Source organism: Leucopleurus acutus (genome assembly GCF_964270905.1).
Source record: "Leucopleurus acutus genome assembly, chromosome: 10".
In the NCBI taxonomy this organism is placed as follows: domain Eukaryota; kingdom Metazoa; phylum Chordata; class Mammalia; order Artiodactyla; family Delphinidae; genus Leucopleurus; species Leucopleurus acutus.
The window spans coordinates 47897695-47969783 of NC_139153.1; the positions used below are offsets into that span (position 1 = coordinate 47897695).

Consider the following 72089-nt stretch of genomic DNA (forward strand, 5'->3'; position numbering starts at 1 on the left):
GTGGTCCAGTGTTAAAGAATCCGCCTTCCAATGCAGGGGACGATGGTTCAATCCCTGGTCAAGGAACTAAGATCTCACATGCCGCGGGGCAACTAAGCCCACACGCCACAACTAGAGAGCCCACGCGCCATGGAGCCCGAGCGCCACAACTAGAGAGAAGCCCGTGCACCACAATTCCTACATGCTGAGACAAAGATCCCACATGTCACAACTAAGACCCGACACAGCCAAAAAAAATTAAAAAAAAAAAAAAGAAAACCATTCCTTTAAAAGAAAAAAATAGTTAATGACCTCCTGGGCCTTTCGAAGTCTGAATGAAAGCCCCACAGCATAGTAAAGAGATGGGGCCAATGAGCTGAAACTGCCCAATTAAATTTAGGTATCCTAATGCCTCAGGGTTCCTTCCAGGTCCCAACTAGCTTCTGAGGACAGAAGAAAAGGTTCATTCATCAACTTGTTAAGATTATACCACAAATGGGAGCCCCCAGGCCTGGGGAGCAACCTGAGATGGAGCAGGCCTCTTCTCCCCCAGAGCTTCATCCCTCCGCCCAGTTTCATTCCCAAATGAAAATGGCTTTCAAAAGAACAGGGGAAGGGCTTCCCTGGTGGCTCAGTGGTTGAGAGTCCGCCTGCCAATGCAGGGGACACGGGTTCGTGCCTCGGTCCGGGAGGATCCCACATGCCGCGGACCGGCTGGGCCCGTGAGCCATGGCCACTGGGTCTGCGCGTCCGGGGCCTGTGCTGCACAACGGGAGAGGCCACAACAGTGAGAGGCCCGCATAAAGAACAGGGGAAATCCCAAGCAATCGTGTGGGCATTTTTCAGGGACATTTTCTTCTTTCTGTCATTTCGCTTTATCATCTTATATGCAATGTAATTTTGATTTCCTTTTAAAATCCTCATTAAGTAGTCTCTTGTTCTTATGTTTTTCCTGCCCAGTGAGAGTGTACATAAGGTTTACTTTATACACTGATAGTAAGCCAATAAGTTTCTAAGGCAATTGCCCCTAAAGAAAGATTGCTTCTACGAAATAATGCCATTTGCAGCAACATGGATGCAACTAGAGATTATCATACTAAGTCAAGTAAGTCAGAAAGAGAAATGAATATCATATGATATCACTTATAGGTGGAATCTAATATATGGCACAAATGAACCTATCTACAAACAGAAACAGACTCAGAGACATAGAGAACAGGCTTGTGGTTGCCAAGGGGGAGGGGGCTGGGGGAGGGAAGGACTGGGAGTTTGGGATTAGCAGATGTAAACGATTATATATAGGATGGATAAACAACAAGGTCCCACTGTAGAGCAGAGGGAAATATATTCAATATCCTGTGATGAACCATAATGGAAAAGAATATTTTAAAAGAGAAGTCTATATGTGTTTAACTGAGTCACTCTGCTGTACAGCAGAGATTGCTGCAACACTGTAAATCAATTATACTTCAATTAAAAAAATTTTTTTAAAAGAAAGATTACTTCTAGTACACATTTAAAATGTTAAAATAATATTTATACCAATTTGCCAATTAAAAAATGAGCTCAACCTAGTGCCCAAAATTTGGTTTCTAAGTACCACTCTACAATGAATGAAACCAGGAATCCTTGCAGAAATGGTTGATTCCAGGGCTGGGGGAGGTAAAAATACAAGATGAGTAACTTGTGGTGCCTGAAAATCAGAGAAAGACACACAACAGGATGGAAGCGTGTAAGGGGAAACAGAAGACAACTTGAAAGAGCTCCCAATGGCCAAAATCAGAATAACTTAAGCCACAAAATAAATAACAATACATGCAATAAACCCCCAAAATAAACACTGAACATCACACACTGATGTAACTGATATAATTAAGTAAATAAATGAAAGGGAGAAAAGGCACAACTATTCCTCACAAAGAATTCCAGTTAATAAATGTAGAAGAAAAAAATAGAAATGAAAGGCACCTAGAAGAACATCACAATAATAACTGCTACAGACAAGATCCACCAAGAAATGCTAATTAGTGGTTGAAAGTTGAGGAGAAAGAATATTTCTATGCAAAGTCTCAAAATGTCTTCCTCAAAATAATTACTAATTACAAAGGAAAGACAGCAACTTTACAGTGATGAAACTTGGCAGAAATACTGGATCAAAAGTAGTATCACTAGTAAGAAGACATATCGACATCATCCTCAATCTAAGCAGGGGAACATCTGACAACCAAATCGAGAGGGTCATTCTAAAATTACAAATATAAAATACTTCAAAAGTGTCAAGAGCATGAAAAACAAGTAAAACTGAGGAACTGTCACAGACTGAAGGAGAAGAAGAAGACATGACAATTAAATGGAATGAGGGATTCTAGATTGGATCCTGGAACAGAAAAAGAACATTAATGAGACAGTGATGAACCCTAAATAAATCAGCAGTTTAATTAACAGTATTGGACCCCTGTAAATTTCTTAAGTTTGATGACTATACCATGGTTATGCAAGATACTACCTTTAGGTAAAACAGGTAAAGATATAAGGGAAATCTGTAAAGTTCGGACACCCTCTGTGAGTCTACAATTAGTCAAAATAAAAAGTTGTTTTTTTTTTTTTGGCCACACCATGCAACATGTGGGATCTTAGTTCCCTGTCCAGGGATTGAACCCATGCCCCCCGCATTGGCGCACTGAGTCTTAATCACTGGACCACCAGGGAAGTCCCAAAATAAAAAGGTTTTTAAACTGAAGAAGTCTGAGTTGTTACTGTGTTTATTTCTATCTAGAAATATTAATGTCTAGATATTATGGATTAACTTGGCAATAAGGGCACTGAATACTGTCAGTGCTTATCATCTCCAATTTGTACTCTCTTTCATTAATTTAACAAATATTTACTGAGCACCTACTATGTCCTAGGCACTAAGGTCTCTGCAGTGAATAAAGCAGACAAAAAGCACGGCCTTGAGTAGCTTATGAGAAGACAGACAATGAAATAAAGACAGCAACAGGTCTTATGTAGTATAATAAAACAAGGAAGGAGGATAAGAGGCCTAAAATCAGGGAAGAAAAAGTATAAGCTCAAAAATTCAGTCTAGAGCACATGACGACTCACCTAAGGGACCTCTTTCAGACAGTTTCTGATATTAAAAATACGGAAGATTGCAAAGTAAAATGACTTATATTTTACTACATTTTCTGTATTTTTTCTCTGGGGAATGACAGCATAGAATGCTCATGCACTAATACTTCCTGGATACCAGAGCCACAGAAAACTTAACCTTGGCATAGCTACTATTTTTCATGTTTTTGTCAGTTTCCCTTCTTTATAAGTACATATAGAGGTTTATCTTCAAAACAATCCCATCTTTTTGGCTTATTTTTAAACCAAAATTTGTCTGCCTTTCTTCAGCATTGAGAACAACATGCAAGAGCAGCCTCATCTGTCAGTCCCCGAAAATGCCCACATATACACATGAGTATAACAAATGGAAACTCCCTGAAATCCCTAAGCAAATTACTTCCTTGCAAAATAAGCGACCTAACATTAAGGCGTTTTCAGTTTGGAAGTGAGACAGGCTGGGACCTGGGACCCTTCGCTGCACTGCCTGCACCTGGACAAACATCTCCACCAACAAAACACAAAGAAACTATAAGGGACTAAAGCTGGGGCAAATTATGAACAACAAGATACAAAAAGATCAAAAACCCAACTGCCACTTCTGAGGAGCTGGGAGCAAAAGCAGAGTATAGCCCATGTACCCTGCACACAGCACCTGTTACTTGTTTTCTCTCCCTCCTGCTGCCTTGCCTGAATTTCTTGTCTGGCCTTCTCAATTTCTATTGATTAAGGAGGCCAAGAACCCTGGTTGGTGACAGACCCGCAAACAGTTTGAAAGAGGATGGTGTTCTTTTCCTTGCCACCACTCTTAACTTAGGAAGGAGACCATTTTCTTATTTCTTAAGCCTATATGTCAGACGACAGTAGAGTGGTTTTAGGTTAGTGCTGTTACTTGTGTTTAAAAACTGCATTTTAGAGACACTACTCTTTTATTTTGAAAACAGAAACAATCACCCTAATAAAGAATTTGCTATTTTTCTGCACAAACGTCACTTGCTCAGCATTTACAGATTCATGTAGTGTGTATTATACGAAATAAACTGCAAACAAAATGTTTTATTTTAATTATAATTGCAAATATATATCTCAGTGGTGTCATAATGCTGGCATCAATTTTAACCAATAAAGGAACAAATGCATTCCGTAAGTTGAAGATATAATTTTCAAGAAGCAACAGTATGAATGTACTTAATGCTACTGAATTATACACTTTAAATGGTTAACATGGTAAATTTTTATGTATCATATGGTAAATGTTATGCATATATTATCACAATACTGTTTTATTACAATACTAGAAAATTTTTAAGCAATAGTAGGATCCTGTTTCGTAGTTTAAAATTTACATATACGTATAAGAGTTTGCATAATCATGCACAAATTTTAAAAGGTCAGGAAGCCTCCAGACAAAAACATTAACGGACTGCAGTTACTTTTACTTTTCTTACGCTCACCCGCGTCATCTAATTATCTGTAATGAATACGCTTTGTTTGCATAATTGGGAGAAGTGATAAAACACAGAAACCATTACTCCAAATTCGCGCCCCGGGCAGCGAAACGCAGGCAGGTACGCCCTCACCGGGGCGAGGCGGGCTCCCAGACCAGATCCCCGCCCGGGCGCAGCCTCCAGGCCAAGCCTCACCCGCCGCCCCCCGGGAACCCCGCGGCCGCACAGCAGCCCCAGACGCCCCCTGTTGCCCCACTCACCGACGCCCGCGGTTGCGATACTCTCCGTCCCGGACTGCACGACCCGCCCCACGCCTGCCCCTTTCCGGGATCTCCGCTGGCCCGTATCGCGCACGCGCATGCCGCTCCGGGCCTCTAGGCTCCTCTAGGAAGCAGGGAGGGCCAACGTCTCGGCTTCTCCCGGGCCCTAGTGCCTTTCTGGGCGGCCTCTGAGCCCAGCCCGTAGGCTTGTCCCCCACACTCCCCACCTAACCTAACCCGCTGGACGCCTGCCTTCTGTTCGTGCCCCAGATCTCTATCAGTCTTGTCCTGTTTTCCTACACCCCTCCCCATGTGTGTGCAGGGCTTCCCTCGAGGGCTCCCTCCCCCCAGAGAAGAATGATATCAAAGCTGTTTCTTATCCCCAGCTGCTTGGGTGGACCCCAACCGGCTCTTTTCTTGCTAGGTGCTACTGGCTCAATAGAATGAGACCAGGTTCAGCAGAGCAGAAACTTTATTTGTTGATCAAGGTACTATTTGCCAATATGTGGAATCCTGGAGGAGTAGGTTTGGGGATAGAGAGGCTGCTTGAAGAAGGGCTGAAGTCACATCAGGAGACTGCCTAGTCCGTGTAGGAGCAAATGTCTTCTGTCGATAGCATCAAAGAACCTGGAGGGTGGGGAGCCAATGCCGTAAAGACCACCTGCTGCCATTGGAGGACACGTGCAAGCTGCTGTGTCAAGGGGCCAGGTAGCTGTCCTGGTTGCCCTGTGGTACGTGCATCCTAGTGCCAGGCCTCAGCATGTTGCCAACTGATGTTTCAGTAGGAGGGATGCTCATCTGTGTGCTGAGGCTCTGTTCCAGTCGTCTGAACCACCCCAGGTTCTTTGTCAATGCCCCAGCCACCAAGGATGGAAAGAGAGAATGGATCCTGGCACCAGAGAGCTATTGATGCGATGGAAGAGAAACCAACGGCACAGCATAAATGAGGAGGGTTCAAGCGGCAACATATAAAAAGAGTAATTGCGGACTTCCCTGGCGGTCCAGTGGTTAAGGCTCTGCACTTTCACTGCAGGGGATGCATGTTTGATCCCTGGTCGTGGAACTAAGATCCCATATGCCTCGTGGTGCGCCTCCCCACCACACACACACAAAAGTGTAATTGTTAAGAAAACACAACATGGGGTGGTACAAAACCCCAGGGCTAGCGATATTTGGAAACTATTACCACCCCTAGGAGCAGGCTACCTGACAGAAGCTGTGGCCTTCAGTTCAGCGACACGCCCAACCCCATGGTCCAGCACACAGTGAGCTGGGGTAATAAGTTTCTTGACTCTCCCTTTGATCTCCTGCCAGGACCTGCCACTGGCCCAACTGTGAACAAAGAGTATCTCTCATCACCCAATTATATAAGGGTTAAGTTGCAACCCACTGCACTCTGCACCCTGAGAGGAATTCAGGATGAAAAAAGGATAAGGCACTCTGTGCTTTGGATAAACAGGCCCCTAGATAGTTAAATGTATATCTCAGGAAGAATTTCAATAACCCCAGATTCTTGCATCTTCCCCTACATAGAAAAGCAATGAAATTATTAACTTGAGATATCTCTTCTTTGTGATTAGCAGTAGTCTTTTACTGTGATGTATGCTTGGCTACACGTATTTCCTAGCCAAAAGAAAAGGAAAAAACCGTATATGGACTGGTTCCTCCCCACCTCTTCAGAGAAGTTCATCAGAGCTACTGAGAGGCTGTCTCCTGGTCTCTAGTCCTCAGCAAGACCCTGAACAAAATGTAAACTCACAACTCTTATGTTGTGTGTTTTTCTTTAAGTCAACATGACTCAACTGGAAGCTGGTGGAAGAAGGTCAGCTTCTCAGGTCTCAGGACAGCATTGAGAAGGATTGAGAGTGAATATGGGGGAGAACTGGAAAATATCCAACACACCTAAAAAGGAAAGTGGGAACTGCTCGTCTATACAGTTTTCCTTCTGAAATAATGTTCTTAGTAACTTGTCTCCAAGGAGTGGTGAGTGGGTAAGGGATTGAACATCTGCAACCACACACAGGAAAGAGTTTTGAGTTTTGTCTCATCAACTGAAAGAAAAACACACAACATAAGAGCTGGTAGATTGGGTTTTACTGAGGACTATAGCCCAGAAGAGAGCTCTCTCTGAGAGAGCTGCTCCACAGAGATAGAGGAGAAGCCAGTACACATATGATTTTGTCTAGGGAATACATGCTGTCAAGCATACATCTCAGTGAAAGGTCACAAGGAACAGATATCTCAGTTAATTATTTTAGTGCTTTTTCTATGTTTGGGAAAATGCAAGAATCCAGACTCATTAAAATTTTTCCTGAGATACACATCTGTCTAAGGGACCTGTTTTTCCAAAGCACAGAGCGCCTCATCCTGGTTTTCATCCTGAATTCCTCATAGGGTGCACTGTTGGTCAGCAGCTGCATTGGCAAATGACTTAATCCTTATAAAACTGGATGGTGAGCAACATTTTTTGTTTCACAGTCTGTTTGAGAGCACAGTGTTCCCACCACAGAGGAGCTCAAGCAGATTCTGTGTTTGGGGTGTGCTTATGCAACGGGACAGCAGCTAACATGGACAGCACCCAGACTGGTGTGGTCAAACAGATCCAGCAGATTGGCCCCTCCAGCGTTTGCACCGCTGCAGAAGCAGTCTCTTTGCTCTGCTCAGAGAGCAGCTTTGTTTTGAAGTCCTGCGCAGCTCCCTGAGGCTCAGCCCACCTCGGCCACTACCTGATTTCCCTGAGAGCCACAACACAGAGCCTGTAACAAGGAGATCTCTTCTGTCCTCCGGTTGGGGGCCTATTCTTGGAGCTCTGTTTCCTGAGTGCTTTACCTCCTTCCACATTGGGCCAGTTTGCTTGGCAGGAGCCCCGGGCAGAGCTTCTCCAACTTCAATGTGCATAGGAATGCAAATCACTTGAGGTTAAACAGGCTTAGCTGGTTAAACTGCAGATTCTAATTTGGGAGGCGAGGGAGGGGGCAAAGACTATGTCTGACAAACTCACAGGTGTGAGCGTGTTGTGTTCCTGTACCAGGCTTTGAGTAGCAAAGAACTGTGAATGTAAATCACTGGCTCTTAATTCTGCTGCACAGTATAATCCCCTGGGGAGCTCTTAAAGCGTTTATATTGCACATCAGCTAAGCGCAAAGCTTTGTGGGTGAGGCCCAAGCGTTCCTACTTCTTTAACTCCCCAGGTGATCCCAACATGTAGCCAAAGTTGACAACCCGGGAGTGCAGGATCCTTCCTTTTACCCTGATTCCCTGCAGTGTGCAAAAGCCACAGGCTGAAGGGTTTTGTTCATTTGTGTGTTTTCAAATTTAAAATGCATCAGCTTTTTGCCTCTAAAAAGAAGGGGAAACGCTTCCGCTTAATTTTTTCCCTCCTATTTGAAGTTTGGGTATGGGGAGTCGGAATTTGGTCAGGACTGTGGCCAGAGAAAATAGATCAGAATGTAAGCCTGAGAATCAGCTGTGGCCAAGTGACAGAAAGTAAAATGTCCTGCTGGGATTTTCACCCTTTTTCTAGCCACAAATCTGGTCCCTGTCTTTGAAGACATAAGGCACTCAAGTACCTACTATGAAAAGAGCCAGTGGTCCAGTGTGGAAAATTGATAAGCCACTTCACTAATAATTTCACATCAAATATTTACAAATGCTAAGTTAAAAAATGTAGGGAATTCCCTGCTGGTCCACTGGTTAGGACTCTGCAATTTCACTACTGAGGGCGTGGGTTCAATCCTTGTTCGCGGAACTAAAATACTGCAAGCCGAAAAGTGTGGCCAAAAAAACGAAATAAAGTAACAGGGTTATTTGGTTTTTTTTGTTTGTTTTTTTTGCGGTACGCGGGCCTCTCACTGTTGTGGCCTCTCCCGTTGCAGAGCACAGGCTCCGGACGCGCAGGCTCAGTGGCCATGGCTCACGGGCCCAGCCGCTCCGCGGCATGTGGGATCTTCCCGGAACCCGCGTCCCCTGCATCAGCAGGCCGACTCTCAACCACTGCGCCACCAGGGAAGCCCTTGCCTGTATATTTTCTTAATCACCTCACAATTCCTGTAGCTCCTAGCACGCTGCCTGCCACAGATTGGTTTGGGTTGCCCTAGGAAGTAGGGTTAGTGGAATAACCACCCAGGACAAATCCTTCTGTCTTTTCACTACAGCTTTCCATCATATCCTGTTCCATCTCCATCTAGAGGAAGAGCAGGGGATGGCATGGCTCTGACCTGGGATCCCAGAAGCTACAGAAAGGGGTTTGTGGGTAGGGTAGTGAGGAGGGCTAGTTAGGCTCAAGGACAAATTTCCAATGAAAACTAAAGTCCCTGTCCAAGAATGGGCACCACCCAGAGAAGCAGGGATGATTCAAAATATTGAGGCCAAGAGTATATCAAGAACAACAGGCAAGGATGAAGGTCAAAACTCACATCAAAAAGTCAGAGCAGGCTGGTTCCTAGGCTATAACTGGAAAAGACTGTGGCATTATCAGCTGGAGAAGCAGGTACAAAGCAGTACAGATTTTAGTTTGTACATATGGTTATAGCTATTCTGGTTCCAACCATTTTTTTCTTACCATTTTTGAAAGTTCCCATGTTCCAGTTGGTAAATAGCGGCTGAACTATTTAAACACACGCTGAACCCCACAGGAGCTCCCCGCCAACCAACCCCTCACGGATCACTCATGTGAGACAACAATTGAAGAGTTAATGCCTATCCCATCAAGGACCCTTCAGATCTGCTTTGATCCATTTAGGCTAGTAAATTGTTAATAATTTAAATATCACCCCTAAGTGAGAAAGAGACCTAAGTAGCACTTTCAGTTCTGTCAGTGGACTGGAGTCTTTGAAGGGGCCTAATATCCCTCCCTACCTGGAGCTCCTCCTCACAGGTAGAATGAGTCAACCAAAAAAATAATGTAGGAGGATAAAAAACAAAAAAGTTTATTTGGGATCTTATTGCGATTGCAATAACTGTAGCTTGGGAGACACAGATTCAGGTAACTCTTGAAAGAGTATTCCCTGATGGGGAAGAGAAACAGGGGCTTATAAAGACAAAAAGCCACGAGGATGGGACTTCCCTGGTGACACAGTGGTTAAGAGTCCGCCTGCCAATACAGGGGACATGGGTTCGAGCCCTGATCCAGGAAGATCCCACATGCCACAGAGCAACGAAGCCCGTGCACCACAACTACTGAGCCTGCACTCTAGAGCCTGTGAGCCACAACTACTGAGCCCGCGTGCCACAACTACTGAAGCCCGGGTGCCTAGAGCCCGAGCTCTGCAGCAAGAGAAGCCACCACAATGAGAAGAAGCCTGTGCACTGCAACAAAGATTAGCCCCCGCTCGCCACAACTAGAGAAAGACCGCATGCAGCAACGAAGACCCAACGCAGCCATAAATAAATAAATGTGGGGTTTTTTTAATTATTAAAAAAAAACAAAAAACAAAGGCACGAGGCTCTTAAAAGTTGCCTGGCGGGGTTTCCCTAGTGGCGCAGTGGTTGAGAGTCCGCCTGCCGATGCAGGGGACACAGGTTCGTGCCCCGGTCCGGGAAGATCCCACATGCCGCGGAGCAGCTGGGCCCGTGAGCCATGGTTGCTGAGCCTGCGCGTCCGGAGCCTGTGCTCCGCAACGGGAGAGGCCGCAACGGTGAGAGGCCCGCGTACCGCAAAAAAACAAACAAACAAAAGAAAGTTGCCTGGCAAGAATTGTGGTTGGCACTGACATGATCGGAAAAGATTTGTCCTCAGGAATCACAAGTTTTTTAAGGGTGTCAATACGCAGATATATTGTTTCTGGCAGATGTTCTGCATGACTTCATTAGGTCAAAAGGTCAGGTTCCACAGGCTAAGATGCGCATAAGCCACGCTTCCTCAATAGCTTGTTAGAGAGCTCTCTTGGCAACACAGACTCTATTTTTATTTTCCTTCCGCAGAAGAGCATCTCCTAATTAACTCCTTAGTTGCTGGATCACATGGATGATCAGGGTTAGCATGACTGTAGAGCAATGAAAGATGGAGTAGATTAAGAACATTGGGAGAGAGGACTTCCCTGGTGGTCCAGTGTCTAAGACTCTGCGCTCCCAATGCAGGGGGCCCGTGTTTGATCCCTGGTCAGGGAACTAGATCCCACATGCCACAATTAAGAGTTTGCGTGCCACAACTAAGACCCGGTGCAGCCAAATAAATAAATATTAAAAAAAAAGAAAAGAAAAAGAAAAGGAAGGTAGGGAGAGCTGGTATCATAGGGCCATGGGGTTAAGGACCTCATCCATTCTCCACAAGCCTGGATAATTATTCACTGCATGGGTGGAAGATGTGGGAGTGCCTGCTAGAAGGAGAGACGGATGTGTTCCATGCTCATGGCCTGGCTCTGGTTACCTTACTTTCCAGACCAGCAGAAGTTATAGATTCCCTTGTGTGACCCAACTGCCAGGGTGTCAGAGGGGTTAGGGGTGTACAGAGCAGGGAGATGTAGAGGCTATAATTGTTCTGTTGGGGATGATGGAGTACAAGTTGGATGCCGTCTTGTAGGTGGCAAGATGAGAGAATCAGGAGAGTTATGAGGAAGATGTTCTTGAACACACAGTTGACACTTCATGTGTGGTCCTCAGTCTGTAGAAACTGGGCAAGGAATAGGTAAATATAGAGTCAGAATGACTCAACTGTTCCTTCCAAAATCGGGAGACAGACTGGAGACAGTATTCAGAAATTAAGTGGTTAGGGAGTCATAGGAGCAGGGTACAACCTTGATGAACAGGTAGGCCAGGACTGACGTGGACAGAGAACTCGCGTGAAGTGTGTCAGTACTATCTACTGCCACCCTGTGAGGGATGTAGGTCAGTGATGAGGTCTGGGGTAACCCATCTGAGGGTTTTGGGGGTCTGGAATAACTGTTACGTTCCCTCGAGCCTCCCAGGCTTAGCCATGGCTAAGATGCAGGTTTCATGAATGGCAAAACATGGGTTTTAATTCCTGACATGAGGTGTAGTGGGAGCTAAATCTGGCACCAAGAACTTCAAAAGAAGAGAGGCTGTAAATTCAGGTGGAATAATGGTCTAGTTGGAGCTGTGGAGGTAGTGTCACCTTTATAACCCATGGAGGAATGACAAAGTGTAGTGATTCTCAAATATGTCCACAATTTTTTTGCTACTCTTACCTTCAAGAGATGGAGCGTAATTCCCCTCCCCTTGAGTGTGGGCTGGATTTAGTGACTTGCTTCTAACAAATAGAATAAGGCAGAAGTGATGGTGTGTCACTTCTAAGACTAGGTTGTAGAAAGGCCTTGAGGCTACCTCTCTGCTCTCTGTCTTTCTGAGATGACTCACATTGAGGTAAGCTAGCTTCCATAACTTGAGAAAATTTGAGCAGCATTATGGAAGGCCTGTGACTTCAACCCTAACCAATATCATGACTTCAGTCTCAGGAGAGACCCTAAAGCAGAACAACCCAGCTAAGCTGCTCCTGAATGCAGAAACTGTGAGATAATAAAGTTGTTGTTTAATAATAAGTTTTGGGGTTATTTGTTATGTAGCAATAGATAATGAACACACAATGTTTTTAAGAACTCTCAGATTTCTCACATTGCCCTTGGTCTGCAGTTCCTGACTCCCTCTCTGAAATGGTACTTGGAAATTTTGAGATAGTCTGCTGCACTAGTTAGGACTTTCTTCATCACACATAAGAGACACAGATCAAAATAGTCTGAGCAAAAGGGAACATTACTGAAAAGAACTTAGATAAACACTTGAACAACAGAGGTGCAGCTGGGTCTTAACAGCCACTGGAAAAAGACCAGAAAGTCTGTCAGAACATACCAAATAGCTCTGTTCTCAGTTGCAATTTAAAAACTTAGAGGACTTACCCGGTGGTCCAGTGGTAAAGAATCCACCTTACAATGCAGGGGATGGGGGTTCGATCTCTGGTCAGGGAACTAAAATCCCACATGCTGCGGGGCAACTAAGCCCCCATGCCACAACTACTGAGCTCTCGTGCCTCAACTAGAGAAGAGAAAACCCACACACCACAACTAGAGAGAAGCCAGTGCACCACAATGAAAGATCCCACATGCCGCAACTAAGACCCGATGCAGTGAAAAATAAATAAAATAAATAAAAAATAAATCTTAAAAACAAAAAACTCACGAACATCCAGGTTGAGGCTGCACGTTCATTCCGAGATCAGTCATCAGTGCTGGGACAGGATTTCTGTCTCAAGTAATTTTGCATATTAGATAACCTGAAAACAAGCCCTCCTGCACAGAAATGTAGAGATTTGAAAATATGAAAGAGATTGAAAATGTGAAAGAGATATTAAGAGACTTAGGGGAAGGAATTAGGTCTCATCTACATCAATTAGGAATTCAGAAAAGAATAAAAAATGTCTGGGTATGTTCAATGATAGAATAGCCGATAATTTTCCAAAATTGTTTAAAGGGCTGAATCTTTAGATTCAGAAATCCCTAGACTTAACATATCCCAAATGGGATAAATAAATACACCTACACACATTGTAATGAAATTGAAGGGCATCAAAGGCTTTAAAGAGATCCTATAATCAACCAAAGATAAAAAGGACTTCCTACAAAGAAACTACAATTAAACTGACAAGAGATTTCTCAACAAGACAATAGAAGTCAGAAGATAATGTGGTATCTTCAAAAACCTTGAATATGGGGTCAGCCAACTACAGCCTGTAATAGAGTCTGCTTCATCTTTTTTTACGTTTGACAAGTGACATCTTTTAAGCCTAACTCTCCTCTTCCACTTCTCTCCTACATCTGAGCAAGCTGGTAAGAAATCCCGGGTGTTTCCTCTGTTTACACCAGTAGGAAATTCAAACCATTCAGGTTCTGCCCATCTGTGAGAACCCTACCTTGGCCCCAATCCTGAACCACCATAAAAACCTCAGACCAATTTCCTTTCCCCGCTCTCTCAAGCCTTTTTGTTTGTTTGTTTTGTTTTTTTGTTTGGCTGTGTTGGGTCTTTGTTGCTGCTTGCAGGCTTTTGCAGCGAGTGGGAGCTACTCTTCGTTGCCGTGCACGGGCTTCTCATTGCAGTGGCTTCTCTTGTTGCAGAGCATGGGCTGGGCTCTAGGCACGTGGCCTTCAGTAGTTGTGGCACACAGGCTCAGTTGGTGCAGCACGCAGGCTCTAGAGCGCAGGATCAGTAGTTGTGGCGCATGGGCTTAGTTGCTCCGTGGCATATTCCCAGACCAGGGACCAAACCCGTGTCCCCTGCGTTGGTAGATGGATTCTTAACCACTGCTCCACCAGGGAAGTCCCTCAAGCCATTTTGGATCTGTGTAGGAGTCACCCTACTCTCCCAGAATTCCTCATTATGTGAGTAATAAACCTTTGATGAATGTGTGGTATCACTAATCTCAACATACATGCCAAATTTGGCAGAGTGGCTGCATGACAGCCCATGGGCCAAATCAAGCCTGCTGCCTGTTTTTATAAGTAAAGTGTTATTGAAATACAGTCATGCCCATTGATTTATGTATTATTTGTGGCTGTGTTCCTGCTACAGTGGCAGAGTTGAGTGGTTATGACTGAGACTATATGACCCTCAAAGCTGAAAATATTTACTATCTGGCCCTTTACAGAGAAAGGTTTTTTTTTTTTTTTTTTTTTTGCGGTACACGGGCCTCTCACTGCTGTGGCCTCTCCCGTTGCGGAGCACAGGCTGTGGACTCACAGGCTCAGCAGCCATGGCTCATGGGCCCAGCCGCTCGGTGGCATGTGGGATCTTCCCAGACCGGGGCACGAACCCGTGGCCCCTGCATCAGCAGGCGTACTCTCAACCACTGCGCCACCAGAGAAGCCCTACAGAGAAAGTTTTCTGATTCCTGCATTGGAAGATGGCTACAACCTATAATTCAATACCCAGCTAAGCTATCACTCAAGAATGAGAGAAAATCCCAAGAAAATATTTGCAAAATGTATTTCTGATAAAGGATTTATACCCAGAATATACATAGAACTCTTAAAACTCAACAATAAAAAGGCAAATAATCCAGTTGAAAAAATGGGCAAAGGATCTGAATAGACATTTCTCCAAAGAAGATACATATATACAAATGGCCAATAAGCACATAAAAAGGATGCTCTTTACCATTAATCATTGGGGAAATGCAAATGAAAACCATAATTAGATACCACTTCACACCCACTAGGGTGACTGTTAGATAATAACAAATGTTGTCAAAAATGTGGAGGTATTGGAACCCTCATACACTGCTGGTAGGAATGTAAATGTTGCAGCCACTTCAGAAAACAGTTTGGCAATTCCTTAAAATGTTAAACATAGTGTTACTATAGGAAAATATATATATTGTTCTCTGTCCCTGATCCCTGACACAGGGTTCCTAAAACCCTTGTAATTTCCTAAGTAATAAGAAGAGCACTAGGAGCATCTTCAGTTTTAATGAGGTGACTCCGAATGGGCTCCTGAAGGAGGGCTGGTCGCTGGAAAGTAAAAGCCATGATTAGCAGCTTAGAATTTTCAGCCCTGCCCCCCATCCTCCAGAGAGGGGAGAGGGGCTGGAAATGGAGTTAATAATTGATCATACCTACGTGAGGAAGCCTCTATAAAATCCCAAGAGTATGGAGTTCAGAGAGTTTCCAAGTTGGTGAATACATCCACATACTGGGAGGGTGATGCACCACAAATCCACAGGAACAGAAGCTCCTGCCCTCTGGACCCTCCCAGGCCTCACCCTATGTTATCTCTTCATCTGACTGTTCATCTGTATCCTTTATCATATCCTTTAATAAACTGGTAAATAAATATAAGTAAGTGTTTTCTGAGTTCTGTGAGTGGCTCTAGCAAATTAATCCAACCAAGGAGGGGGTCATGGGAACCTCTGATTTGTAGACAATGCAGACAGAAGTTGTGCGTAACCTGGGGACCTACTACTTGTGATCGGCATCTGAAGTGTGGCGGGGCAGTCTTGTGGGACTGAGCCCTTAATCTGTGGGATCTGACACTATCTCTGGGTACATAGTGTCAGAATTAAGTTGTAGGACACCCAACTGGTGTTTCAGAGAATTGCTTGGTGTGGGGAGAAACCTCATGCATTTGGTGACCAAAAGTATCAGAAGTTAAGTGTTTTGTGTGAGTAGTAAAGGAGACACACAAGAAAGAAAGACACATTAGGGAAGAAATGGGTTTTTCCCTACTTAGGAGGAGAAAACTGGTGGTTCTCCTAATAGAATACCAAAGAAAAATGGAAACATGTCCACACAGAAATTGTACATGGATGTTTGTGGCAGCATTCATGTGATAGCTCCAAAGTGGAAACAACCCAAATTGGGAATCAACTGGGAATGATTAAACAAAATGTGGTATATCCATACAATGCAACATTATTTGGCAATAAAATGAAGTACTGATAGATGCTTCAACATGGATGAACCTTGAAAATATATACTAAGTGAGAGAAGCCAGTCACAAAAGACCACATATTATATGATTCCACTTATATCAAATGTGCAGAATAGGGCTATGACCCTAGGCTCTGGTATACAGTGAGCAGGGCCAGGGTCAGGACAGGCAGGAGGGCTGTGAAGCCAGTCAGAGAAGGTGGGAAGGGATGTACCAGATGAGAGAGCAGCACGCAAAGGCCCCAGGGTAGTCACGAGTTTGGTGCGTTTACAAACTGAAAGACGGCCAGCATGGTAGGAAACTGCCCGAGAAAAACCAATCCAGACTTAGTAAATAGAGACTTGTATTCAAAAGAATTAATGCAAGAGGGAAAGGGGGACTATTGCAAGACGGAGATCATGACCCTGGGGTCTGCAAGTGTCTCCAATCAAACAGAAGATGGTTTTTCTTTTATAGGGTAAAGAGGAAGCAAAGATAAGCAGAATCTTTGGGGGGAAAGCTGGACGAGCAAGGTGAAATGACTAGTGGGGTCTGACAGAAAAGTATCTCCCTGGGGTCCTACTCCCGATTCCCGGGAGAAGCTGATAAGGGGGCATGTCCCACTTTTCTGTGCTTGTTCAGTCTTGGGGAACAGCAGAGGTCAGGGGCCTGGAGGAAAGAGAAGCCTGACTGAAGTCTGGCTAGCAAGCATTTTGTTCTGATTGATCAGTGGGGACAAGCAGCTCAGCTAATGAGACAAAGAATGGGAATTTGGCCAGTCTGTATCTCGCTCCGTCTTCAGTACCATGGAGGGTGTCTGTGGGTCTTAACTGAGTCGTATATGGGAGGGTGGTTCTGTGCAGTAAGCTGTTTTCTGGAACACAAACGTGTGAGGGGATTTCTTAACCTTCACTGTTTACCAGGATCACAGGGCTCAGGCAAAATTCCACATTGCCCGAACTGAAATCAATCATGGCTTCTCCGAGGCTAATCCAAGTCCAGGAGCTGTTCATGAGTCAGATCTTTACAGAGGATCTTTCTTGGGCATAAGAGCAGAGAAGTTAGAAAAGCTTGATTTAGTCATAAAAATGCCTTAAATTTTCATACTGAAAGCTACCTTTTTCATATTAAAGATATGTTTAGGGCAAGATTAGAATAATACAAATTTATCTTTTTTCTTTTAGATAGTTCTTATGCTTTATTTTATTTATTTTAATTTCTTTATTTTAATTAAATTTTTTTTTTTGGCGGCATTGGGTCTTCGTTGCTGTGCAAATTTATCTTTTACTTTAAAATTATACTTTATCAGTCACTGCTTGACTCAGTGCTGGTTTTCTTTTTCTGCTTTCTGGAAGACCCCTTTAAGTGTGCACTGTGCATCTACATTATACATTAACCAGACCTCCTTAGAAGATTCAGGGATGACTGCTTGACCGAAAAGAGTTTTCTCCTGATGCCAGCAAGATAACTCCTTAGGAGAAAACATTCCTTTCTTAATCCTGTAATCAAAGTGAAACAGCACCAGCTTAAACTGGTTTTGCCTCTTTAAATAGGTGGTTGATTAATCAAACCTTGAGTTATTTTACAGAGACAGCACCACACGTGCGTAAGGCAGGGACCCAGGCCTCCACGATGACCCTGGAACCAAGAATCTTCAGTCTTGACACTGAAGCCCTTTAGGAAGCGAGATGTCCTTTAATTAAAAAGAAAACATCTGGCTTCCAGCAGCACAAGTAGCTTATCTGGACTAATTCAGGACTAGCCAACCAGCTCCCAAGTTTGAAATTCCCCTACCTCTTAAAATTTTGCCCCAAACACTGGATGGGGAAGGCAGATTGAGAGCCTAAAAGCTGGTGCTATAGTACTGGCTTCCAAGCCCATTAGAAAGCAAGCCCTTTGCTCGGTAACATCCCCACAAATGAAGGAACTGATTGCTTCTTTTAGGCAGTTAAGGGGGAGGTAAAGAGCTTTTCCTGAGTCTGCTGGGTCTTGACTGAACTCTAAGCAAAATAATCCTCATGCCAAAGTGGCATCTTTTCGGGGACTTGTTCGGAACCCCTTCAAGAACAGGCACTGGGCTTCCCTGGTGGCGCAGTGGTTGAGAGTCCGCCTGCCGATGCAGGGGACACGGGTTCGTGCCCCGGTCTGGGAAGATCCCACATGCCGCGGAGGGGCTGGGCCCGTGAGCCATGGCCGCTGAGCCTGAACATCCGGGGCCTGTGCTCCGCAGCGGGAGAGGCCACAGCACTGAGAGGCCCGCGTACCGCAAAAAAAAAAAAAAAAGAACAGGCACTATGACAGCTTTCCAAGGCAGACTCAATCTCCTATGAAGCTTGCTGGCCATGACATTAAATAAATAGGAATATGGATTAAGCCCTTTAAGTTCTTTTTGGAACTTGTAGTTTATTAGAAAGATCCACAAAAGGGACTTTCAGCTTGCATCCTGTGCTGTTTCTTTTGCCTTTATGATGTGGTTCTGAAACATATCTGCCTCACCTGGAGGCCCTGTTTGCTGGGCCCTACTCCAGTGTTTATGATTGAGTAGGTCTAGAGTGGGACCTGAGAATTTGCCTTTGTAGCAAGTTCCTGGGTGATGTTCATGCAGCGGTTTGGGGCACCACATTTGGAAACCCACTATCTTAATGGAAAGCCTCTAAGTTGGCAGCTCAACTTTAGTTGCACATTAGAATATCAGGAGAATTTTTTTAAATTCAGCCCTCCACCCCACCTCAAACCAATTCAACCAGAATCCCATGGGCAGGGCCCAGGCATTGGATTTCTACAAAGCTCTAAAAAGGTCCTTCTGTGCATTAGAATGGAGAAGCACGGCCCTAAATTTGTTTTGCTTCCTGGGGAAAAGTTCCACATGGATTTCTTAAGAAAAAGTGATACGAACCTCCTCTGTTTGTCGAATTGGAGGGTGGGGCTGTATAAAAATCTGCTCCACCTAAGTTGTGTTTGACCCCAAGTGTGGCCAATGGTTTCAGCCTCCTGCCCTCTGTCCCTAGGTTTTAGAGTCCACAGGTGCCATTGATTAGAAGACCTTAACCTCATATGTACCCTCTGCTTCCCAAACTCTCCTCCTTGGGACTGTTGGGGCTCCTAGAGACGAAGCAGGAATTGTAAACAGAAGGCTCCACCCAGACCAGCGCTTTTCAGACTTTAAGGTACATACAAATCACCTGGGACCTCGCTAAAAAGAAGACTGATTCCATGGGACTAGGCTGGGGCCTGAGATTCTGCATTTCTAACAAGCTCCCAGATAATGGGGGCGCTGCTATCCCGAGGGCCACACTTAAAGGAGCAAAAGCCAAATCTCTTTTTAAAAATTAATAAACAGAAAACTCAGTTAAATAGAGCTGGGAGACCAGAAGAGGGAGCTCTCACGCCCTGTGACCATAGCAAAGCCCAATAGGAAGAAGAAATACTCCTCTTATATCCTGGCAAGGACTCAGCCAATGAAAAGTCATGGGCTCTTTGTTTACCATACCCGCCCTACTTCCTTTTCCTTTATGAAAGTGTTCTCCTTCCCTTGTCGTTCAGGAACTTGCATGTGGTTTGCCATGGTTACAGACCTCAAGTTGAAAATCTCTGCTGATCCTGAATAAACCCACCTTTGCTGGAGAAATATCTGGCAGTCTATTTGTTTCAGGTCAAAATTTTGGTAGCCCACACAGAGACCATTGAAGATCCTCCCATGGCTTCCGCGCTGGTGAGCAAACAGGTGTGGTAACCACAATTTAGCCTACTGAGCTTTCTAGCTCATTGCTTTCTTGCTGACCCTGGAGTTTGAAGGCACATCTTTCTCCTGGATCTGAGCTCATGCCGTCTTTGCGTTTGAAGCTCCACAGGGTTTATTTGGGATCTACTTAAAGGTTTCATCTTTCTGGTTGAAGTCTTGTTTTGTATGTGTTTGGCACTTTGGTCTGATTTTCAAGTCAGACTGTCAACCAAAGCTGGCTGAAAAGGTCTTTGGCTGATTCCTTCAGAAACAGGGGCTGCTTCTCTGAAACCGTGCTGGTTTTTCAGTCTTTGGCCTATTCCTTTGGCCTATTCCTTTGGAAAGGGCCATTCTCTGGAAACTGGCTGAAAAAGCCTTTCCACCTGGCTTCTCCGAGACCAAGCTATCTCCTTAGGACTGGCTGGTATTCAGGCTTGCAAGCTATTCATATTGAGCTGTTTGTGCTGTAAGCTCTTGGAGCTGTTTGAAAATTGTTCTTTACTCTAGAGAAAAACCTCTGAGAAATGGGATCCCAGTTATCTAAATATATGGAGGGTGCCTACAGGAACTCGGGCCAATTTTATGTTTTTATGTATTATGGCTTCCTCATGTGCATTTTTTAAAAATAATTTTTCTTGAAATATAGTTATTTACAATGCTGTGGGATATTTTTAAAATAAATTTATTTATTTATTTACCTTTTGGCTGTGTTGGGTCTTTCGTTGCTGCGCAGGCTTTCTCTCGTTGCGGAGAGCGGGGGCTACTCTTCACTGTTGTGCACGAGCTTCTCATTGCAGTGGCTTCTCTTGTTGCGGGGCACAGGGTCTAGGCCTGCAGGCTTCAGTAGTTGTGGTGCACGGGCTCAGTAGTTGTGGCTCGCGGGCTCTAGAGCGCAGGCTCAGTAGTTGTGTGGCACAGGCTTAGTTGTTCTGCAGCATGTGGGATCTTCCTGGACCAGGGGTCGAACCCGTGTCCCCTGCATTGGCAGACTGATTCTTAACCACTGCGCCACCAGCGAAGTCCCCTCATGTGCATTTTTAACTAAGTGGACTGACCTGACTAAAGGCAACTTGTGATATCAATGGCCATTATGGGGAACTTCTGAAATCCCCAAACTTAATTTCCTTAAAACTGAAATGGACTACAAGAGCTCAAAAATTTCCAGAACTGAGTGGAATGCTTATTTCAATTGATATTTTAAGGCTGTCCAACATTATCAAGAGTCTAAATTGCCTCTCTGCAAAGTAAGATTCTGAGATCAACTGAGGCAAACAAATGATTAAAGAAAGATGAACTAGTTCCCAAAGCCTCAGGCTCTTCTCCCTTGGCCTCTTTGCCTCAGGCTCTGCCTCGGGCACCATCTTGTCTCTCTGCAATCTATGCTGCCTATGCCTCCTCTATACCCTTAGTTCCCCCTTAGTAATTCTCCCACCATACTTCCCCTTTTCTCTGAAACTCTTTTGGCCCCCTTTTCCTCTGAACTTGTCAGAAGCTGTCCCTTTAAAATTAAGCCTTCTAAGGTTCCAGAAGCTAAACCCTTAATTTCTTATAATCTCTGGAGTAAAGCTGAACTGCGAGCCATAGTCAAAGATTTTTCCCAAAGTAATTGAAGTTCCTCACAGATTTGATGAGGAATTTCATATAGCCATTCTAACTTGTCAGCCTGGATTCTCTGACTTATATCATCTAGTGCATATGCTTGTTGGTGAAGGCCAGGCCCAGCTTTGGATGAAAACCACCAATTAGGAAAGTCCTGAAAGGTCTCTAGAATTACAACTGGTAGACCAGCCACCTAACGTACATGATCAGGCTCCGGCAATCGCTAGGCAACTTCATCAAGCAATTCCTGGGGCCTTTCCAAGGCCTGTTAATTGGAACAAAATTCAGGCTTACACACAAATCTGACAAACCTGTTCATGATTATTACAATCAACTTCAGACTGTTTTTAAAGGAAATTCTGGTCTTCCTTCAGATATTGATTCCATCCAAGTAGCTTTTAACTGTGTCTATTAATGGGCTGAACTGAGACTGTTCCCTTCTAGTAAAAAGGACCAGGATGGAATGGGAAACTATGTCCACTCCAGATTTAGTTAATCTGGCAAGCCAGCTCTCTCGTACTCTAGATGAGTCACCTCCAAGGAAGACTGCCAAAATTCTTAATCTTCAACAAATGAAGGCTCAGAAATGAAACCAAAACCCTCCTAGTTTCTTCTATTATTGCAAATAGCCAGGACATTGGAAAAGAGATTGTTACAAATTTAAGCACTTTAGGCACCTTCAGCCCTCCAACCAGCCTTTCCAACATCTTCCCTATTTTCAAAGATGGGGTTCCGAGGAACTACAGGGGGCTCTTTCTAATCCTCCCTCTTAATTGGTTGGAGAAACATTTCTCCAGATTGGGGATGAATCTCTTCCAGTCCTAATTGACACCAGAGCCCCACACTTGGTGCTCAACCCCACCACTATGGAACAGTCCCCAGCTTGGAGTACTAAAACAGTTCAAATAGTAGGGATCTCTAAGAGGTTCCCCTATTCCCTTTTGTTTAGGCTCTTTGAGAGATATACACCATTTTCTCCTTAGTTCCTCCAGCCCATCCATTTATTTATTATTAGAGAAGTATTATGATGGAATTTCTCCCCCCAAATTGAAATAATTCTAGAAACTGACAGTAGCCATTAAAGTAACCAACACATGAATTGAATAACTCTTTGACATTTTTATTTTTTCTGTCTCTGACTGTACTAAAGCTGATTCTGGAAACGCTGATCATTAGTTCCTATTGAATCAGCTACCACTTTCCTTTTGGGCAAAACCTCCAATTGATGTTGGCAAAATTCACAGCACACCTTCCATCAAGATTCAAATAGTCCCCTCAAAACCTCCTCCCAGAATTAGTCAATACCCTATAAATAAAAAAGCCCTTCCAGGCATAAAGCCCATAATAGATTACAAGGGTTAAACCTCATTATCCCTTGTACTAGCTCCTGTAATACTCCCATTTTTATCAGTGAGAAGACCTAAGGGCCAAGGATGGGGGTTTGTCTCCAACCTCAGAGCAAATAAACAACATTGTTATCCCTCAACACACTGTTGTTCCTAACTCTCATAAGTTATTAACATCCATTCCCACTGGAAGTAAATTGTTTACTGTAACTGATTAATGCATTATTTAGTATTCTAGTTGATGAAGCTAGCCAATACCTTTTGCTTTCACTTGGAAAGAAAAACAATTCACCCGAACAATAATGTCTCAGTTTTATATTGAGAGTCCTTATTTCTCACAAATCCTGAAAGCTGATCTATATGATATAAAGCTCCCTCGAGGTTCTACTTTGTTGCAATATGTGGATGATCTGCTTCTTTGCTTTCCTTCCCGAGCCTCCTCACAGGAATACAGCATACACTTACTAAAGCTTTTTTAAAAAGTACATTAGGTTCCCAAAGAAAAATTTCAGTTTGCTGAAACCCAGGTTCAATATTTAGGGCATCTTGGACTTCCCTGGTGGAGCAGTGGTTAAGAATCCGCCTGCCAGTGCAGGAGACACGGGTTCAAGCCCTGGGCCAGGAAGATCCCACATGCCACAGAGCCCATGCACCACAACTACTGAGCCTGCGCTCTACAGCCCGCGAGCCACAACTACTGAAGCCCATGCACCTAAAGCCCGTGCTTTGCAACAAGAGAAGCCACTGCAATGAGAAGCCTACGCACCACAACGAAGAGTAGCCTCCACTCGCTGCAACTAGAGAAAGCCCACACGCAACAACGAAGACCCAACACAGCCAAAAATACATTAATTAATTAATTAATTAATTAAAAAATATTTAGGGCATCTGATATCAGAACAAGACCTATACCTAGAACCAAATAGACTTCATCGTGTTGTGAGTTTCCCCAAACCAAAACCAAATGCTAACTGTGAGGTTTGCTTGGGCTAGTTGGTTATTGATGAAATTGGATTCCAAAATTCTCTTTTATGGCCAAATCTCTGTATGTTTTACTTAACAGTAACGATCCAACCCAACTTAATGGGAAGAATTGGACAATATAGCCTTCAAGGCCTTAAAGGAGAATTCTCATCATACTCAACATTTCTGTCAGCCACCTCACCTCCTACGAAGTCCTTTTGTTAACTGCTCCTCACATAACTCTTTTACCTGGTGTTAACCTTAACCCGGCTACTCTTCTCCCCTTGTCACTAATCAAGTACCTCACAAGTGCATAACACTGACGGACCACCTCCTGTAATGATCTACAGGAAATTCCACTGGGTAACATTGACTTCTCATGGTTCACCGATGGTTCTTATTTGAAAGGTGACAATGGGGAATTCCCTGATGGTCCAGTGTTTAGGACTCCACACTTTCACTGCAGGGGGCATGGGTTTGATCCCTGGTCAGGGAAGTAAGATCTCACATGCCGTGCAGTGCAGCCAAAAAAAATTAAAAGGTGACAATGGCAAATACTGTGCTGGGTATGCTATTGCAACTCCTTTTGATGTTGTTGAGGTAGCATCTTTAACTATGGCTACTTTAGCCCAACATACTGAATTATACACTCTTACACGGGCTTGTGCTTTAGCCAAGGACAAAACTGCCAATATTTATACTGATAGTAGATATGCTTTCAGAGTAGCTCATGACTTTGGAATGTTGTGGAAGCAACGTGGCTTCCTTACTTCCAGCAGAAATAAAATTTTAAATGGTCCTATGTTCGGGAATTACTGAATGTAACACTTTACCTGCTGCTTTAGCTATTATTAAGATTCTGGGGCATTCTAAACCTGACTCTCTGGAAGCTAAGGGAAATCACCTCTGATATTTTTGCAAGGAATGCTGCCCTTAAAGGGACCAACAGCAGCCAAACCTCTGTCATGGTCCAAAGAGATTAGTTCACCAAAGGATAATTTAGAAAAACTGGCCAACATTTGGCCTCAAAAAAAGGAAAAACAAGATTGGAAATTCAACAACTGTTGGTTTGTTCAAAAGAGAAAGCTCTGGTTTGTACCAAATAACAATCCAGTCCTACTGGAGGCTCTAAAATTCCCATTCCTCACCACTGTACATGCATTAAACCATTGATCTACTGACAAAATGATAGCCTTCATGAATCAATGTTGCTGGGGAAACATTAACAAATTTGCAAAAAGTGCTTACCTCACTTGTCCCACTTGTCAAAATACAACCCAGGGAAGCCTGTTCATACTGCTCCTGGACATTTTAAACTGCCAAATGGACCATTCGAGGTCTGGCAAATGGATTTCATACAACTTCCTTTGTCTCTTGGATATAAATATGTTTTAGTCACGGTCTGTACTTTTTCACACTGGACTGAAGCCTTCCCTTGCAGACACCCTACTGCCTCTTATGTGACTAACTTTAAACTTCATAGTAATCAAGTAACCCATTTCACAGGCCAGGTGCTTCAAGAAGTCTGTGCTGGCCTTCCCTGGTGGCGCAGTGGTTGAGAGTCAGCCTGCCGATGCAGGGGGCACGGGTTCATACCCCGGTCCGGGAAGATCCCACATGCCACCGAGCGGCTGGGCCCATGAGCCATGGCTACTGAGCCTGCGCCTCCGGAGCCTGTGCTCCGCAACGGGAGAGGCCACAACAGTGAGAGGCCCGCGTACAGAAAAAAAAAAAGAAAGTTTAATAGATATCAAAAAAAAGACAAATGCGGAAGCCAGCTAAAAGTTCATTTTTCAGACAGTGTTACCAGGAATTTTTAATGGTTAGTATTTGATCTGAGTTTTGAAATTGGAGGACATCACAGCAGAGTGAAACTGGAACAAAGGTGTGAGATTAGGATTAATGAAATGAAACAAAATTCTGGCAATAGGGCTAGAAAAGTCCTAAAAGAAAAGATACATTAAAACTCCAGGGAGGGAAGTGCATCTTCCAAAGAAGAGTTGTAGCACTTATCATAGTCCAAGAAGCAAAGAGCCAACACAGCTAAATTCCAATACACAACTGACCTTTGCACATTGCGAAGTTTCCGCTAGAGCTTTACTCTCCGAACTTTACTGTGCATCCCTTATCCGTAAACTTGATGCCAATGACAAGCCCTTTCTACCCTAAATGGTACTTAGAGAGATATCAGACTTTTCTTCACTGTTATCCTCTTTCCAGGCTCCACCAGCTTCTGGGCAATGGAAGGAAGCCAGAAATGACAGGGATTTAGGATGACAAGGCAACAGGCTCAACGTATTTCAGGTGAGCAACCCTTGGAGACAGCCTTGTTCCAGACACTGCTAGGAAAGAGAGAACGAGAGAACAATACTCCTGTCCACCTCCTGGGAGAACCAACCTGGCCCTCTGGAACACCTTCTCTGAGGAAGTAGGAAACATCCACTCACTTAGCAAGTTCTGCATGCTTACTCTATAGAAACATTAGTGTATGGAACACTGGTGTTATTGGGGCACAGGGTAATCTGCTAGATACTCTTAGAAAAGATTAGGCTTAGTCATGTAAGCCCTCCAAGTGCAGATGGAGACATCCTGGAGGCCTAATATGGGAAGAGAATTTACAATTTCCCTGGAGTATCAGGGCTCAGCTTCTTCTTGGCTTTCTCCCGATTGTTCAACTAGCAATAAGGAATGGAAGTACAATATCACCTGTTCTCTAAAGTGGTGGAAAAACAGGATCATCTGGGGACATTATGGTGGCTTAGGGGGCACATAGATTTTATACATCTAAACTAGAGATCTCATCACCGTTTTTAAATTCCCTACAGCTTATAATACTGGACTGAAATAACGACCCCCCCCCCCAGAAATGTGTATCTCTCAACATTTGATCATATTGTTCCTTCTCCCTCCCAAACCTCCCTAAATCCCACTTCAAGGCTCAACTCAGTGCTCTTCCCTCTGAGGCTGCTTCTGATCCCTTTCAAAATCAATCCCTTCCTTGGCTCTCTGAACTTCTCTTACGTTGTTATCAGATACTGCCTTTTGTAAGTCACCAGTGTCTGCCTGCCCCTTGCCCTTCATGTTTCCAATGTCCAGTCATTTCCATCTCCCTCCTTGAATCCAAAGTTTCTTGTGTAGGTGTTTTTGTTAATCTTTGAATAGTGCTTAACAAGACATGTCAAGACTCACAACTTACCTCACTCAATCCTCCCAACTCTGAGGGATAAGCAGGCATGGATTGGTTTTTTCCATTTCACACATGAAGAAACTTAAGACTCAGTGGATATATAACTTGACCAAATTGCAAATCCCAGATTGTAAGTTGCAAAGTTGAGTTCTGCCATACTCACAGGCTGGAAAGAAATTCCAATCTATGTTTGAGATGCTTCTGGAAGAATTTGGATTTCAAACCTAAGGCCCAACAATACACAGAAACTGAAAGATTACAGCCAATAGTATCAAGTTTATTATTTCCAAGACCAAAACTGCTTTAGGAGACTCAAGGTCGCAGACACTGGCTCAGAAAGAGACGAGGTCTCTGGAATGGGAGGCAGAAGGTCTCAGTTCAAATCCCTCCAAGGTCCTGTTTCCCCACCCATAACAGGTAGGAAGATGGTGGCTGGACCAGCGGCTCTAAGGATCCTTTGTGCAATCCACGAGTCCTTGCTAATAACATCCCTGGTGTCTGTGGGAGCTGTGGGTAGGACAGACTGAAAACGCTCCTTCCACTTGGCAAATCTGCAGTTTGGTGGGCCAGAGGATGAGCTGAGGGTCGGGCTGAGGGGTTTCGGGACGGGGATTAAGCTAGAACAAAGAACACGGAATACAGTGCCCCGCTTTTCCGAAGACCTCTGGGGTAAACCCCGGGAAGGAAGCACGGAGAGTCGAGCGGTATGAGGCGGGGAGACAGTCCTGCGTTCCCACCAAACCCCGTCGGGGATGAGCTGGTATCCCCGGAAGTTTCCTGCTGCCCTCTGGGCCTGTCTCATCACGTGTGTCACGGGGTAGGGTCAATACCAGCGCCAACAGCGGGCAGGAGCAGCCCGGGACCACGGCTCCCACTCCTGGCAACCTGAGGAAGCTCCACGACTAGCCCGATGACCTCCCCACCAACAGCAGCTTCCAACGATTCCCGAACAAAAGATGCGCCGGAAGCGAATTCCTCTCCGATCTTCGGGCCCTTGGAGCCACTTCCGGTTCTGTCTAGGAAGCTCGGAGGCCTTCTTATCTCGTTGGTCTCCGCGCCAGGGGTTGGCTCCTCGCGGGATCACTAAGGCCAGAAGACCTAGAGAATCCCTGCCTTTCCCGAGTCTACCACGAGGCCATGTTCTGTGACCATCGTTGACACACCACCAGCAGGAAGAAATCTGAGAGTAATTAAAGAATGAGGAATGAATGAGGGTTAGAGATAGGATCCTAAAACAGAAAAAAAAAGAGGAGGAGGAGGTGGTCTATAGACCTGAATTCAAAGCCTTCCGTGCCCTTTTCATCCCGTAAAATTGTTACCCAGGAAGCAGGACATTTGCCGAGGCTCAGAATCCTCCACTGTAAACTAATGATTCTGTCTTACAGAGGCACTGGGGTGGCAAAGCAGATAAGCAGATACAATTGATGTCTCAATCTCTTTCCTTCCAAGCCCCTCAGTATAGCTGGCAATCAAAACCCAGACTGAACAGATTCTTTCCCTGCTTAAAAACCTTCCACAGCAGCCTGGATCAAGGACACATTTCTTAGAGGTTAGGCCAGGCTCTGTACTGGACACCAGGGAAATAAAGGTGGACTGACCTTGTCTTCCGGCCAAGACAGATATTCAAACCAGCCAGGCTTAGAGTTTGTGCCTTGGGACCCAACTGTGAACCAGAGAGACGTGGTGGCAGCCCACGTAAGGCTTACTGTGCATGGGGGAAGCTGACAAGTAAAGTGTTAACCTGGTGTGACAAATAAGGGCCGTGACAAGCACATGGCAGGCCACCACGGGAGCACAAAGGATGGGGCACCTAATTCAGGTGGGGAGATGGGGTCCCGGGACGTCTTCCTGGAGAATGGAGTTTCTCAGCTAATTCTTGAAGGATAAGGAGAAGTTTTCAAGGTGATAGGACAGTCTCTTTGCTCTCTTGGCTAGAGCTTGGGCCTCATACATTCCCATTCAAGCATAGTAGCTGGGGTCTCCTGCCCATATTACAACTATCCCCCCACAGGGGACAGTTCTAGGACCCCCATCTTATTTTCAGGGTGTGTAAGAGTGTCCTGGCTGTTGAAAAGGGGACTGTCCACACAGATGATGTCAGAAGGTATGAGCAGTTTGGGGACAAAGAATCTCCAGACCTGACCATGCTCCTCTCTTTGTGGTCTCCTTAAATCCCAAAGGTCCCTAGGAACATCCTTCTCACAGCTGCCCTCACACCAGGCAGGACTTAACACAGGGAAGTGAACAGTGGCGATGATGCAGAGCAGCATAGTAAGTGGTATAGGTATTTTCTATTGTTTTTTGTTGTCATTATTATTGTGATTACATACAAATGGGGCAAAGACTCAGCAATAATCTGGATACAGGGTATAAAGAAGTGTGAGTAAACATGATACTAGAAAACACCTATAATACCTACAATGTGCCAGGCACATTCTAAGTGCCATATATATATATATATAAAATCTCATGCAATCCTCATATCAACTCTATGATTTAGGTATCATTATTATTATTCTCCTTATTTTACAGATGAGGAAGCTGTAGCACAGAGAGGCTAAGTAGCTCTCCTATGGTCACCCAGCCCATGGTATGACATCCAGGGTTCTAGTTTGGGCTCTTGGATGAATGATAGTGCCCTTTATAGTGATGTGAATGTGAGTGGAGCTTCAGGGTTGGGGGTAGATGGTGAGTTCTGCTTCAGGAACATAGAACTGGGTTACTTGTTCTATTAGCTCTCATACCAAAGCTAGTGTGATAGTTTCCCAGAGAGGTCAGGGGTGGTGTTCCCTCAGGTATTCTGGGACTGTCTTTGGCCCAAATATAGGTTTCCCAAGGTGCTATATGAGGGGCGTCATGGAGCATGTCTCCTCCACTGGAACCCAATCCAGTCATGGTAGGTTAGACCCACAGTGTTGGCCACAGAGGAACCTATGAAGTGTGGACACACTTCCCAGATGAAGCTGGCTCTCACAGACAATGAAAGTCAACCACCTGGGCATGAAACAGCTCTGAGGAATGAAAAAGCTTAATCTTGTTTTCCAGATCCCTAAGTCTCCTACATACCAGGCAGCCAGGACAACGCATCATCAGGGAAACCTGAAAAAGAGATGATAGCATTTGACCTGGCCTTAAGAGATTTCCTTCTCGATATCCCTGAGTCTCTGAGGCCTTAGTGGGCCAGTGGGCCACACGCAGTGGCAATGTCAGGCAGAAGCTAGGACCAGATAGCCAAGACCTCCCTGTGAGGTTTGCAAATGTAGAGAGTGACCTTGATATCAGAAGGCCACTCATCAGGCTCAGTGGGCAAAGACTGCTCTAAGAGACCTCTTTAAAGACTGTAAAAACCCTGCAGTAGGTCTTCTTGTGCCTTCGTTTCTGTCCTGGCTTATGCAGAGATGTGATGGACACATGTCAGGTCCAGAGGTAGACCCAGAACATCCTTGGGATATTGCTGATGGCCTGGACAGCACAAGTTACTGTTACTTCAGACCCTGTAAAGGAACTACTTGCTGGGCTACAACAAAATATTGGGTTGGCCAAAAAGTTCATCAGGGTTTTTCCGTAAGATGTTATGGAAAAACCCGAGCGAAACTTTTGGCCAACCCAATGCATAAGATACATAGTTAACTCCATTGGAAATGTGGCTGATGTAATCCTTTGCCCGTTGTTTCTCTTTGGAACTCAAGTTTTTCTTGAATATATTTTTTTCATATGTCCTTTTACTGCCTCAAGTTGCAGAGGCTTTTCGTTAGCCCCATATATCATTCGTTTTTGGAGGTTGTGCCTTCAGAGCCTCCTCAATCCTTTTAGCAGCAGGGACCTGTTCATGTGCTTCTGTATGCAAACCATTCTTCCAGGTGAAGTCCACCTGGGTAACACCTGCCTCCCAGATATTAGACTAGACAATTGCATCTAGATTATGTTGTCTCCATAACTTCCCACTTTTTATTGGCTCCTTGGCCCTCCCTAGGGGGCCTCTCCTTGGACACCAGAGTGCTTGTTCTGTTTTAGTAAAGATTAACCACACCTGCGGCCAAAATATCACAATCTCTGGGCTCATTTCTTCTTTAGTAAGACGGAGATACCTGTTGCTCATTTCATTAAGACTCACATTGGGTGAAAATGCCCTGGGCATCACATACAGTATAATAATATCTGACTGCACGCTCAGGATATGTCAGGTCTTTTGCTGTGTAGTGTCCTTATGTTACCCCTTTCAGCTCTCACAGCCGTGTCAGGCACACGCTGTGCTCTTCATTTTTCAGATGAAAAAACAGGCTCAGAGGTTAGGTTTTCTTTCCCAAGGCCACCAGGAGGGGAAGGGACAAAGCTGGGGTGAGGCAGAGTCCCCCAGTCCTAGAATGGTCTGAGAGCAGCACGTGTGCATCCTGAAGCCTCAGTTGAGACCCCCTCCCCGCTGCCGCCGCTGTGCCCCAGCCAGGCCCGGAGGGGCTGGTCTCCGCGCCCAAGGTGTCACCAGCTGTGCGGCTGCGGGGTCGCGGGGTCGCGGGCGCCCACTTTCTCAACCGAGACTTCCGGGATCCTGGAGGGGCCGGAAGTGGGGCCTCTCTCGCTTCCGGCCCGGCCATTGTTTTCACTTAAGCCGGCCGCGGCGGCGTCTGGTGTTCGGGAGTCGGGGGCGCGGTGCCCTGGTGAGCTGGCCCGGGGCGGGGGGAGAAGTGTTGCTGGGGCCCGGGGCCGCTAGGCTGGAGCTGCGGCCGCCCACAGCCCAGGTCGGCTACCCCAGCCCGACCCACTCTTCGCCCCCGCGGCTGGCGGCGCGGTCCCCTTGACGCTCAGAAGCCGCCAGATGTAGAGCCGCCTCTTTGTCCCAGTGCCTTGACCAGCCGTGCCTGGCACCGAGCCCAGCACCTGCGGGTACAGCGATGAGCAGGGCAGACGTGGCCAGGTGAGCGGCGCCGCAGAAGCCTGGTCGAACGCGAAATGTAGATAGACGTTTTCCCAGCCTTGCGCTGGAAGACAGTACGAAGCGTCAGAAGTGGGTCAGACCCAGTCAGGATTTCAGACGTGAAGTATAGCTTGGAGAGCCAAAAATCCAGATGAGATGAGGGGCTGAGCATTCGGAGCAGTAAGGGAAGTAGGAAAATGGCCTGAACTTTCTATGTATTTCAGAGCAGACTCACAGATTTTTAAGTCTGTCTTTGTCTTTTTAAAGAAATTGAGCCCTGGAGAGAGTAGCTTACCCAAGGTACCAAGATGCATGGTGAATTGGAAGCATAGCACAGATGCCCTAGTTACCACTAAGGTGCTGATTTTCAGGGTTTTACAGTATGTAAACTGGATAAAAGTCGCCCCCACCCCCAACTTCAGTATCATTCGTTCGCTTCCCAGATATGTGCCTCTGTATGCCAAGTACACACACACGTACAAAGATGACTGGGAACCAGCTCTGCCCTTTGAGTCCTCCCATAAAGTGGAGGAGGCAGTCGTGTAAGTCCCAAACACAGTGTGAGAAGTGCTCTAGCAGAGGTTTGAAGAAAAAGGTACAGTGGGTTCACTGAGGCAGTAACCACACTTAAGCCTGGAGAGATCAGCAAGGCTTTCTAGGGGAAGTGGGTTGAGTAGAAGAGGGTCTGGCATTTCTTACTCCATTGGGTTCCTTTTCTTTTGTGGCCATCCAGCAGTTTGGAGGGTGTGAGTGATGAGTTGTGCATAAATTAGTTAAAATACAATGTTACACTGAGAAGTACTGAGAGGGAGGTGACCAGCTCCCCTTCCTGCATGGGGCAATCAGGAATGCCTTCAAGAGAAAAATAGAATTTGTTCTGGGTCTTGACAGGTGAGTAGGTGTTTGTCAAAAGTTTCAGAAGCAGAAAAATCCAGAGAAAGAGTATGTGTGGCTTCTAGCTGTGTCTTTAGAGCTTTAGTCGCTAACTTTCTTTATTGTGCATCTCTATTACAAAAGAGTAGAGTAGAAGAGTTTTGAGCATGCATTTCCAACATAGGTTTATTTGTGAGTTAAAGGTATGTACTGTTGTACAAATTTCAGTGCACATTATAAAACATCCACTAAATAGTTAAATAACAACTTAGTATTTCTTTATCTACCTTTTGGATTAGCTTGCATATCTCACATTTGGAGATCATTGCAGTCTTTCTAGCCCGGTGGGTACCTGGGGAAAGTGGTAGGGGGTGTGGCTAGAATAGAGGCCTCAGGCCAGGTTGTGGATGCTAGGCATAGACATTTAGGTTTTATCCTGCAGGTGGTGGGAGCCACTGAAACTTTAAGGAAGTTACTTGGAGAGATGCTTAGAGAGACTGCCCTGGTTGTGCTCCTTTTTCTTTTTTCTAGAGCTTTGCTTTTTAACTGTGGAGGGTCTGTCATCTGCCTGGGGCTGAGCACTCTGGGGACTCTGATTTCTCTCTTGATGTTTCTGTAGGTGACGTTCCCATCACCCTACATCCTCAACTCTGACAACAGCTTCTGAGATCTGAATTACAGACCATCATTTTAATCGGACAAACCACAACTGAAACAAGCTTCTCTTTGGTGTCACGATGGCCGCCCAAGGCAGGGGAACTTCAGGCCTCATCCCCAGGGGTGCTGTTCTCCAGAGGCAGGAGGGGCGCTTTACCGTGAAACAGGAGCCAGAGAGCCAGAGCTGGGGACAGGGCTTCAGTCTCCAAAAGAATCACCCTCCTGTCTGTGAAATTTTCCGGCTGCACTTCAGGCAGTTATGTTATCATGAGACGTCTGGGCCGCAGGAGGCGCTGAGCCGACTCCGGGAGCTCTGCCGCTGGTGGCTGATGCCGGAGGTGCACACCAAGGAGCAGATCCTGGAGCTGCTGGTCCTGGAGCAGTTCCTGAGCATCCTGCCAGGGGAACTGCGGACCTGGGTGCAGCTGCATCACCCTGAGAGTGGTGAGGAGGCTGTGGCTGTGGTGGAGGATTTCCAGAGACACGTTAGTGGACCAGGAGAGGTGAGCAGCTGAGTCTAGAATGGCATCTGGAACCATTCTATACTGCTTGGGGTAGCCTGAGAATAGACATTCTCCATTCCCTAGGCCCTAAGCTGGTTTGCCTTTGGGATTCCTGAACCAGTGCCATGTATAAAGGGGAAAGAGTTTTGTGCTCCTAGCCTTAAACAAAAATGCAGATCCCAGCCATGCTCTGTGAATTACTTTGTGAAGTGCTGTGTCGTGAACCTAGCTGCAGCCTGGAGCTCCACAGAGTGCTCCTGACAGGCAGAGGATCCGCACACTGGTTAGAATAGGGAAGCATGTCAGGGAGAAGTAGCCCTTAGGGTATGTTGATAACATGGGCCCTCATTTGAGAAGTTCTCATTACTTCCTCGGATTTCTCCAAGTTACTGTTCTGTTTTCCTGCCTTTTAGGTTCCTTATGAGATGTAACAGTTCTGGGCCTCATCATCATTTTGTTCTTTTCTAGCTTTCCAAAGTCAACTGGGATCTTTTTGCTTCTTTAATTCTATTTTTGATTTTCCCTACTTTCTGGGGTTCTCTCAAATTTTAAGCCGGGGTCACTCAAAAGGAAAAGTTGGAGAGTCAGCAGTGTCATAACAGTGGGAAATCTGGCTTCTAGGATCACAGAGCTAACTAGTTCAGTGACTGTGTGTATTAGTCAGGGTTCAGCCACAGAAGCAAAACCAGTAGGAAATTATATATATACATACATACATATATTGCTAGAAAGTGACCTGTCATTGGGGGAGTTGACAGGTCAAGTCAGAAATTTGTAAGGTAGGCCGTCAGAAACTTCAGGCTAGAACTCTCAGGCATAGGCTGAAGCTGCTGTCCACAAAGAGAATTCCTTCTTCATGAACCTTCAACTCTGATTTTAAGGCCTTGCAACTGATTGAATCAGGCCCATCCAGATTATCTGAGATAACCTCCCGTACTTAAACTGATTATGAATTTTAATCACTTGTACACCATACCATCACAGCAACACCTAGATTAGAGCTAAACTGACATCAAAAGACCATCACACCATGGATGAGTCATTTCTTCCTGATGAGTCTCCAGTTGCTCCCTTGTAACTGAGCAGGATGGATTAGGGTCCCCTCTACTTTTCCTCCTTTGTGCTTTACCAGTGAAAACCAGTACCAGTGAAATTTCCTTAGTACCCAGTACATCATTTTTATTCAGCGCTTTTTCAAAACTGATTACATATCTAGGCCTAGGGAATGAATTCCAATTGATTGGAGTTCTAGGGCTAGACTTTTTCCAGAGGTAATAGCCAGTACCCTCTGACAGTATCAGATACATTGTCGATCGTTATTTCCTTGTTTAAACAAGTAAACACAGGGATAAATCAACTATCAGTAGGGTCTAGAGAGCAGCTAGGCCCAACCATAGGCAAGGACAAGTGGTTGAAGAAATGTTTAGAGTGCTATTTAGTGAGGAGGGTAGAAGGAAAATTTCCCTATCTCCCGCCTTCTTTTGCTTAAGCAGAAGAGAATATAGCCTCCATTAAAACTGTCTTTTATCCAGGGAGCCTCAGAAGAAAGGTGACTGAGTCACAAACCCAAGAGAGTGACTAACAGTTGACAGTCAGGGCAGCTGAACACTCATGGCTCTAGCCTAGAAGTGGGATCTTTGGAATCCATTTCTTACTCTGCCACTGTCATCAGCTTAAGTTTTCTGACATAAGGACATGAGAACAGGACTATCTCACCTAGCCTGGATTCAGAAAATGTTTTTACAACTAAATGAAAAAACAGGCATTTTCGTGGGAATTTGCCAGGAGGAGATTAAGGAATGTCATTCTGATCAGCAGGAGTGAGCATGCACATGTGTGCACATTGGGGCTGGAGAGAGTGGTAGAGGCATCCCTACTGGGCTGCAGAATTTACAGAATGCTTTTATATCTTTTTTAATTTGAGCTCTTAGCAGGCTTACAAGATATGCAGATAGTAATCATTATCTCCATTTGACAAGCGATGCAAACGTGGAGAAGTTAATTGGCTCATCTAAGGTGACAGAGCTAGTAAGCAGTCCCTTTGTCCATGTGTGTGGGAACCAGGATTTTCCAGCTCCCTAGATTCTAAGCCACTACCTTTTCCCTAATGTCTTGCTGTGGAATGCCATCTTGGAATGAAAATTGGAATAGGGTTTTCATGGCCTGCGAGGAGAGGACACTTATGAGTTCTAGGTAATGAATAGGAACTTTATCAGGATTTAATTGTCAGTGAATTACAAGGTTGTGTTATCACAGTGCAGTTAAGTTCTATCTTCTGCCAGTACCCACAGCTGCTGTATTTAAGAGCTCTAAGTCCCATTTATAAGAACCATCCGTGGGAGAGCTGGGGAACGTCAGACTGCAGGGAGCCTCTTGGACCTACCATTCCATTGGAGAGATATACACTAAAGGAGAGAGCCCCCTAACTTCTCAGCAGATGTAACCCAGTAGGGCAAATCCATGTGTTTTGTTGAAGGAGAAGTTATTTTCACCTTATGCTCTGCTATGTACATGCCAGAGTGAATGAGCTTATAAATGTGATGTATTTAAGATAATCAACAAGGACCTACTGTATAGGACAGGGAACTCTGCTCAATATTCTTTAATAACCTATAAGGGAAAAGAATCTGGAAAAGAATGAATATATGTGTATGTATAACTGAATTGCTTTGCTGTACACCTGAAATTAACACAACATTGTAAATCAACTATATTTCAATTTTTAAAAAGTGATTTATTGGGCTTCCCTGGTGGCGCAGTGGTTGAGAGTCCGCCTGCCAATGCAGGGGACACGGGTTCGTGCCCCGGTCCGGGAAGATCCCACATACCGCGGAGCGGCTGGGCCCGTGAGCCATGGCCACTGAGCCTGCGCGTCCGGAGCCTGTGCTCCGCAACGGCAGAGGCCACAACGATGAGAAGCCCGCGTACCGCAAAAAAAAAAAAAAAAAGAAGTGATTTACTTAGATAATGTTTTAGATTTTCTGCTCCAAATGCTGGTACAAGTAGTAACCATGAGATTGTGAGGAACTGATTTGATGACAACAAGAAAGGGTTAGAAAATAAAAGGTCTGTGCTCTGAGATATTCTCGAGGTCTCTAAAGATTGGTGTTATGTGATCCTATTTGACTTTTCTTTTTAAATTTTTTTTTTCTGTTTGAATTTTTGTATAAATTTTTGGGGAGAGGTAGTACATATTGAAAACCAAGTTTGCAGATAACTCTTAGCAAAATATTGAGAGGAAGTCAGTCAGCAAATATTAATTGAACACCACCATTGGGCTAAGCATTGTTCTAGGAGCTAGTGACCAAGACAGAGTGCTCACCCTCAAAACCCTTATACTTCATTGGCAGAGAAATAGACAATAAAGGTATAAATAAGATAATTTAAAGACTAATGTATGCTCTAGAAAACATAACCAGGTAATTTGAGAGAGTGTGACTATCCTTGCTTTGTCAGTGTGGTCAGGGATGGCTTCTCTGAAGAGGAGACACTTTTGCTGAGAGAAGTTGGAAAAGCTGAGGTTTGTCAGCTGCTGTTCTGGGGTATTGCTCCAGCTGTCGGCCTCAGTAGCATTATTTGTGCACATACAGGTACATACACCTGTCACTTTTTACTTCCTTGGTACTTCTGATTGATCTATTCTGTAGGCTGAGGCCCTAGGGAGTGTACTGAATTACTTTCCTAACTCCTTTTTCCAGGGGGTTCTTCATAAGCAAATGTGTGTCTGAAGCACTGACACAGAGTGGAAATGGTTATATAATCTGGTCTTGAAGCTCCTACCGAAAGGGTCAACAGAGGGATGGCAAATACGATTGTAAGCTGTAGATCCTGCTTTGGCATTTTTGCCCCAGTTGGCTTACTGGTGGGGCTAGAAGGACCCTCTGGCTCTTCTTTCCCTGGCTTCCTCTCGTGGGGGTGCTTCTTAGAGGTTTTGGGTTCTGTACCTTCAAGGATGCTCTTTTGGACCCAATTTTATTTCCTTGTCTCTAGGTTTCAGCTCCAGCACAGGAACAGGAAATGCATTTGGAGGAGATGACAGCCTTGGGTGCAACAGAGGAATCTCCTCCTACCTCACTCCTCAGTGAGGGTTCGGCACCCGGAGCCCACCTGGAGCCTCCTGGTGACCCTGGGGCACACCACCACCTCCCCAGTGGGCACTCTGGTACTCACTCCACCCGCTTTGGCCCTAAGTCATTCCTCCTTTCTCTCTTTCGGAGTCTCCTTTCCTTCATCTCCCCATCTCCCACCCCATTGGAGTCCCTTATTGCCCTGCCCTGTGTCTTCCTTCCCTAGTGACTTTGTTCCTTTTGCTAATTCTCCAATCATGCGTGTATTTAGCACATTTTTGTCAAGCACGTTTCATGGCAAAGGCACTGTTGAGGACCAGAGAGATGTAGTACGCCGGCACTGCTTCCAAAGAGCTTGTTATCTAGTTGGCAGAGAGTCAGTCCTAAGTGCAAGAAGAGGCAGCCTCGTAAGGTACATGTGAGTGATATCTGTCTGCAGGCATTTGATGCCGTCACGAATGAGCCATGTGGACATTGTAAACGGTGAGCGAGATCATGGAGGGCTGGAGCAAAGACACTCGCTAAGTGGGAGTTCCTTGGACCCCATTGAGGTCGGGTCAGGAAGGACTTATTTGGGAGCCTGGGGTCTGCTTGTGCAGGGCCTTTGGATGGAGGCCAGGAAGATTTTGGGGGCAGGAGATTGAAGCGTTAGAAACAGTATTTCAGAAGGATTACTGTGGCACATGAGCACTGTGGGTTGAGTGTGGAGACCAGTGACCGGGAGCCTCACCAGGAGGCTAGTGTAGAACAGATGTGAGGCACTAATTGCGTGAGTGGGTTTGAGTGGAATGGAAAGTGATAGATGTGACACATATTTGAACGAAGAATCCATGGGACAATGGAGAGGAGGGAGAATTAGCGGGTTTTGGCCGATGTTTGGAATCACTGAGAAAACTTGGGAAGTCAGGAAAGGAAGATGGAAACATGCACTTTAGACACTGAATTTCAGGTGTTGTGGGACACCCAAGTGAAATGTCCAATAGGCAACTGGAGGCTTGTGATATGGGTCTCAGAGAGAACTGACAGCTTAAGAGCAGAGATTGGGAGTCGTGAGATCTCTGAGAGAGGGAAAGGGGAAGCTCTGAGGGCTGAAAGCCTGCAGTGTCCGTGATGAGAGGGCAGGTGAAGGAAGAGAAGCCAGGGGATGAGGGGCAGAGAGGTGAGGGGGAGGCCAGGCAGGCTGCTGCTGGGGAAGCCACGGGAGACAGAAGGCGGTCAGAAGTGTAGCTTCCTTCCGAGAGTGGGAGAGAGAGGGCTGGAAGGAACTGCCAGTTCGGTTTGAACAGGGACCTTCTTGCCTTCAGGAAAAGTTCACAGCTCACAAAGGATAATGCCTTTATGGAACAGGGATATGTGGAGCCACCTGGGTTCTCCTGAATCCACTTGCTGGGATACAGACCTCATTGGAGCCAAGAGCAGGGCTGGTCCCACTCAGAGCTTTCTTTCCTCCCTCAGCTCAGCATGCTTCCCCGGTGCCTGCCCTTCCCCAAGTGGGGAACGTAGGAGACCAAGCAGCGGCAACTGTGCTCCGGATGGTCAGGCCCCAGGTGAGCTTCCTGAGTTCCAAGTCTGTGGCCCAGGAATAGCTAGAGCTCATCTCCGGGCCTCTGGCCCATTCTGAGTCTGCTCCTGTGGCTTCCCCTGGAGCTGGTCCTGTCCTAGATTTGTCCTTTTTTTTTTTTTTTTTTTTTTTTTTTTTTTTTGGCTGCACCCCACAGCTTGTGGGATCTTATAATAGTTCCCCAACCAGGGATTGAACCTGGGCCCATGACAGTGAAAGCACTGAGTCTTAACCACTGGACCACCAGGGAATTCCTCCTTTTAATCTGTCTTTCCCAGATTCCCTCCCCCCGCCCATTTTACCACCAGGTTCCCCGACCCTGTCCTCTTGGTGCCCCTAATGACTGCTTTCCAGGCTGGGAATGTCCCTGAGCAATAGAAGCTTGTCATTCCAGGAGGCTGCAGAGTTCGAGTTGCTGTCTGTGGACTATACTCAGAAGAAGTGGAAAGGTCCAGCACTCAGCCAGAAAGCAGCCCTGTACCGGAACATCGTGCCAGAAAATTGCTGCAGCCTGGCTTCATTGGGTAATGACTCTGTTACCCAGTAACTTAGAGGCAGCCTTCTTTACATATTCTTTGCTGTATTCTTTTTCTTTTTTTAACTTTTCATTATGAAAATATAAAGAGACAAAGTGGAGAGAATAGTATAATGAACCCCTCTACATCATCATCCACTTTAACAGTTATTAACATTCTTTTTACTTTCTTATTAATTGAACTGGGCTGGTTTAGTTAGAGTTTGTAGTTGGAAGGAATAGAAAGCCACTCAGTTGTAAGCAATGAGCTAAGTTACTTACAATAAGACTAAAGGAATGGAAACCTAGAACAAACTGACCAGCTAGACCAGACTTTGGGAAACAAAGCCTTGTAGGGACTTGGGAGCCTGGGAGCCACAGCAGCAAAAGTGAAAGGATTTTTACACCAGTGTCGTAAGACAGCTGTGCTCTGTGTATCTGTTTTCTCCTCCCTCTGATACCCATTCTCTTCACTCTGAATCTTTTGTCAGAGCTCCTTTTTAGTCATACTTTCTGTTTCCTCACACGTTCTGCTTGCTTTGGCTCCCGATGGCTTGCCTTCTCTCCATGCATCATTTCAGCTTGGGCTTCTACTTGTAATTTCCTTCATCTTGTCCTACCTTCAGTTCAGAATTTATGTAGAGAGGAGCTCCAAGGGTGGTTCAGCCATTAAATAACATCTTTGTTTGAGCAGAACTTTGCTCCTTGCTGCACAGAGGCGGATGATTAATCTACAGATAAGCCACACTTGGGTCTAGTGCTTGGCCCTGTTCCAGTCACCTGTTGTCCATCATGGGCTGAGCTGGGTTGTTTGGCACAAAGCATGGTTGCCTCAGCTTCTCCTTCAGAAAGACTGGGGCAGGGCTGCTTCCTGGAAGGAGCTGTTGTCAGGGCAGGTTCTGGGCTTGACCGGTCTAGGACAGTAGCCTACTCTGGAGAGGGTGGGCTTAGAAGTGAGAGATTCAGACATCTACAACTTGCACACACTAAATTAGCATGAAGGTTTATAGCCCTGATGTAGATGTCATTGAAAGGAACCAACATTTTTAGGTTAAGCTATAACCATAATTGCTCTGCCTTCTCCCAGTTTTTGTACTGAAAAATCCTAGAATTTAAAAGCAAATATTCAACTGCTCACTTTCCTTATGATTCCTGATTATCAAGATACCAAAAACATGTTTGATTTATATTTCAAGTTATTGATGCCATTCTTAGTTTTTTGGGGTTTTTTTTGATGTGGACCATTTTTGAAGTCTTTATTGAATTTATTACAGTATTGCTTCTGTTTTATGATTTGGTTTTTTGTCCTAGAGGTATGTGGGATCTTAGCTCCCCAACCAGGGATCAAACATGCACCCCCTGCATTGGAAGGCGAAGTCTTAAGCACTGGACTGCCAGGGAAGTCCCCCATTAGTTTTATTTATTTATTTATTTATTTATTTTTGTCTGTGTTGGGTCTTAGTTGCTGCGAGCGGGCTTTCTCTAGTTGCGGCTTGTGGGGGCTACTCTTTGTTGTGGTGCACGGGCTTCTCATTGTGATGACTTCTCTTGTTACGGAGCACGGGACCTAGGTGCACAGGCTTCAGTAGTTGTGACACGTGGGCTTCAGTAGTTGTGGTGCACGGGCTTAGCTGCTCCATGGCATGTGGGATCTTCCCAGACTAGGGCTCAAACCCATGTCCCCTGCATTGTCAGGAGGATTCTTAACCACTGTGCCACCAGGGAAGCCCCATTCCTAGTTTTTATAGGAGTGCAGTATTGTACTTACCAGTCAGTGCTCCAGGGACTAGGGGGTGCCCAATTTTATAGCTTTGCTTTCCCCTTCAATACTTTTCCCCAGTGTTTCTCTACCCATGGCTTCTCCAAATCTTGTCACTGTCCTGTTACACCAGAATCACTCCTTTATATACACTTTTTCCTAATCATATCCTCATAATATAAATTTCCCTTCTACTCTCAGGTTTGCCCACATTGTTTCTCATATTTGATTTGAGGTATTTGCCACCACTTTCTCTCCCCAACATCTTTGCTGAGAAGTGTGGAACCATACAATGTCATGGTTGGAAAGGACCTTAGAGTTCATTATTTTACTAAGGAGACGTCGCATCTAAGTGACTTCTGGAAGATCACACCATGCTTTACAGTCTGGTCTCTTGCCTTTCAACTGGCCTGTTCACCTGGCTGTGCTGGCTCAGCATCCCTCTGTCCTGATAGCTCTTCTTCTGCCTTCCTCCACTGACCAGCTTCCCCTCATTGTTTTTCTGTCCATGAAGAGAAATTTGAGCTGTGTTCTCATTTTCTCTCCTGTTCTCAATGTGTCTCCTCATTCCTTACCCATAATATGAATTTTTTTTTAGGTACATAGGCTCCTGATAGTTCATTTCCTCAGTAGGGTAAGAGTGAGTAACAGTTGTTTTCTTCTTTCTTTTGGCAGCAGGTGAGAACAGGATGGAGAGTTCAGAGTTGCCTCCAAAGCAGGAAATTTCTGTAGAAACGGAGTCATCTGATAGGACCTCAGGAGTACTCTATGGAGTGATTCCTGGAGGACCAGAAGCTGGAGATGCCTGTGAAGAGGCTTTAGAGAAGCTAGAAGTTCAACCCTCAGGCAAACAAGGGAGCAGACTGAAGAGTGATTTCTTGGAAATAACACAGGAGGATAAAAATAAATTCACAAAAGATGAATGTGATGTATATAAGGAACTTGAGGAACATCCAGATCTGTCCTCAAGTCCTGCAGAACATCAGGAAATTCTGAAGGGACAGAAATTCTATCACTGTGATGAATGTGGCAAAGCTTTTAATCGGAGTTCTCACCTCATTGGGCATCAGAGAATCCACACTGGAGAGAAACCCTATGAGTGCAATGAGTGTGGCAAGACCTTCAGGCAGACCTCTCAGCTCATAGTCCATCTCAGAATCCACACAGGGGAAAAGCCGTATGAATGCAGTGATTGTGGAAAGACCTATCGCCATAGCTCCCATCTCATTCAACACCAGAGACTCCATAATGGGGAGAAATCATATAAATGTAACGAATGTGCAAAAGCTTTCACTCAGAGTTCTCAACTCATTGACCACCAGAGAACCCATACTGGGGAGAAACCCTATGAATGCAATGAGTGTGGGGAGGCCTTCCTTCGGAGTAAAAGCCTTGTCCACCATCAGGTACTTCACAGTGGTGAGAAGCCTTACAAGTGTAATGAGTGTGGGAAAGCTTTCTGTTCCAACAGAAATCTTATTGACCATCAGAGAATCCACACTGGGGAGAAGCCTTATGAGTGTAATGAATGTGGCAAGGCCTTTAGTCGAAGTAAATGTCTTATTCGACATCAGAGCCTCCACACTGGGGAAAAACCATTCAAATGCAGTGAGTGTGGGAAAGCCTTCAATCAGAACTCTCAACTTGTTGACCATGAGCGAATTCATACTGGAGAAAAACCCTTTGAATGTAATGAGTGTGGTAAGGCATTCAGTCTGAGTAAATGTCTCATTCGACATCAGAGACTTCACACGGGTGAAAAGCCCTATAAATGCAAAGAGTGTGGAAAATCCTTCAATCAAAACTCACATCTTATTATACACCAGAGAATTCACACTGGTGAGAAACCTTATGAATGTAATGAATGTGGGAAGGTCTTCAGTTATAGCTCCAGTCTTATGGTACATCAGAGAACTCATACTGGGGAGAAACCCTATAAGTGCAAAGATTGTGAGAAGGCTTTTAGTGACAGCTCACAGCTCATTGTGCATCAGAGAGTTCACACTGGAGAGAAACCTTATGAATGTATTGAATGTGGGAAAGCCTTCAGTCAGCGTTCTACTTTCAATCACCACCAGCGAACTCACACTGGAGAAAAGCAGTCAGGTCTGGCTCGGTCTGTTTTTTAAGACGTGATTCTCTAAGACAGCAAGGAACTCTGAGTTAAGGTTTCTATAGAAGAATTATGCTCACCCTGGTCTCCTCTTGGAACCACTAATCAAAGTGGATCATTCCTTAAACGTTCTCTGGTGGTCAGGAAGGTGGGAGAGTGGGAGTAACAGTATGGTCCTTCCCCACTAAGGACTACACATTTCATGTGCTTGTAGATTTCTTTCCTTCTTTCTTTTATTTCATCTGTTTAAAAATCTATCTCATTTCTTACTTAGGTGTCCCAAAATCAGAACGTGTACTTCTCAAGGACAGAGGTATTTCCTTATTGTGTTCCACTTCCTCCATTTTACCATTTACATAAAGTCATTCTCCAAGGTACTTATTCATTCTTTCTTTCTCTTGGCTGTGGCCCTCCTTATCTACTTTTTGAACTTCTAATATAGTCCCTCATCACTTACGTTCCCTGTCTAGAAAATCTTTTTTTTCTTTTGCTAATATGTGTCCCTCAGAACCTGCCAGATCCAACTCATTTCTGAAAGACTTTCTTCTTCAAATTCATCTTAAACTGCTATTTGTTGGACTTCAGTGCTTTGACTTAGCTGGTGCTATGTGTACAACTGTTGTTAAATTGCGTTGTAAATTATTCTGTATTTAATGCATATGTGTTCATACCAACTTACAGGCTCTTTGAGGTTGGGTATAGTATCTATTTCTTTTAGTATATAGATAATAATTTTCATATGGTAGTTGTTTAATAAATACCTTTTGAAAACTCAGCTCTGTAATTGAATCATCCTTAAATTGGACACAATCTCCCCTACCCCCCCATCCCCACCAGACTAGAAGCTTCTAAAGATAGAAGTGACATCTCTTCATAGGATATCTCATATAAAGCCCTCATTGATATCTTCTACGTGTACCCCTGGAAGTCTCACTATTGTTACTTCATTGTTGGTTTCTCATAAATATTCTATTGGATTTAGGAAGTTTCCTTCTTTTCCTATTTTTTTCTTTGTTTGTTTTGGCCATTCTGCACAGCATGTAGCATCTTAGTTCCCTGACCAAGGATCAAACCCACATCCCTTGCATCTGAAGCTCGGCGTCTAAACCACTGGACCACCAGGGAAGTCCCTATTCCTATTTTTAGAAGCAGTAGTTAAGAGAATAGATTTTTGTGCCTGGTACTCGAGGTTCAAATCCTGACTCCTTACTTTCTTACATGTGTGATCCTGAGTAAGTCGTTTAGTTTCCTTGTGTCTAGCTCTTCCATATATAAAATGGAGCTACCTCAGGGCTGTGAGGGTTAAATTAGTTCATAAGTGTAAGGCATTTAAAACAGTGCTTGGCACATACTATACCCTATAATTATTATTGTTTTTTTTTTATTTTGTATTTTGAGTTTTTGTTATGGTTTTTAAGTTCTACCATTTTTTTAAAAAAATCTAATTTCATGGATAATGTCCTTTATTTTTGTAATTTTAGGGGGAGCAAGTTTCTAGATAATTGAAATTTCCTTGCATTCCTGGAATAGAATCCATTTGTTAATGTTTTAAGTACAGAACCAAGTTGAATTTACTAATAAGGTTTTGCCTGCCTTGCAAAATGTATTTGTTTTTCTTTAATTACTCTGGAAGAGTTTGAATAATGTGGGAATTATTCTTTGAACAGTAAAAATAACTGGACTTGATCCATTTTGGGGGATGAGGGAATTGAGAGGGAAGTGTCTTTTTTTTTTTGTCCTGCCCCACCCCAAGAAGCATAAATCTTTAGCAACATTTTGATTTCTTCAATTACTGCCCTCTTTAAGTTTCTACCTCTTTGTAACTTTTGGTGAGCTCTATCTGGAAATCATCCTTTCTACTGGACTGTCAGAGAGTGGCATAAAGCTGCACCTAGTATTCTGTAAAGTTCTTTTTTTTTTTTTTTTTTTGGCAGTACGCAGGCCTCTCACTGTTGTAGCCTCTCCTGTTGCAGAGCACAGGCTCCGGACGCGCAGGCTCAGTGGCCATGGCTCACAGGCCCAGCTGCTCCCGCGGCATGTGGGATCTTCCTGGATCAGGGCACAAACCTGTGTTCCCTGCATCAGCAGGTGGACTCTCAACCACTGCGCCACCAGGGAAGCCCTGTAAAGTTCTTTTATTCTCTTTTGTATATGTAGTTAGAGCTGTGTTTCATCCACAATTTTTTTTTATATAGATTTTATTTAGTTATTTATTTTTTAGGCTGCACTGGGTCTTCCTTGCTGTGTGCGGGCTTTCTCCAGTTGCGGCAAGCAGAGGCCACTCCTTGCTGCAGTGCACAGGCCTTTCACTGCAGTGGCTTCTCTTGTTGCGGAGCATGGGCTGTAGGCCTGCAGGCTTCAGTAGTTGTGGCTCGCGGGCTCTAGAGTGCAGACTCAGTAGTGGTGGTGCATGGGCTTAGTTGCTCAGCAGCATGTGGGATCTTCCCAGACCAGGGCTCGAACCCATGTCCCCTGCACCAGCAGGCGGACTCCCAACTACTGCGCCACCAGGGAAGCCCCATCCGTAATGTTTTACATTTTGGTTTCCTTTCAGTTTTCCTTTCATGATTGCCAAGTTTGTGGGGATTTTTTAAGTTTTTTTTTTTTTTGATGTGGACCATCTTTAAAGTCTTTATTGAATCTGTTACAATATTGCTTCAGTTTTATGATTTTTGGTTTTTTGGCTGAGAGGCATGTGGGATCTTAGCTCCCCAACCAGGGATTGAACCCGCACCCCCTGCATTAGAAGACGAAGTCTTAAGCACTGGACCACCAGGGAGGTCCCTTGAATATATTTTTTTCATATGTCCTTTCACTGCCTCAAGTTGCAGAGACTTTTTATTAGCCTCATATTTCATTTGTCTTTTTCTTCACTAATCAACAATATTTGCCCCAAGATAGGGAAAGTGGGTTTTCCTTGAATTGCTTTATATTCTATTTGCATGCTGTTAAAATTGTCTCTTTAGACTTGGAGCTAGAAGGTGAGTTATAAATTTATATTACTAATATGCTGTGCAGCAGTAAAGAAGTAAAAGAGCAGCTCGACATTTTGCTAATCTGGTTGCAAATCTTCCCCCAGAGCCCTCTTTTCTTTTTTGCTCAGCCTTCACACTATGGGTACAGTGGAGGCTCCTTCCATGTGCTCTACCTGTTGCGAATAGCTTTGTTTTAAAAGAACTGAATGTGGAAAAACCTTCAGTCACAACTCAGACTTTATTTTACCTCGGCAACTCCAAACTGAGAAAATAAACTATTCCTGAGATAAGTGTGAGAAAACATTCAGTTGTGTGAAACATCCACCAGAGACTTTATGCTTACAAGGAAGTCTACTTATTCGTGTGTGGGAAAGCCTTGGTTATAGTTTATTTCTTGTTTGGCATAACAAAACCCACCTGGGTTATAATCTGTTTTGGATTTTAGAGGGCAAGAAATCATCCAGAGCTTCTATTATTTTGTACACATTTTTGAAAAATATTATTCCTGGAATAAGTGTAGAAAAGCTTTTAGTTATAGCACATGGCTTCTGCTCCATTCATGAGTCCACAATGCAAGTAAAGAATTACAGTAAGCAGTGTGATAGAGCTCCCAATTTGTTTTTAAAAATCAAAGTTCGGAACTTCCCTGGCACTCCAGTGGTTAGGACTCCATGCTTCCATTGCAGGGGGCACGGGTTCGATCCCTGATCCAGGAACTAAGATCCTGTATGACGCGCGGCACAGCCAAAAAATTTAAAAAAAAAAAAAACAGACAAAATTTATACCCAGGAGATAGTTCAGGTGACCAAATATGGTGGTAAACGTGTTAGGAGCTGGACACTTACCCTCTTACCTCTTAAACACAAAGAAAATATTCCACAGCTATGTTCTGCATCTCAAACCCTGGTAATTCAACTTCTAAGACCAGTAGGAAAGGTCCAGAGATTTTGGGTGCTGACAAGTTGACGAGTACTGTCCCATGCTGGAAGACATTTCTGTGAAGTTGTCGACCTCTTGGAGTGTTACAAAGGATACTCTAGGTGTTAGGAACAAATTGTGAATACCCACAGGGTGGCTTTTGCTCTATAGAAATTAAAAACAAACCCCCTATCCCCCCTAACATTAGGATGTGTTCTAGCCTGATGGGGCCCTATAAAACTCATGCCCAAGGGGGATAATGGGAAGGTGTTATGATGTCAGCTGGCTCCAAGTACCTTGTTGTACAGGTATTTGACCCAGGATAGGACATTATAGACTGATTCCTTAGTGAACCACAACAGTCCTCCCACTAATATATGCACAGGACCAACGGCCTGTACTTTGCCCAGGTGGATGCCCTGTAGGATGAGTGCGCTTTCCCTTTCAAGACCTGTGAATACCCTGCGTGAAAACACAGTTTGAGAGAAATATTCGATGTTCCACCCCCTTTTCTGATCTGTGACTCTTGGTTAGGAATTTGCAGCTGACTGAAAACAATGTTTTTCCACCCTAGATGGCGCAGTCCAATGACTTAAACTTTTCTAGAGATGTATGTACAGTTGGCATTTTATGATATCTAACAGCCTTCTCCCCCAAGTCCCTTCCAGTTGCAATGTCTTGTGTATGGATGATGCATTTACAAGATATTAAGTTTCCCAAGCTGGTGCCATATGGATTGTGGATGGAAAGGGACAGGGCCAACAGTCACCCAAGATTTGAGTACAATTAGATGAAAGGACAGAGTAATCAGGACAATATATATTCCTCTAAGATTAAATGAGGAGTGGTAACAACGGCTGCATGTTCAGGGTCACGGGGTGCATAGGTACATGCTCATCCACCAGGTTGTATACATTATACTTTGGTTTCCATTTGGATGAGATTGAAAAATGCTATATCCCCTCTCTGAGACTGTCTGTGTTGCTCCCCAGGCAAGGAGGGAACAGAATGATGCAATTACACCATACCTGTAGGGACCCTGGCAAGTCAGCATGACCTGATTTCAGAAAAAGGCCACTAGTGAAACCTCTAGTCAGGCTGCCTCACCAATGAGCAAAAATCGATGACACTCAAGCTCTCACTGGGGAGCCACTCTACTGGTGCCCTTAGGATTTGAGGTATGTGCAGCCTACTACAGGGGCCATTTATGAGGAAGGTGGTCATGGCAGCTGTTATGGTGCTAAAATTAAAGCCACTGGCAACTGTATTCTCCAGGCTAAGCTGTGCACTTACCACGCTATCCATTGTCAACATCTGTCCTAATGAGCAGCACTGAAATAACGAGATAGTGAGTTATTTAAAAGACTTTCAGAAGAGAACCATTAGAAGAAGTCTAGACAATTCACCTCTTCTCAGGGGCTCCCTGAGGTTTCCATTGAGAGTGGATATGTGAGATATTTGAACTGTATAATCAGGAACAGCTGGGCAGTTCCCAAAAAATCTGCAAGAACTAAGGAAGTTGCACATCTGGTTGGGGGCCTCTGATTTGCCCAGAGCAATATGCTCGAATAAGAGTCAGGAATATCTTTCATTGGGGCAGAGCTAAAGCTGTGCTCTACCTGCCCTCCCCCAAACAAGAAGCTATAATGTCTTGGCCCGTAATTAATATCAAGGGTAAAGCCATCTTCTGACATGCCACCTGCTCTGCATCTCCAGGTTCTGGAACACCCCGTTTCCTCTTCTTGGGGGAATCATGAATTGGTTGCTTCTCAAGGAACTATGTTGCTTCTCAAGGAAGTTGGGTGTATTAGTCTGTTTGGGCTGCCATAACGAAGTTCCACAGACTGGGTAGCTTAACCAACAGAAATTTATTTTCTCACAGTTTTGGAGCTGAAAGTTTGAGATCAAGGTGTCAGTGGAGTTGATTTCTTCTGAAGTCTCTCTCCTAGGCTTGTATATGGGCATCTTCTCCTTCTATCTTTACATGGTCTTCCCTCTGTTAGTTTATGTCCTAATTTCCTTTTCTTATACAGTGGTATTGAATTAGGATGTACCCTAATGATCTCATTTACCCTTTATTACCACTTTAAGGCTCTATCCCTAAATATAGTCACATTGTGAGGTCCTGAGATTTAGGACTTCAACATACAAATTTGCGGGGGACACAATGTAGCCCATGGTATCAGTTTAACGGAAGGGCAAGTCTGGATTGACCTGCTAATGTGGGGATTGGCCTTATTCTTAAGTGAACACATTTCCCCCTAGGTTGAACACCGTGGCCACTGCCTCCTGGGTTGTCTTCCAAATGGCTCCTCAATCTGTATTTTACTCTCTGTTGAAACCTGGACATTTCAGCACTATGGCAGGCACACGAATGGTTCTCTGAGGTGAGTTCCTGACTCTTTTTTTAAACGTTTTTATTGAAATATAATTCACATACCATATACTTCATCCTTGTGAAATGTACAGTTCAATGATTTTTGGTATATTCACATGCATGTGCAACCATCCCCACAGGCAGTTTTAGAACATTTTCATCACCTGAAAAAGAGATTCCCTACCTTTTACCTATCCCTCCCCCTAATTCCCCCCTCTGCCAGCCTTAATGTTTTGTTTTTACTTTTTACTATGGAGAAATTTTAATGTACACAAAATACAAAACAAGAAGAAAAAGAAAAAGAAATTAAGGATGGCATGTAATACATAAGTTCTAACACCACCAGTGAAGCAAAGATATAACTTGAATCTAATCAGGCCTCTTTTCCTACCTTCCAATTTACAGGAAATATAGGGGGATATGATGAGAAAATAAGTCAGATTCACTGATTTTTAATTTGTACAATGTGAGACACTATATAAGACAATTGACCTAGACTCTTTGAAAAGTCAGTGAAATGAATAAAGTTGGCCAACTGTTCTAGATTAAGAGAGACTCTTCAGAAACACAACCACCAAATGCAGTGAGTGAATTTTGAATTTTTTTAAAAAGCTGTAGCAGATATTTGGGGATCAATGGAGACACTAAATATGGAATGGATGTAATATTTAATAGTAGACCCATTTATGATAATATACAATTGTTTAGATTTCTTAAATCTGACAGTTATATTTTGCTTCTGTAAAAGAATGTCCTTATTCTTAGGAGATGCATGCTGCAGTGTTTAGGGTTGGAGGCTCATGATCTCTTCAACATATTTTCAAATGGCTAACAATAACAACAAATAAAATGTGTATGTGTGTGTAGAGAGAAAAAGCGAATATGGCAAAATAACAGTTGTTGAATCTACCTAGAGGGTATATGCATGTTTGAAAGTTTCAAAATAAAGTTTGAAAAAGGTAAAAAGGGATTATGGACGGCTTGTTATAACTCAACACCTTTTAGAAGAAATGCAATTTATAGTTTGAGGCAGTGTGGCAGTAGACAAAAGAACACAGGATCTACAGTCAGAAAACCCAGTCCAAGTTTCAAATTGTCCACTACTAGCTGTGCAACCATAAGCAAATCATTTGACATATCCAGGCTTTAGTTTCCTTATCTAAAAATAAGGATAGAATTGGAATTCCCTGGCGGTCCAGTGGTTAGGACTCCACACTCTCACTGCTGAGGGCCCAGGTTCAATCCCTGGTCAAGGAACCAAGATTCCACAAGCTGCGTGCTGTGGCCAAAAAAACTAAAAGTAAAAATAAATAAAAATAAGGGCAGCATTAAGCCATAAAATTACGCTGAGGCTTAAATTATTTAATGCCCATGGAAGCCGTGTGTGTGTGTGTGTGTGTGTGTGTGTATGGCAGTAATGTCCCATTTACTTTTATACTTTTGAAGTATCCTTTGATCTTTTTTAAAAAACATGTATTTATTTATTTGTTTTATTTTTGGCTGCATCAGGTCTTGGTTGCCACACGTGGGATCTTCCTTGCGGCATGTGGGATCCTCTGCCGTGGTGCACGGGCTTCTCTCTAGTTGTGGCCCACGAGCTCAGCAGTTGCGGCACACTGGCTTAGGTGCCCCACAGCAAGCGGGATCTTCGTTCCCTGACCAGGGATTGAACCAGAGTCACCTGCATTGGAAGGCAGATTCTTAACCGCTGGGCCACCAGGGAAGTCCCTGATTTTTCTTTCTTTCTTTTTTTAAGTGAATTTATTATTTATTTATTTATGGCTGCGTTGGGTCTTCGTTGCTGTGCACAGGCTTCCTCCAGTTGCAGCGAGCAGGGACTACTCTTCATTGCGGTATGCAAGCTTCTCATTGTGGTGGCTTCTCTTGTTGCAGAGCATGGGCTCTCGGTGCACGGGCTTCAGCAGTTGTCGCATGCACGCTTAGTAATTGTGGCTCACGGGCTCTAGAGCGCAGGCTCAGTAGTTGTGGCACATGGGCTTAGTTGCTCTGCGGCATGTGGGATCTTCCTGGACCAGGGCTCGAACCTGTGTCCCCTGCATTGGCAGACAGATTCTTAACCAGTGCGCCACCAGGAAACTCCCCCCTGATCTTTTCGTAAAGCCAGAGTCATATCCTCAAAGAGACTGTGAATTACCAGAGGGAAGTATTGTGTTATCACCATTTTGACCAATAAAGTAAGACCTGAATAACTGGATATTTATTTCATTTACCCAAAAATGAGTTGTAATTTCTTTGGTTGACAGATGTCATGATAAAGATTGAAACTGCTGAATATTTAGGCAATTATGAACCCCACAAATACTCTGATTCTGAACAGTGACATCATTCTGGACTGAATGAATAGATTTTGTCAGAAAAAATAAATATCCTTGTGGATAAAGGCAACAAGTTGGATAGGGTGGCCTGGAATTTGTATTTTTAACATGTGTCCTCATTATGCTCTCTAAAATTAGAGACCAGCTGGAGCTGGAATATTAATGAAATATTGTTACCCCCTGGGACCAGAGGTGGAGTTAAGAGTTTTAATCAGAATTAATAACTCCTCCCCCAAATAAAAGAATAGGTGAAAAGCAAGACCAAGTTGATCATTACGGTCATAATGTACATGAATATTATTCTTAAGTGTTTCCTGATGTAGTGGCAATAGTGTTGTGCTCCTGAGTTCTACTTCCAGCATCAACTGGGGGTATGAACTTGTGCAAGTCTTATTATTTCTCTGAATCTCTGTGCCTCAATCTTCTTTGGAAAATGTTGTGCCACCTATAAGAATTGATGGATAAGAATGCTCCTGGTATGCTTTAAGTATTCAATACACATCTATTGATTAATGAGCTTCAAAGCTCATTGCTCAGATGACTTCTTTACCTACAGTCACTCCCTAGATTGTCCCATCCTGCCCTATATAGCAACACCTAAATTTACATCTCTAGTTGTGATTTCTTCACTGAACTCCTGACTCCTATTTGACATTTACTCTTGGATGTCTAATTAGCATCTTTAACTTAACACATCCATAACAAAACTATTGATCCCTCTCCCTAAACCTGTTCCTCTTTCAGTCTACTCTATTTCCAAAAGACAGTCTTATTTTAGTTGCTCAGATCAATAACCATGGAGTCATCCTTAATCAACATCCAATTAATTAGCAAATCATGCTGGACATGCCTTCAAAATATATGTAGACCATTTCTCATCACCTAAATCACTCTAAGCTCGTCCAAGCCACCATCATTTGTCATCTGGAATAGTGCAGTAGCTTCTTAATCTCTCTACTTCTACTCTTGCCCACCTTCAGACTGTTCTCAGCAGAGCAGCCAGAGCAAATTTTTAAAACGTTATGTCATGGAGGTTTATGTCAAAATGACTAAGGAATGAAAGCAAGAAATTAGAATTTATAGAAAAACAGGTTTCTTGGCTCCATTCATATCTGATAGCTAATAAACCTTTGAACATGTGGCAGGAAAAAAAAAAAAAAAAGGTAAGATCATGTCACTTCTCATTCCCAAAACCCTCCAGTGTTATTTGGGACATATCCAAATCCCTCATGGACCAAAACGTGTGCCCCCTTCCTTCTGGTTTAAGGCCTTTGCTTCCTGATGTTCCATCTATCAGGAATACTCCACCAGCTACCCACATGCCTAAGTTGCTCACTTCCCGTCTCTGCCTTCCCTGTCATCTATAAAATAGCCCCACCACCACCTACCCCCTTCTCTCTCTTTCTCTACCTCCCTCTCTTCCTCTCTCCCTCTCTCTCTCCCCTTAGGCACTACTACATTCTAGGTATTTATTTATCCATTGTCTCCCTGACTTGAAGGTAAGCTTCATGGGGCAGTAAGTTCATTGTCTTCACTACTGTATCTGCAGAGCCTAGAACAATGACATAATAGGCACTCGACACGTATTTTTATATGCTGCCGATAAATGGTAGCCGATCCTGACTTTGAGGCTGAAAGGAGAAAGATGTGTGAAAAGGATGACTTTTCCGCTCAGCAGCCAGAGCTGGGGGTGTGACTTCAGAGGGTTTCAGTTCGAGGAAGGTAGTCTGGCCGCCCAGTTGATTGGTCCCTCTTCCCGCCCTAACCAAGTCCTTTCCCCAGGCTCCACCCCGTCCAGGGTCTCTCCGCCTATTGGCTGAACTCTCCACGCCCTTTCGCCCTCTCAGCCAATGGTAGGGTAAAACTGGGCGGGAGGCGGGGCCAGAGCGTCCCCTGACCTGCGGGCTCGCGAAGCGGGCACAGAGATGCAGAAACCTCCCGACGCCTAGAAGGACCGGAGGGTTAGGGTGGGAGTTAGTGGGTAGTCGGTGACGTAGTTCCTTCTCCGCATTGTTCCAAGATGTGGGTCGGGCGGTCTCGGTGCGGGGTATGTGGCAGCTTGGTGTGGGGCTTCGGGCCGGTTCTGGGAGCGGGTGGGGCACATAGGCCGTGGGCCAGGCCTCCTTCACCGCTGCCCGCTGCGGAGACAGGGGCGCGGCAGGTCAAGGGGTCGTCGTGGGTCCCGCTCCCCTTGTTCTGCGCTGCCCCTTTGTCTTGGGTCTCGTCTCCTGCTCCGCGTAGCTGCTCACTTGGACCAGCTGACAGCGGTGACAGAACTGTATCATCCTCGTTGCTAGCCATGGGGCCTCCCTGGTAAAAGCGGTCCACATCCCGCTCAGGCTCTCAAAGTGCTCCGCAACACCTAAGTATATGGCTCAGATCACTAATCCAGTCCCTGCTGTGTTCTCAGTGAGGAAGCAGACCCAGAGAGGAGGACAGAGCCTTGCCGAAGATTACTCATTCATTCATTCAAAAAATACTTAGCACCAACTTGCAGTGTATTAGATCCAGGGATTACAGTTGTGTACAAGGCAGAACTATATTCTGGTAGGGAAGAAATGGAACAAGCTTGAAGGGTTAGACGCGGGGTCTGGGAATCTGAAGGGGGAAACACAAAACCGATTTTGAGGCCTAGTGATCCTGAGAGATGGGTAATCATAAAAAAATTCTCCTTCTAGCATCCCTGTAAAGCCTTATTTCTTCCTGTCTTTAAAGACATTTGACTCAGCAGAGTTTCCCTCATCCCTTTTCTGCAAACTTTTGTTGGAAAGCTGGATTGCAGAGAACTTCTCACTTGGAATGCATTTTTCAGTTAGAGGAGAATGTGGAGACTTAGATATCAACAGAACAGATGAAAAGGAGCGACCGTGGTGTGATGGAATGAGGATTTCCTTCCGACACAGAAGGCTTATCTCTTACTACCCATACGACCTTCAGCAAGTCATTCCATCTCTGGGAGCTTCATTTCCTCATCTTTAAAATGGGAATGATTATCCTTATTGCTCTCAGTTCAATAGGAAGGGAAGTGACCCAGGGATGGGACATTGCCCTGAGTGTCCACTTGCAGTTGAGCTGTCAGAGAACTCAAGTCGTTTCTGTGTGTTTACAGTGATCCAGGACCCCACCAGGAACTTTTTCCTGGGCAGATCCTTTGGAGTGAGGCTACTGTGCACAGGTGTGAAAGTGAGCCATTCCGTTCTCTTTGGCAGGTGAGATCTTTATTGTGAAATTAGTCTGGGGACGGGAATCCTGCCTGCTAGAGTATGGGAACCAGGTCTGAAAGGGAGCATTTCTCGAGAGAAACAGAGAAGTGGGAGGAGGACCTCTGGATCCTGAGGAGTAGAGTTTTGGTGAGGAAGGGTGATGTAGTGGAACTCAGTTTTGGGTGTCAGGAGACTTTGGCTTGAGTCCCAGCTCTCCTCTAAGTTCCAGTTTCCCCAGCTCAAAATTTTAATATGAGACGAGGTGGTCTAGGAGTTTCCTTCCAACTCTGACATTCTGAGAATCTCTGAGCAGTTAGACTAGGTCAGTCTCTTAGGGAATTTAAGCCCTTGGATGGCCCTGTTGAGACAGAACTGCCAAGAATGTCAGTATTGTCATGGTGTTTCGACAATATGAAGCACCAAAGAGATAAACAGGTGGAGAGGAGGGATGAGGGTGGTCATGTGTGGAGGGTGCACTTCTCACCATCCCTACACCCAGATAGAATTAGATAGAATCCTGAACTTACTTAACGTTTCAAATCAAACATTTATTGAGCCCTATGTGCCAGGCACTGAGTGGGATCCACATACGAATATCATGGACCCTGTTCTCTGGGGGCTTAGAGCTTAAAGTATACATGTGAGGAGGGACACAGACATACACAGAAGGAATTATGGTATAAGGCAACTCTATTTTATATTACAGATTTTTAATGTTTTTTTTAAGTGAAGACATTTTTATATGGTCAAATCTATCAGCTTTTCTGTTATGGTGTCAACTTTTGTTTTATGCTTAAGGCCTAGGCCTTTCCCTGAGATCAAGATAATTTCTAATAGTTCTTTTTTTTTGTCCTTTAAATTTTTACACTTCACTCATCTGTTTCTCTGGAATTTATTTTCAGGTATTGCCTCTTATTCATCACTCCACTGCAGCTAAACAGTAACCAAAGACCATGTGACCACTGCCCAGAGGAACCTGAAAGGCTGGTGATGCTGGTGAATTAAAGGAATACAACGCCTCTAGGTAAAACCTCTGTCTCTCTCTCTCAGAATAGAACTTTGCCCTTTGTGGGTTCCTCACGGCCTGAAATGAATGGTGCTTCTGAGATCAGGACACTCATCCATCAGTCTCAGGGATTTGTGGGTCAGAGACCTGTGGGGCCTCATTGGTCCTCTTCCATTTACTGATTGTCTGAGATTGTAATTTTGTGCCCAGTTGCCTGGATACTTCTAGTGACTTGCTATCCTTATAGCCTCATCTATCCCTCCTCCTACTTCTTTAGCTAAGACCCCACCTCCCTACTGCCTGGGAATTCTTCCAGAATTTCTGAGGGAATTTCCCATCCATTTGGGCAGAGGGCAAATAGTTAGGTTTCCTTGGATCAAACTCTCTTCAAACTATCCCTCCCTGCTCTCCTGATAAGTCTTGCTTCCACCTCAGGTCCCCCAGAACCACCCTGAGCATCCTTACAGCACATCCTTGTGCATTTCTCTTTCTCTCTGCCTGCTCTTTAACCAAAATCTCTATTTCAGCAAGCTTATCTTGCTTCAGACTTCATCTGTCCCCTATGTCTTATTCTCAAATTAGTATTCCTGACATATTCTTCCTCCTCTTGTCTAAAGTGTTTTCCCACATCCCCATCTTTCTTAGTGATAGTACCATTCTCAATATTTAGACCTGGATCTGATGGCCTAGAATTCTTTCCTTTAGTCATCCTCTATATCCAGTCTGATATATGCATATGCTTTCCTGGAAATAGCTGGACTTGTTTTCTATCCTGTTGTTATTCTGGACTAGGGTCTCACTATCTCATACATTTGTTTATTCATTCAGCAAACATTTATTCAGCACCTAGAAAGTCGCAGGCCCTCTAATGGTCACCCATACTGCATTCCTAAACTTTTCTCCCAACTCATTTCCCTTCCTCCATTCTTTTTTTCAACTCTAATCCATCTGGGCTAATCTTCCGAAAGCATTCTTTTCCTAATTTCACTTTTGGGTAGGGGGATACAAAATTTATTATCCAAACTGGGATGCTTTTGTGAATTAAGGGGGACACTATTAATAATGATGCTGGAAAAAAATTTTTTAATAAAAAAATAAAGAATAATGATGCTGGAATAGCAGGTATAAACCAGGACTATTCTGGGAAAACCAGGGTATATGATCACCTTACTCCTAGGTGACAGCTCTTGGATTCTTTCTTTTTATTTTCCTCAGTTTACTCCTCATGGGATACCCCAGCTGCCTCTTACCTGTTTTCCACTTCATGAAGCCCAGAGAAACATGAATGTGCTGGGGGTGGAGGGAAGTCTGGGACTAGGGGAAATGAATGGTAATGCTTGAAAAACTTTGTTCTTGACAAGTGAGAATGAGAAGGAAAGTAACAAGAAAAGAGAATAGCAAGGTAGAAAAAAGAATATGGAAAATAGAGGGAATTCCTTCGTGATCCAGTGGTTAGGGCTCCGAGCTTCCACTGCAGGGGGCACAGGTAAGATCCCTGATCAGGGAACTAGGATCCTGCAAGCTGTGCCATGGCGCAGCCACAAAAAAAAAAAAAAGAATATAGAAAACAGAGAGGAAATTAAGGTTAGATTTCACTCTTCCATTTAGAACTTGTTTCCTGTTGACCAGCAGATTATATCCATATTTTTTGCCCCGTGATTTCAGTGTTCTGTCTGGTATCACTTCACGCAATTCGATTGTTTCATTTCCTCATTTGTTCATGAAACAACAAAAAAATTTTTTTTGAGTGCTTGGTATGTGCGTGGAACTTTGCTAGGAATACAATAATGAACAATATGGACAAAAATCCCTGCCTTCATAAAGCTATGTGATAGTGTAGCCTCCCACTTATTTCTGAGTACATCAACCCTGTGCTAACATCCTTTTGAGAAAACAGTTCTTGCTTATCCTCAGGTTCAGCCAAAGTTCTACCTTTTTAAAGCACCTTTCCACAAGCGTCTCAAGCCCCAGTACTCACTCCCTCTCCTAGCCCTTCATCCCCTGATTGGGTACTTTGTAAATTTGTAATTTACTTTCTTAGTGTATTGTCATCACTCCATTATAAGTTCCTTAAAAGTAGGTATGATATTTCACGTTTATATTAGTCTCCTTGGGCCTCCATAACAAAATTCCACAGATTGGGTGGCTTAAACAACAGACATTTATTTTCTCACAGTTATGGAGACTAGAAGTCCAAGATCATGATGACTGGCTGATTCAGTTTCTGGTGAGGACTCTATTCCTGGCTTGTAGATAGCCACCTTCTTGCTGTGTGCTCACATGGCTTTCCTTGGTTTGTGTATGTGGTGGGAAGGGGGCAGGAGTGCAAGTTGAAAGCTAACTCTCTGGTATGTCTTCCTATATGGACACATTAATCCTACTGGGTCAGGGCCCACCCTTATAACCTCATTTAGCCTTAATTACCCACTTAGAACTCACATCTCCAAATATAGTCACATTGGGGGCTTGGGGTTCAACATATGAATTTTGGAGGGACACAGTGTGCAACAGAACTTTTTTTTTTTTTTTTGCATTCAATAATGGTATTTATTGCTTGTGGAAGATGGAGTCATGTAAATACCTGGTTATTAATGTTTTTCCTGAACACCTCTTTTGGAAGGCTGCAAGACTGATCTTTCCATAACAGCCTTTAAGGATATAATAGTTACTGCACTAGCTAACTGGGGAGCATTGGATCAGCCATGCCTAGAAATGAGACATCCGGGGGCTGGCTTCAGGGCACTGTCTCATTCTGAATCTCTAACATACTTTGTTCTAGTAATTATGGGAATTTGTTCCTCTAAAGTCATTTCCTGAGTTTTCATAAGTAATACTGTAGAAAGAAGAAGAATTAAACAATAACACAAGTTAGCAGAGGACAATTTGCCAGCAAAATGGGAGGCTTTCATAACAGCAAGTCCATAAACTTATCCACCTAGTCATCCATCCATTCATTCATACCACAAATGGTTTCACTTTTCTGCAACAATGCTTTTTGAAAATTTCCCTGCGTGAGACCCAGGACAGAGATATGTACAGGGTAGAGTGTTCAATAATTACTAGTTGAAGAAATGTATGAAGAAAAGAAAGTTTCAGAGAAGATTAAAAATGGAAAAGAAACTGAGAAAGAACCATCAACTTTCTCAGAACTCTGGAGACGGCTTCACTTACTGTCCCACTCTGCTCTGTAGTTCCCCTGGCTTCTCACTGAGTTTCCTCCACCTGCTAACTCCTGTTTGATTAGGAGGGTAACAGCAGCTGGATGTGAGTGTGCTCAGGCTCCTGCCAGGAACCCCTCCTCCCCCACCATTTTCTCTGCCTGCCCTCCATATCTTGGGTATGAGTCTGTGTATATATGCCTGTGTATCTTATGGGTGGCACTCACCCTTCTGAGATGTGAACTCTAACCTCCACAGTTTTCTTGCTGGCCTTGAGCACTCACCATTGAATATGTCCCTCCTTCAGAGGTCTTGACTCAGTTTTTCAGAATGCTATGGGATAATGAAAACTGGTCAAACTTTTTGAAAAGCAGTAGGTAGTACTACAAAACAATGTCATTCCTTCTGACCCAATCACTCACTTGTGGAACTTTTATCCTAGGAATATATTTCAATGAGAAGAAAACTTTATATGTATAGAGTGATCATGATAGCGTTATTAATAGTGGTTAAACCTCAGGGAACAACAGAAATGTCTGACACTAGCAAAATTGTAGGTAAACTGTAAGGAGTTTAATTGGTGGTGAATTATGCAGTCAGAAAATGATCATATGAAGAGTTAATAGCAATATGGAAAAATACTTACAAAAATTAAGTAAAAGAAGTAGGATGCAAAATTATATCTACTGTATATTTACAACTATATAATTATGAATATGGACAAGTCTGAAAAGGAACATAGTAAAAGGAAAATTAGTCATGTGTTAGTATCATGGAGTCATCTTTCAGTTTTCTTTTATGACTCAACCCCCTCTAGATTGAGGTCTGCTAGGGATATCTATATGTTCAGAGCTTTACATCAAACCAGTTGGGAAATTCCTGCTCATCCCTGACATTGGTTTCATGTATTGCCCCTCTTGGTTGTGCTGCCCACTGCTCTCACCCTATTGCCATCTTTAGATACTTTACCACTGTACCATGCAAGGTCCTATTAGAGTTTCCCCTGCCATGCTTTAATTAACCCTGTTTCCCAGTTCAGCCTCTCAGGTTCACCCAGTAGACTGCTTGGTGAAAAGCAGACAGACTGAACTAGCACATACGGCTGGATCCAGCTACAGACCAGCCGCTACAGAGTAGGCTATGATATGACTACGCTCCAATATTGGAAGAATTGTGTTACCCCTATCACAAAGTTTAAGAAGAGGGATGTAGTACCTCGACCAAAGCAAAAGATGAAATCTTAGTCATACCTTAAGACAAAATCCAAGTTATTATTCTATAAAACAATTTTTGAGCACCTATTTTGTTCCAGCCACTATATCACTGGTACTAGGGGAATAGGTCAGCATGAACTAAATGCCAAACTGATCTGAAGATTAGTCACTTAAGCTACTGAACGAAGGATCTTTCAGTGCATTTTTTCTAGGGATCAGATTAGGAGTTAGATGGCTCCAATTCTGGGAGTAGAGCATGAGACAGGAAGAAACCAGGATGGGTTTTATACTACTCATCGTTCATTCTGATGCTGGACATGTTGGGCTCCTGTCAGCCCCTGGCTTTCCATAAGCCTTTCCATTGGCTTCTATGTCTATCCTCATTTTTCTCATCTTTTTGATCAGGTCCCCCTGCCTTTGAACACTTACTTTTCCATGAGGGACCTTGTGTTCTGCCACATCTTGTTATCCTTGGATAATTCTCCTTCCTCTAGTATAGAGAGCAGGTGACATGTGCAACTTTTCTTTCTTCTGTCAGATGGTGAAACGGGGATTGAGGAAGTATTGATTCAAAAACATCATTCCCAAAAAATCTGAATCTCATACTTTCAAGAGAACTCCGCAGACGTGTTGCCAAGGAAGTCGATGTTTAGAAAGCTCCTCTGAAGGGAAAGGGAAGACTCAAGGGGCCACTGGGATGCTTCAAGCAAGAGAAAATGAGGAGAAAGACGAGAAACTTCAAACAGAAGACAGTTAAGGATAATAAAACATTCACAGAAGTGAGTGACCAAGAATCTGAAAAAGATGACCCTACAATAAATGAGAGAAGTCAGGCTGAAAAGAGACAGTATGTGTGTACTGAGTGTGGGAAAGCCTTTAGTCAGAGTGCAAACCTCACAGTACATGAACGAATCCACACAGGAGAGAAACCCTATAAGTGTAAGGAGTGTGGAAAAGCCTTCAGTCATAGCTCCAACCTGGTTGTTCATCGGAGAATCCACACTGGACTGAAGCCCTACACGTGCAGCGAATGTGGGAAATCTTTCAGTGGTAAGTCACACCTCATTCGGCACCAGGGAATCCACAGTGGGGAGAAAACTTATGAATGTAAGGAGTGTGGGAAAGCCTTTAGTCGGAGTTCTGGTCTGATTTCACATCACAGAGTTCACACTGGCGAGAAGCCCTACACTTGTATCGAGTGCGGGAAAGCCTTTAGCCGTAGTTCAAACCTTACTCAACATCAGAGAATGCACAAAGGAAAAAAAGTTTACAAATGTAAGGAGTGTGGGAAAACATGTGTTTCTAATACAAAGATTATGGACCATCAGAGAATTCACACTGGGGAGAAGCCTTATGAATGTGATGAGTGTGGGAAAGCTTTCATCTTAAAGAAGACCCTTAATGAACATCAGCGACTTCATCGTAGAGAGAAACCTTACAAATGTAATGAGTGTGGGAAAGCTTTTACTTCTAATCGAAATCTTATTGATCATCAGAGAGTGCACACTGGAGAGAAACCCTATAAATGCAACGAGTGTGGAAAAACCTTCAGGCAGACTTCTCAAGTTATTCTACATTTAAGAACCCACACAAAGGAGAAACCCTATAAATGTAGTGAGTGTGGGAAAGCCTATCGTTATAGCTCACAGCTTATTCAACACCAGAGAAAACATAATGAGGAGAAAGAAACGTCATAAATGACATATATTGTTGGAAGTGGACCTAATTGCTACTTTCTGGAAAAGCAATTTTTCAGTATCATCAACCTTAATTCTCTAAGAATTCATACAGGGAAAGTAATCAGAAGTAGACAAAGATTAACAGAAGGGCTATTCATGCCAGCATCATATATAACTGGAGGAAGAAAACTAGATTTTCAACCATACAGGGTTTAAGTGAATGATGGTCTAGCCATATGATGGTTTGGCACCCATTGTAAACATTTTTAAAGAATATTTAATGCCATGGGGGAAATGATTTAGATGAAATGGAAGATAAAGAGAAAAACAATGAAATACGATCCAAATTTTTAAAAAACATTTATGCAAAGGAAAGAAATGGGAATGAAATAATACCAAACCAAAATGTTAACAGTGATTATCTCTGGGTAATAGGATTATAGGTAATTTCTATTTTTTTCTCTGTACTTTTCTATGCTTTTTAGATTTTCTACAGTGAGAATGTACTACTTTCATATTTTTCTACAGTGAGAATGTACTACTTTTGTATTTTTTAAATACAACGAGTACATGTTCATTTTCACTCAACAGGGTTATGAAAGGCGCATAGAACATAGACTCTAAAGTCCTGGGATTGCACCCTAATACTGACAGTAGCAGGGGAACCCTGAGCACGTCACTTCCTTTTAGAGCCTGTTTCCTGTGTATTACATCATAAATACCAGTTGTTGGCTTTTGCAGTTTTGAGATAAATTGACTTTACAGTTGTCAACAGAATGTATAATCCACTTTCTTAATCACTGTTAGGTTAAAAGAAAACAGCAAAGCTTTACTACATTCTCCTCTCCCACAGTTTTAGAAGGATCCGCAGATAATAAAGAACCACCTAGGCTCCACCTTTTCGATATATGTCTACAGAAAAAATGCCATCTTATGAAATTGGAACAATTGCAGTTTCAAAGCCTTTAAAGAGACACAGCATAATTCAAACAAGGAGAAGACTCTGCCTTCACGTGTTACATGGAGTTTCATAGCTGAAAGTGCAGACCTTTGGGTCAGAGACATATGAGTTCTAATTCCAAATCTGCTGTGCCCTAGCTTGTCAGTTTTGGACAAGTCCCTCAAATGCTCTGAGCCACAGATTTATCTGTAAAATGGGAATAACGACCTACCTCACAGGGTTGTTGTGAGGATTAAATGAGATAATGCATGTAAATGTGTGACAAGCCTTTCTTTTTGTCTAGCCCTCTGAGAAGGCCTTAATCTGTTTACAACCAATATTTTAAACTTTTAAGACAGCTCAGAATCCGTCTGGGAACCCGTAGAATCTCCCCATTCTTAACGCAGCCATTCCTCTTTCTTTGTATACAGTGAATGCCCAAACCTAACACCATTTGTCTTATGCACGTAGTGATTTATTGTTTCAGGGATTACTGAGGATTTGATATCCCATCCAATCCTCATAACATTGGTACAAGGAAATTGAGTCTCAGTGAGGTTAGGTGACTGGCTAGTAAGTGGTTGGAGCCAGAATGTGAACTCAGATCTGACTTTCAAGTCCATGCTTTCTTTATTATACCAAAGTGCCTCTGTCCATCATGATGGTTCTATGTGAGGGGGAGACCAGTTGGGATCCCCCTGAGTAGCCACTTCTGTGAAAGGTGGTTGATTATATCTGGACAGTTATTTGATCATGGTTTCATAAGGAAGATGCTGTCAGTCTTCTCTGAGTTAGATTTATGGCCTGTCTCTGCACCTTGTAATTTAGTTTTAAGGATTATATATTTCTTCCTTGCTGTTACTTCTTAGAAAGAATTGGAAGGTGTGAAGGGCATATTTGGGTGAAAAGGGATTGTTTGGTTTCGTCCTATTTTGATAGGATAATGGCTTACATATTATTTTGTGATGTAATAGTCCCTCTTTGCATAGTTATTCAAAGCAAGGTTTGGAGGCTCTGGAACAGATCTGCTGCATTCAGGGGGTAGGACTCTTGTAACATTGGTTACCCTTGGGTAGGCACTTCCCCAAGAGTCTGGGTGGACACGAGAGTAGGGTCACCCACGTGTGGCAGTGGCTAAACAGAACTGCAGCAGTAAGGGCACTTCCATCATTTTTCCCTTGTCATGTGTCCTTTTAAAATTCTACAAGGGATTTGTCATTAATATTCATGCCTTTTGTCATGGCAGCCATCCTCACCTGCTGATTACCTATGTGGAAACTCCCAGGACTAATGTCTCCTGGCCCTGCTAAAACTGCTTTAAGAAAATAGGCAAACAGCTTCCTGTGTGCCTGTCAGGTGGTACTTTTTAAGCATTTATTATTGCTAAGCAGAGTTGTTGATGCTTCCTATATTGCTGAGCAAGTGTTCTCTGACCAAAACATTTTCCTACCACTGTGTCATAGCATCTGAAATTTTTTCTTCAAATAGGCTTTCTTTTTCATCTTAAAAGACTGTGATCTTCAAGAGTAAATACCTTCTAGGAGACTGGCCAGAGATCAGAATACGTTCACTTTTCTTGCCCAGGCAAGCTAAGATAGCGGACCCTGGAGGAGGCCTTCACTAGCTTCTAGTCTGAGAGGTTGATGCCTCTCTTAAGCTGCAGGAGTAAATGTTGACAGATGGTCTCTGTACCTTTTCATATAAATATTTTGCAATATAATTTGAACTGACCATCCACCTTCCTCCAGAAGTTTTTCAAGACTACCAGCTGCCTGCTTCAGCCAGAGTTTAATTTTGCAGTTCCTTTCAAGCCCTTTCATGATACACTCTGGAATTCAGGATCTGTCTCCTTGAATGTGTTTTTTCCAACTTCCTGTTCTAATGGAAGCCTGGTTGTTCCCTAACAGCAGTGTTTCCTCTGCAGTCCCTCAATTGCTAGTTTTTTCTCCCCCAACCCGTTTACCTCTTTGTACGGCCATTTCTTCTCTATTCCATCAAAACCCCAGCTCTTTTGAAATGTACATCACTAAACTACTGTGTATTGCCCATCCGTGTTCTTGTCATTTGCCAGCTTCCTGTGCACTCACATTTATTCACTTTAGTTTTTAGTACCCTGAATATTCCTGAGGAATATGAAGAGGCAAGTATTTTTTAGTCACAGATACCCTGGTTATTGAGAATTGCTTTGGTGTGGACTAGAAATATATACGTCTCTTTTTAGTTGTGAGAAAAAGTGTGAAATTAAAATCTTATGTAGCCTTGATTAAAGGGAAATATGAAAGACAAAGAATCATGCATAGAGAGGAAAGTGTCTCCCTAAACTTAGAGATATTTTTCATTGATGGTGTGTACTATGTTAGGTCTTATTAGGAACTGAGAAGAAAATTGAAACCAAAAAGAGCTTTAAATAGCTGAGTAATTCCATTGAATATGAATCCCGTAAGACTATATTTCATTTCAGCTCTGTATCCTGAGAGACAGACTTGCTTTTTAATGTTTTCCCATTCAATATAAATAAAATAGTATGCTCATATTGTTAGGTTGTGTTTAGAAACTAGACTGTCTATAGTCACCTCTGATGTTATAAAACTGGAGTCATAAAACTGTTTTTGCAGAAGATAGCTATAATTCCTCCAATAAATATCTGTTGTTATTTACTTGTTATAAATATCACTGAACTTTTTTCCCTTTGCTTCCTTCCTTTATTGAGAGTGGGAAGAAAACTGTCCAGTTTGCTCTTCTTTTAAGCAGCTGTTTTTAGAAAGAATGATTCTGTTGTTTGAGATTCAAACACAACATGAAGCTTGTTATTTTCACACTCATAATAGAGTTGTCCCTCGGTAACTGCAGGGGATTGGTTCCAGGAGCCCCACCCCTATACCAAACTCAAAGGATGCTCAAGTCCCTTATATAAGATGGCAAACTATTGCATACAACCTATATACATCCTCCCGTATACTTTTAAATCATCTTTAGATTACTTATAATACCTAATATGATGTAAGTGCTATGTAAATAGTTGTAAATACAATGTAAATGATATGTAAATAGTTGCCAGTGTGGCAAATTCAAGTTTTGCTTTTTGGAACTTTTTGGAATTTTTTTTTGTTTTTAATATTTTTAATCTGTGGTTGGTTAAACACATGGATGCAGAACCCAGAGATACGGAGGGCCAGCTCTACATAAACTAGAGCTCTAACCATTAGAAAGTGTCCTTCTGTTATTTCCTTAGAGAACTTGAACAGCCACTTATTGTTCCCCCCCCCACCCCGGTCTCATCTGTGTTTCAAACCTATACTATTATGTAGACATTATTTGGCTGAATAAAACCAGCATGTTCCCTGAAGTCCATTTCTGCTCCAGAAGGCAGTTTGGTGAGGGGTCAAAAAGGATATGGCAGATGCCTTTCTGGACAACATAGATACAGGACTTGACTAGGTCACACTCTTTCCACTGACCATTTCAAATCCACGTGGCACAATTTGACGTACAAGGTTTGTAGACACGAAAAAGCTATAACCAGTCTCTAAGTCCAGTGAAGTCCAAATCTGGGAATCACAAGAAGTAATATAAGTAATTTCCCAGGCCCAGCAAATCAGCATTTCTGGGACAGGGCGTAGGAATCCATATAAAGCAAAACTTTTGCTGTGGGGATTTAAGAAAACTCTCCATTAGGAGCCTTGACTCTTTACATGATTATTTGTGTGATGATTGTCCATTTTCCCTCAGAAAAGTCTGTAAGTCACAAAATTATTGAGACATATACCAAAGTTAGTATAATCATAACAAATTAGCAACCAGTTTACTGAGTGAAAGAAAATGCGGTCACATTTGCAGTGTTGGTTTAACAACAGAGTTGAAGAGAGATTCATGTTTTAAAAATTTATAATAGAACAATATGGCAAACAAAATAATCATAAAGCCCTTTGGCTATGAAACAACCTAGAAATGCTGGATAAAACTTGAACATCCTTTTACAGGGCTTTCAAGAAAGTGAAATAAATCCTCAAAGCCTAGAATGAAGAGGAAATGGAAGTCAGAAAGATAAGTGGGTGATAAGGCCTTGGGTGCCATGCAGCAGTTTGGAGATCTTGGTCGCCAAGGGACTTAGATTTTATCAGCCACAAGGGCAGGATTTGAGTCCTTGGGCTTACAAAGAGGTGGAAAATTGGAACCTAGATTAACAAGAAACCTAGATCTTTACAGAGCTACATCCTCAGTGAAAGCAAACATTAGGAAAAAAAGTGAGTCAGGAGCAGAGAGAAGACATTAAGGAAGCTTGTGGGGCTTGTCCTGGGCTTTAAATGTAAAATAAAAGTCTCCCTAATAATTTATAGGCATGGATCAATCCTCATGGTATTTTAGGGTTCAAATTTGGTAAACACCAGACCAAGAAAGTAATATAAAATTAGGTATTTACATATCCAAGTACACCTGGAACAGTTATTTAAAAATTAACAATTAAAAAAGTTGAGTTATCTGATTGTTTTAAGTTGAACTTTTTGGGAAGTAAACTCTGGGACAGGATAATATGCAGCAAATTTATTGGAGAGCGTTATTGGGATTAACATCTGTAGAGAGAGTGACGAAAGCAGGATTAGCAGTGGGAGAAGATAGCTGTGTTGCAGTCATAGAGTTACCTATGTTCCCTTTGCTGGCTTCAGACTCAGACTGGGATGGCCTTTCAAGATTGCCCAAACTTGAAGTGAGAGGTCTGGGCCGTTAGACCCCTTCACTGACACAAGTACTGATTGGCACAATATATGAGGAAACATATATATATAACCAAATCATTGCTGTACACCTGAAACTGACACAACATTTTAAATCAACTATACTTGAATAAAAAAATTTTTTTAATCAAAATGAGCAGAAGAAATGAAGTAATAAGGTCAGAGTGGAAAACTAGAAAACAGAAAACAAAAACAATAGAAAAAAATTAATGAAACCAAAAGTGGTTCTTTTAGAAAAATCAATAAAATTGATAAACTCTAGCAAGACTGATCAGGCTAAAAGAAGAGAAGACACAAAATACCAAGGTCAGGAATGAAAGAGAAGACACCAATTAGATGAGATTCTACACTACTTAAAGGGATAATTATTATGATGGTTAATTTTTTTTTTTTTTTTGCGGTACGCGGGCCTCTTGCTGCTGTGGCCTCTCCCGTTGCGGAGCACGGGCTCCGGACGCGCAGGCTCAGCGGCCATGGCTCACGGGCCCAGCCGCTCCGCGGCATGCGGGATCCTCCCGGACCGGGGCACGAACCCGTGTCCCCCGCATCGGCAGGCGGACCCTCAACCACTGTGCCACCAGGGAAGCCCTATGATGGTTAATTTTATGTTGAATTTGACTGGGCTAAGGGTTGCCCAGAAAGCTGGCAAAACATTATTTCTGGGTGTGTCTGTGAGGTTGTTTTCAGAAGAGATTAGCATTTGAATCTGCAAATCTGGGAGTTAGAAAGGGCTCTGACAGTTTGGTTGACTGGCTGAAACATGGACCAAAAGATGGCCTGTTGTGAATGAATCAGAAATGCCCGCCCTCCCTTGGTTTAATGTACGGGGCGGGAATTCAAAGGTTTAGGGAGATTGGATTATTAAAGTGGATTTGTCGTTCAAGACCTACTCACCCACACTGGGAGGGTCCAGAAGACAAAACTTTCATCAATACTATGAGAAATAAATTGGCAAAGGGAGTGCTAGCATTCTTGAAGAGCTCCATGATCTCTTCTCTGTATGCCTGACTCAGAATTTAGTGTCTAGAAATAATCCCTTCAACCATGTAGTACTAATTCCATTATTTTCCAATACCTGAAAGAGAAGTATTTGCATAATCTCTTGGACTGGGGAGGGCCTCAGTTACATTTTGTTCTGCCCAGACACCTAGCCACTGCTAAGGATGGAAGATTCTAGATTGACTTAAAAGTACGCTTTTGGGCCTCTCCAAATTAGAGGTGTAAGAGCATCAATCAACATCATAGATAGGTATTTGAGAAGAGGCTGGAGGGAGAGGACCGATAGTCTAAGATGGGGCTAAGACCTCAGAATACTGGTCAACTAAAACAGAAATCCTAGTCTGAATGTTAAGGTCATGTTTCTCATCTTTCTATAAAATCCTACTCTACCAGTGTTGTGGGGCTGTTTGTTTGTTTGTTTTTAAATGCAAATTGGTGTGTGACTGACCTATGACAAAGGATCTGGTATAATTCTTCCCTCCCCAAAATGAAGGGTCAATTTTCCTTCCTGTTAAGGCAAGACAATGAAATTAAACAGGAGAACCACAAAGACAGGAGAATGTGTTGATCTTGCTTCTCAGAGACAAAGTGGTCCATGAGAAGGTGAGGCAGCCGTGAGTGTACGTCTGGTCCCTCTTATTTTTTATTTTTGGCCATACCACACCGCATGTGGGATCTTAGTTCCCTGACCAGGGATCGAACACATGCCTCCTGCATTGGAAACGTGGAGTTGTAACCACTGGACTGCCAGGGAAGTCCGAGGTCCCTCATTTTTTAGCGTCCTTTTCTTTCTCACAAAAAGGGGGTTGTACTCACATATGAACCTGGATTTAAAATCAGAGATTTTGGCTCCAGAGTCTGGGCCCTTAAAAACTATGGGAATGGTTGAAGGGATGTTTGGAAACTGCCATATTAAGAATGGAACTCAAGTTTCCAAGCTATTTATTGGCATTAAAGTAGGGGCTTAGTTCAGAAGAATGTTTCAGAGTTGGCATGTTCTATGTTTAAGTGAACTTCTATGGTATCTGGACAGTTTAGGTGCATGTAACCTGTTGCAAAAGAAAGAGCAGAAAGATCTCAGTTCCATTCTTGCCTATGTCCCTAATTAACTGAATATACTGTATAGCCCTAACAAACTCATTTAATTCTTGTTTGCTTTTGAGGTGCCTGAAGTCCTAATATTAACTTAATGAACAAATATTACATTATGCCAAGTTCTAGATTTTGACCATTATTTCTTTTATCCAACTTTATTGACAACTAAATTGTCTCATAAAGTATTTTCACATGATCCTTTTACTGAATGCTCACAACAACGCTATGAAGTAGGCATTATACCAATATTTGACCGACAGAGAAACTGAGACTTAGAGGCTGACTTAATAACATCACAGAGCTAGTAAGAGAAAGAGCCAGGACCCAAACCTAGGTTTTCTGATTCGAAATCCAGTGTACTTCACCTGTGGGAATTCTATGTGCTAAGAATGTGTGAGTGTACGTAAAACAGAGGCTATGTGTTGTATTCCACCAACATCCCAGCTCTCTGGGCCACTTTAAACAGATTCCATATAGTTCCATCTTCTTCAAAGGTAGGGTGTCCCTTTCGACTACCATCATCCCACAAGATAACCAAGTCTTTCATCTTGGGGTGAGGATGAGGAGGCTTCAAATTCCTTGACTGTCAGATGGGCACCAGGCTGAATCTCAGGGCACAAACTGAATGATAAAACTGGGGCTCTAGGCTGACCATTGGCAATTAGTGGTCCTCACCAGCAGACAACTCTGGTTACATCCTTCCAGGCCACTGCTTGGTAGGGTGTGGATGATTATAGGCTCACTGGTCAGTCATCCACAGCCCAATTAGTCATTTTGGCTCCTCTCATTCCTTTCTTCTTCCCCAGCAGAAACACTTGTTTGGCAAGCATGTCTTTCCATTTCCCAAAAGTGTCTATTGACCTGACAGTATAGTCTTTGTACCCTTTTTTTCTAGTCTTACAGTGAATAACCTCTGTCTACTTGGGCAGGCAGGGGAGGAGAAGGGGCCTCAGGTCACAAGTAAAATGATTTAGTGTAGGGGGAGCAGGGACCACGTTGATTATTATTTCAAAATCTCCCATTCGTGCTTTGAGACCTATAAAGTACTATCTCCTGGTTCTCCTTCTACTTGGTTGGCTGCTGCTTCTAAGCCTCCTTTGTTGGGTCTTTACCATCTTTCTGCTTAGCATGTATCACTCCCTGACATATTTTGTATTTGTTTTCCTGTCTACCCCCACTAGAAATGTAAGCTCCTAGGGACTTTACCTCTTCATTTATGTCCCTAGTGCCTAAAATAGTGTCTAGCACATGGTTAGTACTCAGTTAATACTTGTTGAATGAATGAAAGAGTAGAGGCTGAAATGTTTAGGCAAGTGTTCATTGAAAGCCAGGAGAGAACATATGTACAGAATAACACCTTGCTCATTCAACAAACGTTCATCTAGCACCTAGTATGGCTTTGTGCTAGGTGCCAAGTATACAAGGGATCCAGACAGACATGGCCCTGGCCCTTGACACAGGAGGGAAAGGGGCAGGACACAAACTCTAGATAAATGAAGATGGAGTGCAGTTGTTTGGATTCGATAAAGAC

At 43.6% G+C, this 72089-nt stretch overlaps 1 protein-coding gene across 2 annotated transcripts; it reads left to right on the forward strand.

Moving 5' to 3' along the window:
- Positions 1 to 31787: 31787 nt before the first annotated feature.
- On the forward strand, positions 31788 to 44480 carry ZKSCAN7 (zinc finger with KRAB and SCAN domains 7). 2 transcript variants are annotated; one of them, XM_082847701.1, is made up of 6 exons: positions 31788 to 31878; positions 33371 to 33911; positions 37902 to 38073; positions 39434 to 39525; positions 39934 to 40063; positions 42488 to 44480. In XM_082847701.1, exons 2-6 carry the CDS (start codon positions 33489 to 33491, stop codon positions 43939 to 43941), a joined length of 2271 nt encoding a protein of 756 aa, XP_082703827.1. In that variant the 5' UTR covers positions 31788 to 31878; positions 33371 to 33488; the 3' UTR covers positions 43942 to 44480. The 2 variants fall into 2 exon arrangements, with proteins under 2 accessions (XP_082703827.1, XP_082703828.1); XM_082847702.1 differs by having other exon boundaries at positions 42491 to 44480.
- Positions 44481 to 72089: the final 27609 nt, after the last annotated feature.

Bases quoted from the DNA above. Each gene is read 5' to 3' on its own strand.
- ZKSCAN7 (XM_082847701.1), top strand. From the start codon at position 33,489: ATGGCCGCCCAAGGCAGGGGAACTTCAGGCCTCATCCCCAGGGGTGCT. The intron at 39,526-39,933 runs GTGAGCTTCCTG...TTGTCATTCCAG, and splicing joins TCCGGATGGTCAGGCCCCAG to GAGGCTGCAGAGTTCGAGTT. The intron at 40,064-42,487 runs GTAATGACTCTG...TTCTTTTGGCAG, and splicing joins CTGCAGCCTGGCTTCATTGG to CAGGTGAGAACAGGATGGAG.